The following is a 72089-nucleotide window of genomic DNA, read 5'->3' as shown; positions in this document are numbered from 1 at the left end:
TTAAATAAAATGCCTGTAAAAATACTATTATTACAGGCATTTCATTAAAACAAGAGCCAGGTGGTAATAATTGTTGCCCATTCCCAAAATTCTGGTTGGAATTGCTCTGGGAACAAAAAACATCCCTTGATATAGTTGGAGCCGTATCATAGAGGTTGGACTCCAGCTTCATAAATGGGGAGGGAAAACCTGACTTTTTCTTAGTTAAATTATTTTGTCCTTATTTAGAACTGGATTAAAGATCCTTCCTTTAATCTTGTGTTGTTATCATCACATTTCTTTTAGACAATGACATCTCATCAGTAAAATATACCTATTCTAGTTATTGGTATTTAGAAAACTAGGATAACTCCACCCATCCCCTATAACATTTCCTGTTACAAGAGTCTTAAATGATAACAAGACTTAAGGCAATGCTTGTGCCTAGAAAAGATTTGTTAGGAAAGGATATGTTCAGATTAGTTAAGACAGCGCATTATGATATCACCATGGGGTCAATAATTGGAGTTTAAGGATCCGATTACAACAACAAAATCACATTTTTATAGCACCTATCATGTTGGGAGGACGCCCCAAGTCGCTGGACAGTCAGTGTTTTAGACTCGAGCTGGGGGTCGGGATTGGTGAGGTTAGAGGGCAGGAGGGTGATAGAATCCCTATATTCTGCAACTTGCTAAACACGGTAGAATCATTATGTTTCACTATTTTGCAGCCATTGTAGAACATAGAGCATTGAGTTAACTTAAGAAAACCCACTGCTCTAACTGCTTTTCCAGACATCTTAGAAATTTTGGCAATACAGTATTTATCAAGCTGTTTGTAACTAAGTAAAGCTTGCCATCTAAATGGTGTAATTGTGGGAAAGTACAATATCATTGTCACATGAATTTAACTTTTGGATAAATAGAACGTCATAGGTGGCATAACAAAATATAATTACAGATTTAAGTAAATATTTTGTAATCATGTTGTTAAACAGTGAAATTAAACAATGATTCAAGCAACTTGAATCATTGTTTAAGCTGTTGAGCTGTTCGTAAAATAGTTTTAATATTTGTAGAAGTAATTTCTCAAAGTAAAGGTCAGCTTAAAAATATTGTTTACTATATTTCAGTTTTAAAAAAGGATTGAATGAAGGCTTTCATTCTAACCCTAACCGATACTCAAGATTAAAAAAATGGCCAGTTCAGTTTTCAGAGTTTAAATTATTTATAATACTTGAGAACAGTTAAGGGGTAACTGTAGACTATGGCACTATCTCACTCCTTTACATTATTTTGGCTGTTCCAATGAAGTGGAAAAAGCAAAGCACGTTGGGATACACTGTCATAAATTATTGAAATTAATTTATTTTCTACAACCTTTATTTTGAAACATTGATGTGAGCATTGTTGTTTTTGTTAGAAAAGTGATAGTGGAGAATACGGCTACAATGAATACCTTGTTCAAAGGTGCAGTGTTCTATGGAAAATATATTCTCGGTAAGATGTAGATATTTGATCAACTTTTGAAAATAGTAAAACAAATCCAAATAAAAATGTGCACATTGTCATTGCCCAATATATTGGAAGACAGTGTTTAAGGTGTGCTCATGTAACTGCTGCAATAAGTAAAATTCATGAAACCTCTGACCACAAAAATGTTTTTTTTACTTTCTCTGTGACGTAACCTAACAGAAGAACAATACGAAAAATGACCTAAACTGTTCACACCTACTGCTCTCTCTATGTGCTGCTCTATTTGGTATCTTGCTTGCATGGTAATTCCACTTAAGGATTTAAAAAGTGGAAAGTGGGAATTCGAGCAGGGGTCCAGTTAATTTAAGAACAAAAAAAATAAGAATTAGGAGCAGGAGTAGGCCATTCGGCCCCTCGAGCCTGCCCCACCATTTGATAAGTTCATGGCTGATCTTCAGACCTAACTCTAATTACCTGCTCTATCCCCATATCCTCTAATCCCTCTATTTTTTTAAACAGAAGATGTTCAAGGACTGAGCATCTACAGCCTTCTGGGGTAGTGAATTCCATAAATTCACTACCCTCTGAGTGCAGAAATGTTTCCTCAACTCTGTTCTAAAAGGCTGACCCTTAATTTTAAGACCGTGACCCCGAGTTATAGATTCTCCTACCAGGGGAAACAGACCTTCAGTGTCTACTTTATCCAGCCCTTTAAGAATATTATATGTTTCAATAAGTTCTCCCCTAATTCTTCTGTACTCTAGAGAATACAGCCCTAGTTTATTCAGCCTATCCTCATAGGTCAGTCCCCTCATCCCAGGAACTAACCGAGTGAATCTACGCTGCACCCCCTCTAGGGCAAGTATGTCCTTTTTTAAATAAGGAGACCAAAACTGCACACAATAAACTGGAATTGCAGGTTTTGGGACTGGATAGAACCTGAGATAATCTCATAAATGAAATAATGTTATCATCATGCAATCTACAGTCATCTCAGAAACATGAATGGGTGTGATTGTAGTTGCACTTCACATCCTTTGGTGAATCCATTCAATGCTGAAGGAATGACATAATTCAAAAGAGTGGGCATTCATAGGAAACAGCAGTCAACCTAACTACAAAACAAACTTTCCTGTTGAACCCATTGCAAGAATGGCAGACAGTAATTAGTTTTGTTTTCATGCACTCTACATTTTTCGAATTAATTATGCTTAGCATCTATCCTTGAATATGTTATTGAGTTCTTTTAATTTAGCAACACCAGTCATAGGAAAGCAAATAGCTGTGGAATTCATAGCAGAATGGTGTGAAATGATTAATTAATCAGTTAATTAACCAGGGGTATTTGAAATGACTCGTTTATACCAAATGTTACATTTAATTGTATTTGATACAGCTTGGATTTGCAAAAAAGTAACCAAATACCCAATCCTTTCATCCAATCTATAAAAGGTTATTCAGTTTGTACAAATAAACAAAAAATTCAATCAATAATACATGTCATGAAGCCACACTCTTTGATGGGCCTAGTAACTTCATGCTGCAGACATCAAGCCAAGAAAACGATTAGAAACAACCATTTTTTTTAACCATTTACTTTTTAAGTGTCGTTATGACGGAAAAGATTCCATCTTTAATATAATAATGTGAATGAGAAAGCTCAGCAGAATTCTAAATGTGCGAATGATACACAATTGTAAACGATGAGGAAATTTCATTGCATAAATATCTGAGAAAGTTTGCAATGTTATAATTTTCATATAATTTTGGTAAATGTTGAAATCCTGGAATCTATGCATGTTGCACAATATCCTTTGACACAGAATCATTACAGAAATTTACCACATAAAACATTTGGGCTATCAAGTCTGCAGTGGTGTTTTTTTCTCAAAATTAGCCTATTCAATCCCAGTCACTGGCTCCAAGTGTCGGAAACAAGATTCAAATTCTAAAAAGATATCAGTATAACCCTAATCACCACTTGTTATTGTAATCACTAATCACTCTGGGAATGGAGTTCCACAGAGCAGGGGCGAATCTGACGTGGAATTGTCAGATGATCCACCCATCCATCCAAACAGGCAGATGGAACCTTTGCTTAACGTCTCATCCGAAAGATGTCTCTGACTATTCCATATCAGACTTGCCCCCCATTCTGTGGAATCCTGGAACCTGTTGCATGTTGCACAATATCCTTTGAAACAGAATCATTACAGAAAGTTACCACATAAAACGGTAGACAATAGGTAGGCAATACACACACTGAGCCCATCCCTCATAAAGGGGGGAGGGTGCGGCTATGACAAGGCACCACTGTCGCCCACCTTATTCAATGCATTCAGCAATGACGGCACCGAGGGGACAGACGACGCCCAACACTTCCAACGAATTTCTGGGGCGCAGTTTGGTTTGGACACTCTTCTTAAGCACGGCGATGGGTTTCCGCACGTGCTTCGCTCGCAAAGTACCCCGTCAGACCCCCTTCACGGGATACCCAGCGAAGCTCTTCGAGACGTCGTCACGGCGCGATAAGGCGCTCGTATTATTATTAGTAGTCGTGGTATTATTATTGACGAATGGTTGGCTTGATCATTAGAAATGAGAATAGTGGGGGGGGGGGAAGTTGTGTGGTGATTGGGGTCCTTTCCTAGCGCCCCCTGGCGGTTCCCGGGTGCAGCGGGGGCTCAGTGATTGGCTGTGTGGGGAGCGACCCACACGGGGGCTGGAGTTGGCCGCTGGTATAAGAGGCAGAGAAGCGTCGGGCGCAGCGTTGAGAGACGCGGCTGCAAAGGGAAGCGCTCGGTGGAGGTGCAGCCACAGCCTTCCCTGCATCGCCCAGACCCCGATCTCTTTTAATCACGACCTTCTCCTCATTCAAGCCGATGAACTGCACGAGGTAATTATGCATTTAAGTCATTAGATGTCCCACTCTTTTTCCCCCCCCCCCTTTTTCCTTCTATATAATAAAAAAAAGAACCAGTCGGTGCGTTGCTTGTGTCTTACTTTCTGAGCTGCAAAGCCAGGGGTGGGGGGTTAACATGGCTCAGAGCTGGTTACTCTTTTTGTTTTTTTTTAAAAAAAATGTGGCTGCACTCACTTACCTCGGTCTGTCCGATGACTTGGGTGTTGAAAGCGATCCGAGGAGGTTGTAACGAGCGCAGATTGGAGCTCCAGTGTTTATTACTGGTTTTGCAAAAAAAAAGTCTGCTGAATTGTGCCCCAGTAAACGTGCACTTCCAACCGCTGCACAACCTCAAATGTTGTTCGTCTATCTCGTGTCATTCGCATTGGAACAGTGGATTTATTATTTTGCTGGTCTTGCGCTTCATTAAACGTTTGCAAAAAAAAAACCCTTTTTACGCCTTTTCAATGAGACGTGCGTGGGATTGCAATGGTTAGTGATACTGTTTTAGTTTTACCTTTTTTTGGGGGGGTCTTCAGAGCTGGTAACTGACTCTAAACGTTTCAAATGAAGTCGTTCAATTATGGATATCACCGTGGGTGGTTTACATCTGACTTGCTCCTTGTTTAAAGGCTGGTTTTCAGTGATCTTGTTCCATTTTCAATTAGTTTTAAGGACTTGTATTGAACGAGTGACCAATTTTATATTGGGGATTTGTTTTTTTTTTCAGGGTCTTCCATATATTGACACCAGGCCATTACCAACTGTATGTATTATGCCTATCGACATAGCCATGAGGATCTGTCTGGCTCGTTCTCCACCCTTGAGAAACTTTCTCGGTCCTTATGATCCTTGCCGGGGCCGAAGCTTTGCTAACAGGTTAAAGCCACTCAGGCCCTGTATCAGCTCAAAGAATGAAGCTGGTCCTTGTCATGAAGAGTGGGCTGATTCCAAGGACAAAAGGAAGAAATCGGTTGTGTTTGCAGATGACAAAGGGCTGTCGCTCACACAAGTTAATATTTTCTCAGAATTTGAAGACCCGCTAGCTGACCTACAGTTTGATCTGACTGACCTTGAATACATGACATGCGGATTGAAAATTAATGAAATAAGAAATCTAATCCTGGACTTCACTCTGCCTTCTGCTGATTACTTGACATTCAGAAATCACCTTAAGAAGAACTTTGTCAGTCTTGAAAATTGTGCTCTGCGAGAGAAATCCATTGAAGGTACAGTTAAAGTAAAAAATATAAGTTACCACAAACTCGTCCAGATCCGGATAACTTTTGATTCGTGGAAGACTTTTAAGGATGTGGAGTGCTCTTACCTAAACGATGTGTACGGTTCTGTTGACAATGATACCTTTTCTTTTGTTGTTGATCTGCCATCCTCATCTTTATCTCTTCAGGAGAGAATTGAGTTCTGTGTCTCTTTCAAAAGTGGACATCAAACCTACTGGGACAATAACAATGGTGAGAATTACAGGATCGTTCATGCGGAATGGAAACCTGATGGTATACAGGCTCCAATCACCTTCAAGAGTGAAGTGTCAAAGAATGGTGGGAAGGTAGAGGCAGTTGAATGTGATCAGTACGGTAGTCCAAGAGCATCGAGTTTTCTGTTCCCTGACTGGCAAACCTGGAGTAGGATTGAGAAGTCTCTGCCTTATTGGTGATGTCAATGTTGCAGCAATGGATTGAAGCAAAATAAGATGAGTTGCCTCGATTTCTGCCACAGATTTCAGAAGTCCTACATTTCTAATCTAATTATCTTCAAGTCCCTCTGGAACCACAGGTACATTCATCAATTTAGTCCAAGACTTTTCAAAATGCTATTGTGGTTGTTTGAATCCCAGTAGGATTCTTTGGACTAACCATCTGAAGGCAGATACAGATGAAGGCAGTGGATGTGCAAGTTTGGATTGTGGATGATCTTGAGCAATGTGCCAAGACTGATGGATTAACAAAGTGAATGCGTTTTGGATTTCAGATGTGTGCATGACAGTTGTAATGAGTGAATGATTTGACTGAAGTACAAATAAATTTGCTAAATGAAAATCCTTTAAGAAAAGTTGCACAGAAAAGTACCTGAAGGGGACTGAACACAAGACAACCTGACTTCGGAATGAGCCAACTATGATTGTTGATTGTGTATCCACACCAGGGATTGTGCATGTATATAAAATCCGCGAAGGAAACTAGTATCTGGAAAAATAAAGTGCCTTAGCTTAAAAACTTAGCAAAGTCAAAAGGTAGAATTAAAAAAAATTGAATACAGCGATGATCTGCCAAGTATTTCAGTAGTAATAATTCACCACAAATTTGACGCACCCAGAACTCCATTACCTTGTTTAAGATTATCCAAACCAGACTGAAGTCCACATTTGCACAGGATTTTCATGTCTGGAATGGAAATGACACACTCTCCCAGCTTACCTAATTCTCTGCTTTTACACATTACTGTCCAGCATGATTGTCACTACTGCATTCTCCACTTGACTGGGGCAGTTCTGTGTTTTTTTCTTATGTGCATCAATAAGTACACAATGGTCTTGGAAGATGAGATCCTTCATATTGAAGGTTATATGACTAACCTGAATTGGACATGCAGATGGGTGCATAACTAAAGATTGCTGGAGTCTTTGTTCTATGACCACAAACTGTTAAATTAGATGTTTGCATTTTTCCTGGTCAAATGTTCCAACTCTTAATAACTGTTGCTTGGTATTTGCCAGCTTGGGAGCCATTTTTACAACTGTTAACAAGGCAGCAAAGTTTAAACGTGTTGTAAAGCGTTCACTTGCGTAGCCTTTTGATCAGTAATGCAATTCAATGTGCACATTAACAGTATATGTTTTCCATGTGGCATGGAATATGGGGATAACAATGCATTTTTCAATATAAGTAGAGGAAATTCCAATGTATGTCCATGTGGCAATTAGTGTGCTATTGAAATGTGATCAAGAACTAGTTTCAGTTTGTTGCAGAATTAGACTATTGAGGTGCAATGTGAGGATGAATGTGGTTAACATGGACTCTGCAGCCACTGAAATATTTTTCTATGGGAGATTTGTTCTTGGTAAAGTAGCAATATTCTTTGAAGAAAAAAATAAACAGTTTTATATTTACATCTCTTGTCCTGATGTTTTGTGGGCTAAATTAAAATTGGTTTCCATTTCCTGATAAAAGGTTAAGACACTATGACATTCCCAGTGGATTAAAATGATGGAGATTGGCATTCTCAGCACTATTTTAAAACCATTAGCATTTACCAAAGTGACTTGTATGAAGACAGTTACAATCCTAAAGTAAAATAATTGTTTATCCTGATTATTCTGTACCTTTAATCATAGTCTTATTATTCCTATTTAGCTTTGTTCCCCACTAAATCTAATTTTAAAAGTCTCACATTTTCTTTTGGAAGGTGTTGAAAGTGGCATTGTAGCCTGGAAGAAAGACCTATTGTCAACCTATTGAAAGTTCACCAACCTCCACTCTGCAGGCACTGGTCTGCTCACGTACCCCATCCTGCCTGCTCTACTATCGGCGGTCGGGCTTTCTGCCCCCACCCTCAGGAACTGCATCCTGGAGCCCCGCTGCCTCACCCCCTCCCTTGACTTCTTCAAGGCCCATCTCAAGATCTTCCTTTTTAACCATGCCTTTGGTCATCTTCCCGCCTCCACCCCTTCTGATTCCAACCCACAGCTCAGGTGCAAACTGCACATTGTCCCAACATCTTGGGATGTCCTTCTGACGTGAAAGGCACTATATAAATGCAAAGTTGCTGTTGTGGTTTTTGCATCCAAACCATAATATTTGAATGTACCAGTGCTCCTCCACAAATGGAACTTGGAATTATACATCCACTTTTTAATCTTTTCTGAAAATAAAGTTGACTGTTCCTGTGGATTACCCATTCACTTGCTAGGCAATGACACTACATAGTGTAACATAAACCTCACTGACCAGAAGGTCACAATAATTTCCTCATCCAAATAGAATCAGCCAAATAAAATACTGTGATGAAGAAAGGTCAAATGACACATTTGTTGGGGATTAACAGTAAGACACCAGCTTCAATATCTCTGCAGTAGATTTACTATTTTTATCACATGGTCTGAACTGGATTGTGTGTCCAGGGTAAAAACCTGCAAATAATTGGTTGTCTTATTAATGCACTCAGAATGTATTGAACATTTGCAATAAAAGTTTCAGAATTGATCATTCTCATACGTGCAATAAAATAAATAAGTATCTGCTTGACTTATTAAGTAACTTTGTAGGGGATGGTATTGACTGATATGACTGAAATTCAGCACTGGAAAGAACTGTTTCTATACTACAGGGGAAGGAGATGGGAAAGTCATCTGAAATGGAAATTTGGGGACAGATGAATATTATGATTAATTATCTTTAGAATTGGAATATTTACATTTATATTTAGCATTCCCAGGAAATAATGATAATAATCCTTGCATTTGATATAGCACCTTATGTCTTTGAGATGTCTCAAAGCACTTCAGAATATACTGTAAAGTGAATTGACTGTTTTGAGGGCAAAACGCAGCAGCCAATTGCGCACAGTAGTGTCCCACAAACAGTTGTGGATTAAGTGACCAAATTATTATTTATTTTTTTGAAGGGACTATTACCCCCAGAAAGTTGATCTGCCAATTGACTAACAATCGGGTTCCTACTTACTGCTAGGTAAATAGGGGAGTGTGGAGTAAGGAAACTTGCTCAACGTTTCGATCTGCTGGGAATCGAACGCAGGTCCTCTTGCTTGTGAGGTTGAATGCTCTAACCACTAAACTACATGATAAGTGGATGGGATGGAGTCCATGGTAGGGTTTTCATGGTCTATGAAGTAATGGCATTGGGGCAAATAATCTTTACTCATCCTATAGTAAGTCCAATTATAGTACTCCATAACACAGGGACTTGAGGTTTCAGGTATCCATCAGATAGCTATCATTCACTGACTACTATTCCTGTTTGGACTTGATCCTACTTGTTTATATGATAACCTGTTTATCAGTTTGCTGGAAGCATATTCATGTGTGATGGTTGTTGCAGTTGGGAGCCTCTAAATTTAATATGTAATGCATGCTACTCGAGACTAATTGTGCTTTAATTCATTTCCATTAGTAACCAGATTGGGTTAAAAAGACCAAGACAAACTGTTCCACTTATTCATGTTCCTCTATGTAAAATAGTTGAATGAACTGTTCATTCTCTCTTTTGCTTTTGAGCTTGAAACCATAACCCCTTGTTGTGGGCTTTACTTTATTGAACATTATTGCATTCAAATCCATCTATATTAGGAATTTAATTACTCCAATCTTCTGAAACAAACATTTCTACCTTTCAAAATTTCTAATGCTTCAGGTGGCTAATCCCATTGATTATTTGAGTCGTCAATCGCAAATACCTCACCAATGCCAGATTGTCAGCTGTGGTATGGACAGCAGAACTGTGAATTAAGCATGGTAGGTCCATGCCAATTCTTTGGACAGACCATCCTCCATTCTTTCTGAGATTTGTGATACCCTTCCAGCTGTACATCCTTACCTTTATTTGTCTTCCTTACTACTGCCACACACCATACGGATACATTTCAATAAACTGATGTGCCCCAAATCCTTTCTGTATTGTCTGTAAGCATCCATTGTTTACATTAGATTTGATCACAATACACTTGCATTTATAGTACAATGTGCATTGCTTCCTTGTTGGTCTCCAAGATTTAAAGGCTTCACATTGCTTAATTATAAATCGATCTGCACAAATGTAGCCTAATATAGTACTGGACTTGCATCATATTTCAACTCTTTGGAATTTGTTGCACATGAAACAAGCTACTGCAAATTCAAAACAACTTCAAAAAAATAATAATCCTTGTATTTGATATAGCGCTTTTCACGTCTTCTAGATGTCTCAGACATCTCAAAGTGCAAATATACTGTAATGTGAATTGACTGTACATGTGTGGGTGAGATGCGGCAGCCAATCTCGCACAGCAGTGTCCCACAAACAGTCGTGGATTGAAGTGACCAATTTATTATGGGGGGGGGATTTTCCTTGAGGGATTATTATCAGGAATGTGGAGTAAGGAAACGTGCCCAAGGTTTTGCACTGCCGGGAATTGAACCTAGATCTCTTGCTTGCGAGGCGAGTGCTCTAACCATGGAGCTACAGGACTCCGTATATTTGAATTCAAATCATTCTAGAGATCTTGTGTTAATGTTTATTATTTACTTTGCAGTCAACACAAAATTTGTGTTGCACCTTTCACGTCGGGAGGACATCACAAGGTGCTGTTTCGGTCAGTGTTTCGGATCCGAGGTGGGGGTCAGGATCGGGGAGGGTGATCAAAAGCACGGTCAAAGAAGAGGGTCTTGAAATGGGTCTTGAAGGGAAGGCAGAGGGACTGTGGGATGGAATTCCAGAGGGTGGGGGCAGAGTGGCTGAAGGCTCGCCTACCAATGGAGGGGCAGGCGAGGTGGGTTGCCTGAAGCAGGCCTGAGTCCGCTGAGCGGGCAAGTTGGTAGGGAGTTAGGAGGTCGCAGAGGTAGAGGGCTTTGAAGATGAGGGCCAGGATCTTGAACTGTATGATTGGAAGCCAGTGGAGTCGAGCGAGGATGGATGTGATAGGGTAACGGAGCCTGGTGCGGGAGAGGACATGGGCTGCAGAGTTCTGGATGATTTGTAGCCTGTGGAGGGAGGAGTTGGGGAGGCCAATAAGCAGGGAGTTTGCGTAGTCCCAAGCCTGGATATTATGAATGCATGTATGAGGGTTTCGGCAACCTTCGGTGTGTGAGATAGTGGCGGAGCCGGGTGATGTTGCGGAGGTGGGGGAAGGCAGAGCGGGTCATGGCACAGATGTGGGGTAGAAAGGAGAATTGAGGGTCAAATAAAATGCCAAGGTTCTGGACTGGCTTAGTAAGGTGGAGTGTGCATTGGAATTTGCAGCTCCTGCACCTGCAGATTTGCATTGCTCTCGTGCCTCTGGAGGCATGATCTAAATAGGATACAAAGCCAATTATCTTTGCATAACAGTTCTTTAAGTTGTGAACACCTTTAACAGATGCTATTTTAAAAAAGCCTGGCCTAATAGTATTGAATTGAAAGCGATTTAATATAACACAGTTTCACAACCTCTTTCCCCACTGGGCCAAATAAACTCATCTTCCCAATGCGATTACCAAGGATCAAACAAAAAGGCTAGATTTTGTACATTTTATATTAGTAAACATCAGAATAAAGCAATTTGTAGGTATGCAAATTAATCCACAAATGCATTTGTACCAGTTATCCCCTCAGTGTTACAACAAAACAAAGCGATTTCCTAAATGACTGGATTTGCCTGTTAATTCAGTTCAACAAACTCAATATGCCTCTTTAAATGAGGTACAAATAAAACTTCATTGCCCATTTATTTAGCTCTGCCTCATACCAAATGTCTTAACCAGGTATCACCTAATCACATTAATATTCAGAACCATCAATTGCAGCCTATTGGATTCTATCAGAGACTGCTTTCACTTTGATGAATCATTTCTAACATTCCACTAAATTAGTGCTGAAGAAACTTTGGCCTTTCCCACACTCTGAACTCAATCAAATGGACCAGAATAATGTGATGGTATGTATTATTTGGAGGCTTGCATTGTCTAGGGCTTGTCTTATTTCTATTCCAGTTTGCAATTAAAAAAAGTTGTTAATTTAATCTAGTCAGTACTTCATTGTAACACAATTGTATTCTAAACCAATTATTAAAAAACTTGGCATTTCTATTTCTATATTCTGTTCTCATTATCAAAACTTTGTTCTTTAATAGGTTAATAATTATAGTCCTGATGTGTGTATGTGGGTGTATTTTTGTGTGTGTGTATGTGTGTGTATATATATATATATAATGTAAGCACTTCACATGATTGGCTGTGAAGTGGAGTGACTGTGTATTTGTAGGTGAATGTGGAAGCCGAGTTGTGCACAGCAATGTCCCAAACAACCATGAAATAATTATTTTAAAAAATCAGGAGGAGCAGGAACAACAAGATTCCATTTATAGACTGCCTTTCACGTCGGGAGGACGTCCCAAAGCGCTGGACAGTTGGGTCAGGACCCGAGCAGGGGGGAAATGGTCAAGGGAGGGAGCGAGGAGGGGGGGGAAATGGTCAGGGTGAGGGGAGGGAAGGGAGGGAGCGAGGAGGGGGGAAATGGTCAGGGTGAGGGGAGGGAAGGGAGCGGGCGAGGAGCGGGTAGAGAGTTGAGAGGGGAGCTGAAGGCACGGTCAAAGAGAAAGGTCTTGAGACCGGCCTTGAAAGAGGAAAGGGAGGAAGCAAGGCGAAGGCACTGGGGGATGGAGTTCCAGAGCCAGGCACTGGGGGATGGAGTTCCAGAGCCAACGCTAACATATACCAGTAAATTCCTTAATGCTGGTGTTCCTGCTTCTTAAGGCATGAATTCGGTTATTTTGAAAACTTGATTTGGTCAGAAAATAGATGAATATTCTTATCAAGATTGTAAATGATCCATATCCCACCTCTGGTAGGTTAACACCCAAAAGATTGTTTCAGCTTCTGCTGGCTGGGAAGGAGAGGGCAGAAAGTTGGCATGTAACTAAAGATTTGTTCTAAACACAGAACATCTAACTGTTTTTGATAGGAAAGTGGCTTTATTACAAATTGTGCTATGATACAAGGCTCAACTTTTTGTCATCTTTTAAAAAAAATCTCTTTAATGCCAAAGGTTATATTGTATCTGTAAAAGTAGAGAAAAGTATCCACACTGGGATAAGAAAGAGACACAGATTTTTGGGGCCAATGGGGAATGGACAAGTAAATGAGACTGAAAGGATTGCTCTTTAAAAGTTAGCACAGACCAATGGGCCAAAATACCACCTGTAATCCTATTCTGTAAATTTGCATTGTTCTACATGGACTGTTTATCTGCCATATCTTTCTATGTAAAGCACTTGTGTTTTATAACCTGATCACATTGCAATTCTGGCAAGAATACTGACTATTTTATAGGCGTAAACAGCAGTTATTTGCAACATCAAATGAAAGGCAGTTTATCTGGAGGATTGTTGGCCTAGAAACTCAGTGAAACACCCTTTTCTTTCTGAATAATGTAATGGGATATTTTTAATGTCCATTTGAAGCAGGCAGATGTGGCCAAAATTTAATGCATCACCTGAAGTTAAGCCTAGACTGCAAACTAAAGTCCCAATATGAGATTTCAAGCTACAACCTTCTGACTCAGAGGTGAGAATGCCTTTTAGCCAAGGTCACCCAATTCCTTTGACCCATAGAAACCACTCTCATAAAACAAGTTCTGACGAAGGGTTATGGACCCGAAATGTTGATTCACTTTCCTTTCTCCATAGATGCTGCCTGACCTCCTGAGTTTTCCCAGAAACTTCTGTTTTTGTCTCATAAAACAAGTGCCTGAACCGGAGCCATAATCTACAATGAAGAGGATCTTACAATATTACCATGCAAACCTGCAGACAATCTGTATTACTGCATGAGTGGGTTTTAAGCTATTAACACATCTTCCCAATATAAGATACATAGTACAATATACATACAACACACATCACTACAAACATGACCTCTGCAGCTCACATCAGGAAGAGATAAGTTTGGGATTTAACTGGTGGCTTGATGGGTTGAATGGTGATTAACTGAGTAGTGCTACAAGGGCTCTACTGAAAATAGGGTTCGAAAAACCTTTCTCTAATTGTGTTGCAATTGTATAAAATATGCAATGGGATTCTATTGTTACAAAAATATTCAACTCTTTCAGTTCTACCTCTCTAAAAGATCATTATTTCTCTTTCAAGTCTTCTGACTGCTTGACAGAAAGGTTTGACTGTGACCAAGAAATAGTCAGCTGCAGAGTGGCTGATGCCCCCAACTGCTTACATCTGGGCATTAAAATCTTTGTGGCTCAGTTTAGATTTTAGCTTAGTTAAGACAAGCCAGTCTCCCTGATACCAGATGTGTCAATGTTGGCATAATTTCTTTCCTTTCTCCTCTCCATACCCTAACCCTTCATACACTACTTTCATGGAGAAAAAGACTCCCTCATCTGAAATCAGGATGTGAATTGCTGTGGTTGCAAATTATTTGCACTGGAAGCAGGCACAGACTTTTTTTAACTTTTTTTTTAATCATGTTTTGGGGTTTTGGAGTCCTGTAGCGCATTGGTTAGAGCCTTCGCCTCCCAATTGAGAAGTTCTGGGGTTTGATTCCCGGGCAGGGCGAAACATTAGGCAAGTTTCCTTACTCCACATGCCTGTTCACCTAGCAATGAGTAGGAACCAGGTTGTTAGTCAATTGATGGATTGTTTTTCTGGGCATAATAACTCCTTAAAAATATATTTTTTAAATAATAATAATTTGGTCAATAAATCTCCAAATGTTTGTGGGACACTTGTGTGCAATTGGCTGCCGTGATTCACCCACTAAATATGCAATCAATTCACTTTGCAGTATATTCTGTGAAGCGCTTTGAGACATCTCAAAAACATGATAAGGCGCTATATCAAATGCAAGTATTATTATAACTTATTTAATTGCTCACAGTACTTAAAACTTGCCCAGTCTCCCTTCCCCCTTCTACTATGTTGTTAGCCATACCTCTTTAAACTGTTCAATATAGTTTAGCGCATTAATGAGATGGATTGACCACTTAATAGTTAATACCAAGTAGGTTTTTCTAAATTACAGTTAAAACCTAATTTAATTTTCAAGACAATTGTTAAATCTGTTTTCTCTTAATGCACATGCAGTCTATGGAGATGATGGAAAAATAATATTCAACATACATGTAATAATAAAAACTGAGCTCATGGATTTTACAATGATACATAGCAAAATTAAAAGAGAGAAATTCTGTATTTTGTGTTAAAATGTTTATCTTCAATTCCCAGAATATCTTTCAAAAGGATTGCAAGAACAAGACCATGTGAGTGTTAGCCTAAAAACTGCTGTATTTTTCGAGTAGATTATCATTGCAGTTAGCCCTTGAATAGAAAAGACCAACATTTCTGGAAACAAAGAAGAAATTGTCAGTGATTTGGCTTATTATAAGATAACAATCTAATGGTTTATTACGTTTGGCAACAAGCAAGAATATATATCCTTCCCAATCTGTTTACACAAGTTTTTTAAAGAATATTTTATAATAAAAGCATCCATTTTACTGTGTAGACCTAACATTTGTGCAGTATAATCTGTCACACAGGAATGAAACTATGCTTACATAACTGATAAAAGGCCAACCTAATTAGGAAGTAAAATTCCACCTGGATCTAGATTTTCTCTAACATTTCAGAGCTTGCAGATTCTGAAAAAATATTATAAACAGTTTTCATGTACAATGGCAAACAATAAACAACTCATAGCTACCTAAAATTAAACACTTACGCAAGGTAAATGAATTCAGACTAGAGGAATAAACAAGTTCAAGTCTGCAGATTTGATACATCATTTGTGTCTGTTTTGTATAGCAGGAACCGGGAATTCAATAAAACTAACAGCCTTTAAGCAAAGACTAACTAGATAATGATTAATGTGAAATTCTTTGTCAAATTCAAAGCAAGTTTTACATTATGAGTTTGCACAAGAACTAGGATATGATGCCCTGCAGTTACCAGAACACAAATCTGTAATAATAAAATGACTGTTTGTCTATCTACACTTCAAGAAGGATCTCAATAACTGATTGATGCAGTAACATGAGTTATACCTCATCGGAAAGGTCTTGCATCTGGCAGTGACTTGGATATATTTGTTTTCGGGTATCCTATTGTTCATGAGTCATGACATAAAATGTATTTCAGTTTTGCACTTTTCGTTACAGTCATACCTGATGACTGCCAAGTCAAATAACATTTTTAAAGCACCGTTCATGTCGGGAGAATGTCCCAGTGGTTATAAATTATACATTTATATTGATCATTATAAGGATGCCTAAGCGAAAATCAAACCTTTCAAGGATACGTAAGTGTGTCTGTCTGTATGTCAATCTGCATTCCATATTGGATCCTTTTGTTTGCAAGCATAGCTGCAATGGGTACAGCTAGTCTATTAATAAAAGTAATTAGAATGATTAAAGAATTGAAAACCCTTAACACATATTTCTACCGTCATGAGTTCCGTGCTGCCCAGCAAGTTTCAGTCTTTGAAATCTGAATACGTTTATGGAGAACTAATTTCAATGTGCTGTTCACTTAAACACCATAGAACATTTATTGTCTGAAAAGCAAATAAGTCAATTGCTACATGTTCTATTCATCATGACATGTTGTATAAATTTCTTAAGTAAAATGCAGTAGAATGTAATTATTACAATGGCGTTCCCTGCAAGACAAACATACAACCAGGCAAGCATTGGCTTAATGGTAGACAATTTTTCATGGTTTTCAATCATGTTGACCTATTCTGCCAATAACTAAAGACCAATTGACCTGTGATTGTAGTTGTGGCTCCACCCCATCCCTCCCAATCATAACTCTGTCCGATGGTTGGGCCTGAAGATAGCTCGTATTGAACTTGGTGACTCATGGATTGTGAGACTGGAGTACTGGTTAGAACAATACTGGTTGAACAAAAAACAGCATAAACTTAATGTTGCTATTCTGCCATCTGCAAGACGACAGTCCAAAACTGCAATGGGTAAATTAGGACTGAATTTAAGAATTTTCCGCAATCTTAAATTATAAAACAAAATGTTTTGCAGATAGAATTTGAATCCTCATTAGTCACAATTTCACCCCTTCACTTTAAAGGACTCAATCTCATGTGGATGATTGTGAACGTGGCTTCCAAGTGGCTTTTGCCGGTTAACCAACAACAATAAGATTACATTTGAATAGTGCCCTTCACGTCGATAGAACGTCGCAAGGCGCTGAACTATGAAAGTTGCAACAATTACATTTTGATTTTCAATCTGGTTCGAGGCAATTCTTCAAAAAATCTAAAGAAATAAATAGGCCAATTAACTCGTCTGGCAATGGCTTACAAGAAAAATTTAATAATTTCTTTTGCTTGACATTTTCTGAGGATGATGGAAGTGGCCAGCTGTAAAAAAAGAGAAAACGTTATATGTCAAGTATTGAAAATTGAACTGATGTCAGATCTCACACTTTTGTACCAGGAAAGTGACTACTCTTGTAAAGAACAGGATTGAATACACATGTACAAGATCATACACAAATTTAACTTGAGCCCACACACATGGAAAACGTACAACTCCTAGTGATCTGGAATTTCCATTGAGCAAAGCAGGGGACATTTTAACAAGGATCATCTTGTAGGCATTTTGTGCCTTTTAATACATGCAAAAAATGTAGAAACTGAGTTTTAGTTACAAAAAGACATTTCTCGTAAAAAACAATAATTTTTTTTAACTTCAAGAAAATAAGAACAGGAAATGCTGGACAATTAAGTTTGTTGTTTACGGAATACAGGAAGGGTGTGGATTGCTAATTGAAAACTCTCTGGATTTCTGACAAAAGCCCATTTCAGAAATAGTTTTAATTTTTTTTAAACTAGAGACGAGATTAAACAGAGGCTGTGTGTGATATTTCTTCACTTACTTGCTTCCCTCTACCCCCTCCACCCTTTTTGGTTACTCTAGCTATGCCACATTTATACACGTCTAATAAGGAGGATCTTATTTTTTTACTTTACACGCACATAACATATCTCTTCAATCTTGTAAAAAAACATAAAATCTGGAGCACACAGTGTGGAGCATGAGAACACACAGCACAACTTCTTCACAACACAGTGCCTAGATTCATCATAAAGTTAACTCTTTACACTTGTGAAGTAAAGCTTTGATACTTTTTCTACTGCTCATTGCCAACTCAGAACAGGAAAAAAACACAAGATCACCTTATTCCATCTCTGGAACACTGCCCGCTTACACCCTTATGTTACTTCCACTGCTGCTGAAACCCTTAACCTTGCTTTCAACATCATGATAGATTTTTTTCCAATGCTCTCTTCACTGGCCTTCCTAGATAAAACCTTCTGCCTAAGTTCTCCACTGCACAAAGCTCCACGTAACTAATTATTCCCAACTTCACCAAGCTCCACTTACTCCGATTATCACAGAGGATTAAATTTATGATTTTTCATTGGCATTCAAACCCTTCTGTCATCTGATTATGCAATCCTTGTTCCAGCCCATGCCCTTCATTCTTCAAACTCTGGTTTTAGTACTCACCACCTTTGCTGAGCTTTCAGTAACACCATACCTCCACAACCACCACACTTCTTTCTTCAGAGTTCTCCTCTGAAACTACTTTTTACTGACTCTCCACATGCTTTGAATAGCTTCCTAATATGGTCAATATGTTTAAGTCTCATTTCTCTGCCTGGTCCAGCATTATGTGTCTCAACAACACTACCAAGAAATTGCATTTATATACTGTAGCACCTTTCATGTCACTTAGAGATATTCTTTCTCTTGAAAGTTGTTGTCACGTTCCGACAGTCTTATTCATCAAATTTAGAAACAAATACTTTATGGTTATTCCTCAATTTCTAGAAATCAATACTTAACAAACACAGTAATTATTTACACAGCAATACTTAAAGAAAAACAAAACTCATACCTGAAAATCTGGTAATTCATCACAGGGGAAAAAAACGCTCCAGATATATTTCTGATATAAACACATCACTTCAGCCTAATAATTTAAAATGAAGCTTTTGTTATATGAAGTGCAATGGAGTGAAGTACTACAAATGACTGGGAACTGGACACAGCTGAATAGAATGCTTTTCTAAGTAATGTGATGACAATGGCTGCTGTTGACTGCTTCAAAAGACTTAAAGGGACATTATTCTTTGAGGAAGATTTTCTTGCAGTCCATTGTTTGCTGGGAGCACCTTGCATTCAAGATTTTGTTTCCACAGCTGCAATATTGGCTGCAGAGATGTTTGCACTACAGCAGAAGATGTATTATGTGTTGCTTGGAAATATTTACTGCAGCTTTTACTTGCTGACTCTTAAGAAACTTTACAGCTATACTATATTTGGAAGAGGCATTGTCAATAAGGCAATTTAGTTTTTTCACATTTCTACAAATACTTAGTAAAATAATCTGTTCAATAATAATAATAAAATAATAATCCTTGCATTTGATGCAGCTCCTTGTCACATTGTTGTGACGTCTCAAAGCGCTTCACAGGATATACTGCAAAGTGGATTGACTGTATTTTGCATTACCGTAAAGGGTCAAAACAGCCTGCACTTTAGCTCTCCAAGGACAAAATAAATCCCACGACAAAATAAATTTTGAAACTGGGTATTGTCTATAAAAGACATTAGTGCTTTTGCATAGTTCAATGCAATGAAGGGGACTAACATAAACTTCAGAAGAGAAGGAGACAGAGTTGTGAGGAAAATAAATGACGAGCTGGTTAATGCTATTGGATACAACAAAATGCCTTAAAATCCTTTCAAAACAATCTCATTCCAAACAATAATCATAAATAGGTCCAGCAAAGAATCAAAAACAATGCAGTGTTTTGTTTATAGAGCTGACTTGTAAGCTATTTCCTCAGCAATGCTTGCTCAGCACTGCTGGTTCTTGTCAAGAATATACAGTAAAGTAATTACATCTTAAATTTACTTGAGTTGTTTTTCTTTAACTATCCCTGTTACTATAACAATCATCCATTAAGTGGAGAAAAAAGATAACATTCATTTTACAAGACATGAAGTCCAAACATGTAGCATTTTTCTTTAATTGGAAAGAATATGCAGAGCATACTGATGGTTTATTCAATCAATGCCAACTCTTCACATCTAGCATCAGAGTGACAAAGGAGCAGAGCAGGAAGCATAGTTTATGCTTTTCACTTCAGGGGCTGTAAACTTCATGGTTATTTGTGGGACATTGGGGTGCACAAATTGGCTGCACATTCACCCACAAAAAATGCACAGTCATATCTCTTTACAGTACATCATGTGATGCGCTTTGTGAGGTTCAATGACATGATAAGGTGCTATATCAAATGCAAAGATTATTATTATTAAGGGTTAATAGTCCTCTAGATTCCTCCAAAAATTCTGTAGTATAAGATCCTACACTTTATTTGTATGCCAATAAAGTAGGAATTTTAAACTTGTTTTTGGAATAGTTTGAAAGCTGCATGTCTTAGAACTAATGATTCTCAAATAATCTCACATGGAGTGTGGTCCTCGGCTACAACTATAAATTAACCAGCCAAGGGGGCCTGGAAGAGTGCTCCACATTAAGGAAATATTAGGAGTCGTATTTCCCATCAGTAAAGAGTGACTCAGATTGCAAACTAATCTAAAAATAGCTGCTAAGTAACTGGATGACCCAGTAGATTGTTAAGATTATACTTTCACTGATGGAACTTGAATATAGGCCAAATTAATAGGATGCTGTGAGTATTTCACATTATTGGCATTATTTTGTCCCATCTCAAACCAGTCAGAAGTGATTGTGAGTCCACCCCTCAAAACTGCTCCTCATTTGGTACTAAATTAGCAATCAAGCTCAAGGTAGTCGTGAGGGAACTTGTGAGGAAAATGGAAATGGCACATTAAAAAGGATGAGAATGTTCATAATAAATCAGGACTGTAACTTATTTCAAAGGCAGAGGAGAAAAACAGCTACTCTAATACTAGATCCGGGAGAGGCTTTCTTACTTTCTGAAATAGAAACCTATATTCCCATTCCTTCACTAACCTGCCTCGTCATAATGAGCTCTCATAACACAAATGTATAAATCAATTTCTTGGCAGAAGGGCAGATAAGCTGTTTGAAAACAAAATGTCATGCTGGAAGAGGAAGTTTTGTGGTTGGTCAGTGCAAATAACAAAGTGTTTCTCATCCTGTTTGCTCCTGTGTACATTTAATTGGAAAACTCAAGATCTGAGTTTGCTTAAATATCATATGCATTTGCTTATCAATCTGTGAATGCACAGCTTGATAGCTGTGTGCAGAATGTTTACTCTTGGATTAAAATATAATAACCTCGAAACACCAGAGAACCACAGACAAAGAAATGTAAAATTTTTTCAGTATGTAGCAACTCACATTCTACAGCATGAGTTAGTTATATTTTGTAGATTGCTCATTCCTTACCCGTTTTGTGTTTTGAACAGCACAGTGTGTTCTCCTAGTGCAAAACACATTCTGCCTAACTCTAACAGTGCTGCTTTTTGTTTGGGGGAAACATTCTCCAGAGTGTAAGGCTGCTCTTTGCAGATATTTTTGAACTCATTGAACAAGCTTGTCAGCAGTTATACAACAAATCATCTCTCAGCCAACCATATTTCCAGAGCTAGTTTTTGCAAATTTGTAATAGCATATCTGGTCTAGCCATGGCAAAAATAAACATGTGGGTTAATTACATTTATGTATTTAAGTAATGTAGTGCAATAAACATCTTGTGTTTTGCAACTGGATAAATCAAATTGTTATCGAGACCTTTGGCTGGAATGGAGAGGTCCCTGTTGGGTTTCTTAATTCCTGGGATTCATAAAAAGAATTCAGAAATATGAATTATTGTTAATATAATTAATATTAATATTAGTGAGATGTCTCTCACTGAACCACAGAAACTACACTTGGAAGCCTATCTTCCTCAACATGTGAGAAGCTTCCTTTGGTTGTGATCTAATTTTACAGAAGTCAGACGTGATATTGTTGTATGAGTGGAGTTCAGCAGTAGTATAATATTCAGCAGTAGTATAACTGAGAGCTGAAAACAAATATTTAAATAAGGCAGCACTGTTAGGAATACCATATTAATGGGCAAATCTAAAAAAAATCCAGAATGACCAAATAAATACCTGAAGGTGTTTTTGATCATCTGTCATTTTTATTTTGAAAAACTAACCATCTAAATTTAAAGTGCTCTAAACTGGAATAATCAGAACTTTTCAAATAGTGTACAACTAGAAGGGTATCACATGGGTTTGTAATTTGTAGCTAATGTTTAGAAGCATAGTTAAGAACGTTCTGCTTAAATCAAAATTAATTTTCACTTAACAAAGATTTGTGTGAGTCAGTCTGAACATAACTTTCTGTCCATATCAGCATCATAGAATGTTACAACATAAAGTTTATTTGTAATTAAAATGTAAATTTAGAACAAAATGTCACTGCACCTAAATACTTAAGCATTAGTTGCTATTTGTAGAAAAAACATTTTAAGTTGTTTTCTAATTAAAACTATGATATATTACAATATATATTTTGCAGATTTTATATCATTCTACTGAGCACTACACCATGTGAAGGGCATTATATAAATACAAGTTGTTGTTGATGAAAAACAAAGATTGTTTCTTAATGTCACTTTGCTCATTAGGACATGTTGAGTAGACAGCATATATCACACACACTGCTGCTTGGGTGAGCAATGGAAATGTTTTGAATATGACTGAATTGTTCAGTCAGTTGTTAAGAACAAGAATGATCTTGAACTCACTGATGAATGCAGGATGACAGATATTGCTTGCCAACAGGCAAAGAGTTGTTTGGTTCAAAATGCATGTCACAGATGCACATTCACTCAGCAATTTTTTGTTCTTAACCACTGGTGACTTTTGTCTCCATAATGCATAAGAATACGTGTTTTTATATTCATATTTAAGGCCATATATAGAAATCCAGGGTATTTGATTGACGTGCATAGCAAAATATTGCATTATATGACTTTCTTTAATTTTTTCTTTATACCTCCAGAAAAAAGTCTTGTTTGTATTTACAGTAAGAGGCCTGTCTCCAGATTTGTTTGTGTTCACTGGAGAGTCATTAAAATCCACAATCCTCATCTTGCATGAGAATACACAAGTCACTGCTCTCTCCTTATTGACCTTGTATGTCAGACAGGAAGAGCAAGCTTGACAATGTGAATGTCAGAAACGTTCTTGTCTCTACATGGAAGTCACTAAGCACTTAAAGAAATAATTTCAAACCCTTATGTTCTTTAGATTAAAACTTCCAGTTGTCAACCTTCAGAAGTGACTGATTAGAGTACTAAAATACACAATCCTGTAAATAAAGGGATTGTGATTATACAATTGAGGCAAGTACCTCTCTGTTCTGGCAAGGCAAAACAGCCCTGCTGTTAGAAGTAATAGGAGTATTTGATCTGTTAATTTTTAAACAGTCATGTTCTGAACAGCTCCCTTCCCACCAATGTGAATTTTCCTCCTCCAATTTTGTCCCATTCTTTCCCTTTGTTTGTTGAAACGAGACAGTGATAGCAGATTGGGTACGAGTTCAAGCAAACCTGAAACATTACAAAAGACAATCAGCTGGAAGATTCAGGCATTCCGACCAAAGAGAAACACTTGGATGTGTGAATCCTTTCAGTTCCATTGGTAGATTTTTTTGCATTAGCTCCAGTAGAGTGTTTCTCTATTGCTGCTTCACCTTTCAAAGGGAACGAGGGTTCAGCTTTGCAAAAATTGCTATGCAATGTAAAACCTTCATGGAAAAAGAGTGGGAAACTGAGATTAAAATGTAAAGAAAAGGGACTTAGAAAAACAGGTAGCTGTGATACAGACATAATGGCCCAAATTGCCTCCTTCTGCACTGAAATATTTTAATGTTTCTATGTAAAGAATGAAAAAGGGCTCGATAGACTGAATGGTCTTTACTCCCTTCCAATAACAATACCCTACACAATCCATCTTATTACATACCTATTAAATTGCTAAGGGAAATTATTCCTCCATTTGAGAAGGTAACGCATTCTACATTTAATAGAGTCACTATTGACTCTTCTACCATTTCATGAGCAATGTTTTGCTTTTATGCCCCGCCTTTACAGAGAATATTTCTCATTATTGTGTTATGCTAACCCTGTATCCAGCCACAGCGTGCTTCTCCAAATATGGGCTTTTAATTTGGTTAGGGAGTGTTTATCACTGTATGAGCTAATTTCCCCATTTGCCCCTGTTGTGTTGTGTTTTCTCTGTCAAAATGCTGTTTAAAACTCACCATACGTTTTCATCATAGTGTTTCTCCTTATTTGGCTCTGCTTTTCAGTAGTGGGTTATTGTCCTGTTCACTTGTGTTTTCCATTGTGCCAAGACTCTTTTAAGGATATATGCACTGGAATAACCCTGTGTATAATTCCATCCATTTCCTTAGAGAGAAAGTGTTGGCTTCCGTTCAATGCTTTCCAACGTTAAGATGGTTGAGATCAAGATGTCAGTACATGAAAAATAGAGAAGAAAAGCCTTTGTTTTATTGATGAATAACATACACACTGAGAACTCTTAACATGCTGCATCACCTGCGATGACTTTAGATAGATTTATAGAATGAACTTTCTATTTGCTTATTTATTATGCCCAATGGAAGAGCTCACGTGGCAAAGTTTTTTATACTGTCAAATAGCTGGTCTATAAGTGTACAAAAAACAAGATTGGTGGATTAATAGGCACGCAGAATGAAGACACGTTTTTTCATGATTAATTTGAACATTTACATTGCCTATGAATATAATGATGGCACAGAAAGTAAAGTGCTGACCATGTCTGTATATATGTGCACATAGAAGAGAAGTAAGGGAAACCTGAAAAAAATGCCTTCTTGAAATTAGTAGTCAGTGGTAAATGTTGTCGACATTGCTTTAAGATGGTACACATGTGGATTTTTTACTGCTTAATGAAAGGATATCTGGAGCTGGAGATTCACATCATTATACTGCCAGGTCACAAGCTGACCAGAAGACATTTAAAATGTATTTATAGGGCCCTGCATTCAGGTCAGATCATGATAATGTAAGCAGGCTCTAAATGGTTATCCTGTCCTCTGCCTCAATGCTCCAAGCAATATTAAATTGCCAGTCTAATAGGTCTATCTATTTTTGTGATAGATAATGCCAGGTGTTTCATTTAAGGAATTTATTTATTTATTTTGTACCAAGATCAAAGTAAATAACTGAACAGTCTGCAATGAAAGAATCCTAAAATGAAAGATCAGGAGAGATTGTGTATTTTAGATCTCAACACCCAGATTCAAGGGCTCTAAATACAGTCTACACATACTTCAGTTATGTCACAGTAAATACTTGAATAAAAGGACTATCTTCTCTATCTTTTATCATTTCTGGCAATAATAAATGATAGAGTGATTGACAAATGTTTGGAAAACAGTTTCATCTCTTATGCAGTACTTGGCCCACAAAATACACAGTCACTCTATTTTACAGTGTATCCTGTGAAGCTCTTTGAAATGTCTCTCAATGACGTGATAGGGTGCCTTATCAAATGCAAGGATTATTATCATTATTACTCTTATGCTATGGCAGGATTTCATATTGGTATTCCAAGGAATAATATTCTTCAACATTATTCTGCAGCTGCATCCCATTTTTTGCCAGCATGAAACGATTGCCCATTTATGCCATCTTATTTTACAGTGAAATTGATTCTATGTGAATACCAGAGTGATATAACTTCTCACATGCCGGTGTGGAACACTGGATGATCCGCAAACTACGCCATGAAAAACAATAAATAAAAATTTACCTCCCTATGCAATGAAAGTGTTGACAAATTGGATTCAGATATGGCATCACTGAAATATTGCAGTGCATGATATCCTGCAATAGCATCATAGGTTTTGCACCTTTAGGAATATATATTCAATAGGAAAGAATTAAAATATGCTGTAGTGGAAAACTTGTGTTAAGAAACAGGACAATTTAAACCTGAGTGTTGTAATGATTCAGTAACTGGACTTCAGTCGACAAAGTGAATGAATGATTAACCTTTTAAATAGGAAAAATAGACACGTGGCAGTCTGTCAATAGAAATGCAGAGGCTAAAAGTCCAGCTTAAAAAAACACATCACCTAATATCCACATACTTAATTGAGGTAGAATGCACTACACCCAGTGAATACCAGAGAATATAGCTCAGTTAATAAATCTAGTGCCTCAGGTGAAATAGCAAGATTCCAAGCTTTACACTCTGTCTTTTGAATCAGTTGATCTCAGCCAAGGCAATAGATGAGATAGTATGTTGGGTCCCACTCCCATTGGACTAGTTACAGAAAGTTAGTCAAGAATTCCTGTGCTGCAACCACAACTGGATAAAACACTTAGAATAAAGACAGGATTAAGTCTGACCTTGATATAGCTCATAGCCTGCTGTTATTCATGGAGGTCTAATTTATGATATACAAAAGGGATGGGAAGTATTAATGTGAGCCTTTTCAGTTGGCTTGAAAGGTCGGATTCAGGTTAGCTATTTACAAAAGTCACCGCACAGTTCTTATCATTTTTGAAGATCAAAATTTTCCATTTGTTCTTCAGTTCACTCTGTGCCATGCACCACACCATGGTTGATAAGCACATAGCCTCCACTCAAATATTTCATTGAAACTGGTCATGAGGAGATTTACGCTTGAAGTCCAATTTTACTAAATAGTTTGCATGGAAAATGAAAGAAGGCAATGAATGTTTCAAACAAACAAATGAGCAAAGATGTCGCAATCAAGTCTTTACACTGTTTCATTAAAGCTGCTTTATGCTACATGTTATCATTTATTTATTTTATTAATCAATTATTATTTTATTTTCCCTGAACATCATAGGGTTTTAAAATGGTTGGAATAATTTAAGTCATTTGCAGTTTTTTAAAAATCTGCTGAAGATTTGTTTTGGTGCTTTAGGTTGACAGATATTAATCTACTTTAAAAAAGTAGAACGTTTTGGTTGTGTTATCATTCACTTGATCATGCAAATACAACGACTTTCTGAATATAGTTATGTTGCAACATATTTCAATAGTTGCCTAACATTTGAGTCGATAAACTTTATACAGTTGCGATTGCAATTAGCATTTAACTCATAAGATGTGGCAATACACAGCTGTGTTTTCCAAGTCCTTTTTTTAGAAGCCATGATAATCCTCCCCAGTAATAGGTCTGACAACATGAACATCTAAACTGGAGATATGGAGGATCTGTTTCCAATTACGTGAGTCAGTGAAATAAAAAAAAGCATCAGATTCTGCCTCAGGTCACTGACCCTTGTGAAATTTTGTTTGGAGACCCTTATCAGGCAATTCAGCAATCCTGAGCAAAGTCCAGGGATAGTTTTAATCCTAGAATCATACAGCACAGAAAGAGGCCATTTGGCCCATCGTGCTTCCGCCAGCTCTGAAAAGAGCAATCCAACTCAATCCCACTGCCCTGCTTTCTCTCAATAGCCCTGCGATCTTGTCCTCCCCAAATACCCATCTACTTCTTTCTTAAAAGTTGTTACTGAATCGGCTTCCACTACCCTTTCAGGTAATGCATTCCAGATCCGAATAACTCGCTGGGTGAAATTTTTTTTCCTAACCCCCACCTCTGTTTCTTTTAGCAACTAACTTAAATCAGTGTCCTTGGGTTACTGACCCACATGCCAGTCGACACAGTTTTTCCCGGTTCAACCTATCAAATCCTCTCATAATCTTGAAAACCTCTATTAAATCCCCTCTTAATCTTTGCTCTAGGGAGAATAATCCTAGTTTCGCTAACCTCTCCTCATAACTAAAGTCCTTCATTCCTGGTACCACCCTGGTAAACTTCGTTTGCACCCCCTCCAATGCCCTACCATCTTTTCTAAAGTGCCGTGCCCAGAACTGAACGCAGTACTCCAACTGAGGCCTAACCAGCATTTTATAAATATTCAACATAACCTCCTGACTTTTGAATTCTATGCCCCTATTTATAAAACCTAGTATCCTGTTTGCTTTTTTAACAGCAAAGTGATACATTTTACGCAGGAAAATTGGGCTTCTTTAAACTTTTTTAAAAAACTTTTTTTTAAAAAGAGGCTCATTTTTAAAAATTAACAGAATTTCTTTCAATATACAAGTGACTTTACTAAGAACAAATCAATTTCACGTGTGTGTGTGTGTGGTGGTGGGGTGTGGGCAAATCAATTTCACGTGTGTGTGTGTGTGTGTGTGTGTGTGGTGGGGTGTAGGGGGGCGAGAGCTCGCACAATATTATATACTGTATCCTTTACAATTGTTCATGGAGTTCTATTTAGACTCAAACACATCAATGTTTGATTTGTCAATTAAGATCAATTAAATATGTACCACTAGCCCTATATTTCAGTGATAAAAACGAGCAAATTCAAAAGAGATTTCAAAGTGTCAACTGACTTGATAAAATGTTCAGCATAATCTTTCAGATAACAATTCTTTACTTCACAGCAGAAAACAAAAAGAGCTGCGAAGTATACAAACCAATGAGTAACAGCGATATATCTTGATAGCTCTTCATAGGCTCACATTACATGAGTGAAGTGTTGTCAGTACTGTTTAATATATCACAAAAAACTCTCTTTAGGCTGTCCAAACTGGGAAGAACCGAATAGTTTAACAATAATGCATTGATGTAGATGCACATTTGCCTCTGGTTGTCAGCTGTGACAGGTCAATTTTCAATATATCACAGCAGGTACACTTCATTTGCTTTAGGTTTTATTCCAATGTGAGCAACCCCCAGCTGACAAGTTTGTGTGTTTTTATTTCAATTCCTAATTTAAAATTATATCAGAGAAAAATCTAAAGCAATGGGATTCAGTGCTTCCTTTCAAGTTAGTTGGAACTTGCCAGGTGGTGTTTGTATCCTTTGTAGAGGATCAACTTGTTTGCAATGCAGGATTCACTGCTTTATGAGAAGGCAAGACCAAATGATTCTATATCCAAAGTCAGCATAATGCACATTTACTGCTAGACAAAAAGGCTGAGTTACAGATCATAAATGTACTTAGAATGGCAAATAAGAAGATAGATTTATTTTAGGAAATAATGCCTTGGGATACAATATATAGTTTGGGACATGACAAGGACATGACATGCAAACCCGTTCTGATGAAGGGTCGCCGGCCTGAAATGTTGACTCATTTTCCTTTCTCCATAGATGCTGCCTGACCTGTTGAGTGTTCCTAGTGACTTCTGTTTTTTTGCAGATTTCCAGCATTTGCAGTATTTTGCGTTTAGAACATTGAATTTGGTTCTGTGCAATAGAAAGTATTGTTTAAGAATTTTCCAAATTCTGTATGCTGCATGCAGCATTGTCGGAGGTGTCATCCTTTGGATGAGAGGCTGAAATGAGGTCCCATCTATGTTCTGAGGAAAAATCATGGACCCGAAACGTTGACTCACTTTCCTTTCTTCACAGATGCTGTCTGACCTGCTGAGTTTTCCCAGCTCTCTCTGTTTTTGTTCCCCATCTATCTGTTCATTTGGACATTAAAGATGCATGACACTATTTGAATAGAAAAGGTCTCCCATTATCCTGGCCAACAAGGATGCAATTATTCATTCCTATTGTGCCTGTTTGTGTATCATGTGCAAATTGGCTGTCATGTTTACCTACAAAAACAGGTCACTACATTTAACAGCAATTACCTGTAAAGTGCTTTGAGACATTTCTAAAACTTGGTTCTATAGCACAGGCAAACATTATTATTATTATTTTACTTTGTTCCCTGATAATTTAATTCATAATGTAATGTTAAGCATCTTTAAAACAATCAAATTTAAAGGACCCGGGTTTGATTACCGGGCGGAGCAAAACCTTAGGCAAGTTTCCTTCAGCACCTTGGGACGTCCTCCCAACACGAAAGACGCTGTACAAATGTCATTTTGTTGTTGTTGTTACTCCACACAAGTTACTCCACTTGTTACTGTTTGCCTAGCAATAAAGTAGGAACTGCTTGTTAGTTGATTGGCAGAACATTTTCTGGGAACATTAATTCCTTCAAAAATACTAATAATTTGGTCATGACTGTTTGTGGGACACTGCTGTGTGCAATTGGCTGCCATGTTTCGCCCACAAAATACACAGTCACTACACTTTACAGTGTATTCTATGAAGCGCTTTGAAACGTTTCGACGATGTGATAAGACGCTATATCAAATGTAAAGATTATTATTATTTTATTATAATGCAGCTACGACTTCCAGAAAAAGCACAAAAGATAAACATCTAGTTTACTGTGAATATTATTTGAATGCATTTTAAATCATTAAATCAAATCTGTATCTGTTTCTCAGCATGTTGAAAATTGTCAGTGTCTGTAATCTGTACAGCCAAAGAAAGGATCATGAGAGGCTTAATTGATCAACTGAGAATATTTAACCCATTTACTCATCCAATTGAATTTCAAATATGATTTCTGAGATTTCTGAGTTATGATATCAGAAATGTATTACATTACAACCACAGTTGGGTTGGAGACCATTTATAGAGGCAACCTCTATTAATTATTAACATTTACATTAATTCCCTCAGCACACTTTAGCAGAAGAATAAGAGGACGGAGCCTGAACACTGTCCGCTATGTAATATTACCCAGGGTTTCACACTCAAATAGGAAAGGTATCACTAGAATTTCAGGTTAGTGAAGGAGGAAGAAGACAGATGCTCACTTTTGTTTGGCATGGGCCCATTAACCTTTACCACACAAAGTTATTTTTAAGATAAGTAAATCCTAAGAGTTAATTTTATACCAGCTGAAAACCTGCCAAATTAAATATTGTCTAATCAATCACAGTACATCGGTTGTGGCTGCCTGCAGAGAAACTGTAGAACGTTGGTAATCGTCTGTGCTGTTTCCATTAGGGAAGGTCAGAAAGTCATGGAAAATTGCATGCAGTTTGATTTCCAATTCTGTAGAGGAATACTTTTCGGTTCTAGACAATACTCATTACAATGTATTTTTCACATGTTTGAATTGCTTAGCAAAATAGTTGAAACCAAAGCATTTCAACCCTGAGTACAGTCGAATTGATAAGATAAATAATTCACTGTATGTAGAATATTTAGAAAATGTTATTTGATCACTCAAACTACTATCATAGAATCATAAGATTATACAGCACAGAAGGACACCATTCGGCTCATCGTGTCTCTGCCGGCTGTTTGAAAAGAGCTATCCAATTCAATCCCACTCACCCGCTCTCACCCCATAGACCTGCAAACTTGTTCTCCCCAACCACTAACCACAGATTCACAAATCAATGACACTAACTGAATTATCTCATTCCAGCATTCGTGGAAAAATTGATGAAACTTGCATTTGATTTGTTGCCACATAGACCAGAATAGACTTTCCCGGTCCCTATGTACTCATGTCAAATACATTTAAATTGGTGATTTATCTAAATGAAGAATAGATCGCACCAGGGACCAGAACAATGTCCTTTCACCTGTTAAAAGGAATTAGGACTCTGTAGAGAGGCTGTGAAAGCTGAGCATATTCATACTGGAGTTCTGTAGCTCAGTGGCTTTGGGATGTCCTCCCGACGTGAAAAGCGCTATATCAAATGCAAGGATTATTATTATACTGGAGAAGAGAGGCTCAGGGAAGATCTGATCAACATATTTAAGATCCTACCAGTACATTGAATTCTGATAATATGTTTAACAGTGCCACACATTTCTACAAAGAGGGATGGATGGACCTCAGAAGAAGAGAGATAAACACAATTTAGATTCAAATAGTTTATAGAGAGAGATGGATATATTCAACGCATTACTCAAGAAGGATGTAAAGGCAGACTGGGAACTCGCATTCAATTTAGTTAAGAAATTGATTGAGGTATATGAGAGAGAATAATAAATCATTTTCCTTCACTTTAGGCCTGGCCGGATAGTTTGAAATGATCGTTTCCGGACTTGCATGTTCTTAGGTAAAAGGACTAACTTCAACCTATACCTTGTGACTAGATAAGGACTTATTCGTATGTACAAGTTAACAATTTACATCATAATTCACTATCAACTTTCGTCAGAGATGTTGATCAGAAGAATACAAGATGTCATGTCAATTGTTGGCTGCGCGTCAGTGAGCAGAATGTCTGAAGGCAATATAATGTTTCAGCTCAGGTCAAAGGAAAAATAGTTATTCTGTGTTCTTCTCCGTATCTTACATATGTACTTTCCGTTAGCCACTTGAAGACAAAGTGCCTGAACTAGACCTGAATATGCCTGTCTTTTATTGAAAGTTGTTGGAATATTATGCTTGAAGTGCTCCAGATGTTACTCAATGTGAAGGGCGCTATTTAAATGTAACTTGTTGTTGATTAACCCATATTATTATGTGGCCTTTAGGAGAGAGGAAAAACAGAAAAGGAGCAAGGTCAAGAGAAGGATACAACTAAGGCAAATATGAAACTTTGAAACTTAAAGAGTCAAGCATTCATTGGAACATCAGTGTAACAAACTCTTGACATTGACTTGTGACAAATGTATAATGAGTTTCACCTAAGTATACATCAGAGACAGGTAAACATTTAAATGTAATCCATCTCTATAGAAGTTATGTTACATTACTTTTAAGAATATTATTTCACAATCTACATTCACAAAATGTATACTTACATCAGAAAGCAAAGGTCCTCAATGTATACTCTTGAAAGTGTACTCTATTGTGAACGTATCATAAAAATGATAGTCCTGATCTTTTGATACACATTACAGGTTACATTCGAATCATGCAATCATGAGTAATTGTTGAAAGTAAAACATGGTGATTCCAAACAAAACTATCTGCTGTTTCATGGTAGTTTGTTGCATACACACATTAAAAAAATTCAGCTTCATGTAGGAATTTGCCAGCTTGTATTTTCATGACAGAATAGTGATGAACTTGGAATGTAGTGAGTCTGCTCTCATACCATTTTATTAAGTCCCACCCTTTTATTTTCACACAGGCCTCACTTGACTCCTAGCCTCAGTGCTGGTTATGCACCAATTCATTCCAGCTCTTTGCCTCATTTGACTATGTTGATGACCTGATGAATAATCAGAAGTTTATGTATGTGGTAATGTATGTTTCCTCACAGTATTTCAACACACTGCTGCCAAGTAACATTTTAGTTTGTTTGACGTTGAGATTTGATGGTGATTATTTCAAAATGTGTCGATTGCATACAAGCAGGATTTCGTATGATGAAAGCTGTGCCAAATCAAACTCAATTCCATTTACAGTGCAATAAGTTGAGAGTGTTATTGCTGCCATCTATCAGCTTTGGTTGGAATGTTGGATAAGATGGATAAATATCAAAGTGTTCATGGCATATGATAATTGTCAATCACAGAATATATTATTGCTGATTTGGGTTATAGTAAAAGATAAATTTGCATTTCTCCAGCGTGACTTTTCTTCAGTGTGACGTTGATGCAGAACTGAAACTAGGAGTCAATTGAGACCCGTGTGAAAATAAAAGAATGTGATCTAATGGTACGAAAGCAGACAGTCCATTCCAAGTACCTTCCTATAGCCTCTTCTCATAAGTCAAGAGCTTAATTCCAGCTATTCAATTTAGTTGCCCTTCACTCTGCTCTCCCCAATGTCAGGATGTGCCTTGTATAATACAGCAACCACAGTGATACACAGTATTCTAAGTGGGATTGGACTAATGCTCTGCATGAGTTCAGTATTATTTTTTTAAAGGAATTATTACCCCTGGAAAAGAAAAGGTAAACAGAGGCGTGTGGAGTAAGGAAACTTGCACAACATTTCGCCCTGCAGGGAATCGAACCCAGGTCTCTTGCTTGTGAGGCGAGTGCTCTAACCGCTGAGCTACAGGCCTCCACATGAGTAAAATATAAAATGTTTAGGTGAAAAAGGACCAAACAGGTCCTTTAAACAGGTTTATTAAAATAAATACAAAATCCAGATTTACATATAGAAATAATCACAATTTAATTTCATACACTTAACAGCAATAAATAGAATAATTCATTACAAAATCCTAGGTTGCTATGAAAAAGAATTGTATCGTTATTAAAAACTATGATACTAAACTACTGTTACTTTATAATTTATAAATTCCTATAAACATCACTGAATGTAGAGTTACAAAGCAGCAGTGCTATTTCAAAACAATCAAGAAGCGACAGAAATAAATAATTCACCAATATTAAATATTATAAAAAGACATTTTGTGTTTGACCGTGAGAGGCAAGAGATTAGCGTAGGCCCATATTACCCAGATTTGACACCCTGTTTTTTTTACCAGATGGGGTCATGTTTCAAATTAAATGGGTTAAACATTCTAGCTGAATTTGACAACTGCTCGCCCTGTAATTATATAAATCAAACTATGAATGTAGACTAGCCCATCCTTTTTATAGGAACACACTTCTACCATTTACATTTACACAGTGGTCAACAACAACAAAAAGTGTGTGCAATTATATCACGCCCTTCACATAGTCTCTTATCTCAGACAAACACCATCGAACAAGATATAGTTTCAAATGTGTATTTTGACATTTATTTCCAGATGAGAAAGTTACCTTTAGTAAAGTTATACTGATTTCACCCTTTTATAAATTGACAAGGATACTGGTTAAAAAAACAGGAGCTCAACAGCCTTCAAAAGAGATAAAATGTCATAGAGGCTTTATAGAGGTATAATACATTTTAAACAGGATTGAGAAATAAACCCAGAATAATACTTTCAGAATACACCAAAGCAACACAAGGTTGCAAAGGCAAGTTCAGGACAAAACTAGGAAATAACCAGCAATAATTGGTGCATTTTGTACAAACTGTTATACATTACATTATTAAATAGTTGCTTGGAGTCATCATTTATCAATATCAAATACATAATATACACAGTGAAGTTGGCAAGAATTTATATTAGAAGCTTTCCTTTATCTCATAATATCCTATTTTGGGTCTGAATAAATATTTCAAGGAACTACACTTTATTAAGTGCAATTAATGCAAGTGTTAGGCATTTACCAGACCGTTTCATGTGTAACAGAATTATTGTGTCCATTGAAATACCAATATCAGGAACTGTGAAAAACACTAATATCCTGTAAATTCCAATTCCAGATGTTGTTTCCAAAAATCTACTTACATTCTTTCTGTGACCAAACTATGCTTCTAGATTTCAAAATCCAGAAACCTCATTACTGTTCCGTACTTGCTCACTATAAGGCAACGAATGCAGCCTAGTCCTGGACACTAAGATTTAAAATTGATTTACTGTTCTATTTTTAAACATGGTATCCACTAACTAGTTTCAAATCAATACGATACACATTCAGGTCATTATATTTCATTAAAACAGCCTTGTAGCTCAAATGCAAACATTATTTTCTTCCAACCTGAAACAAATAAGCTAAAATAAGCTACATTTGATAGTAAACATTTGTCGTATATACTTATAAATGTAGCAGCAATTATTGAAAGTTACAAAACATTACACTGTGTCACATTGGGTAAAATTCTATTTGTCTGGTTCTCAAATCTACCTTTATAGCTAGACTTTAAAATACGCGACTAAATGGAACAAAACATGAATAAATGGGTCGGCAAAAAAAGCCCATGAAATAACACACCCATTTGGATACATTCGACAATTCTACCCTTTTAAAATGGTTTCCTTATTATTCTAGACCAAATCCCTCGGCGTTGGAGATGGCAACAGTTAGCTTTTGTTTGAGTTTTTTTTTGCTTTGATAGGGAGGTAAACAAAGCTGATTGAAACAGGTATGTGCTACTGGTAGCCTGCAAAGACAAGAAAGAACAGTTACAAAACTCATACACTACAAACAAAACATTATGAAATCTTTGCTTTCTTTTTTACTAACTAATTAAGAATCTGATTAGGTTTATATCTGTTTAGTATGTGCTACAAAAGCAGTAGAGGTTCACCTCCTGCCTTGCAGAGTCACCTGAATAGTGCTTCCTCTGTCCCCTCCTTTTCTTCATTTACATTCTCCCTCTTACCAATACCATTCGCAGACACAGAGTTAATTTCTACATTGACGCTCAAAGTAAATGACGCTCAAATTTACTTCTCCACCTCTGCTCTTGATTCCGGGTCCACTGATATTCTGACTGCCTGCCTTACATCAGGCTCGGATGAGCTTCAATTTCATACAGTTTAACCAGAACAAGATGAATGCCATCTTTCTTGGCTCCCACCTTTGGCACCTCACTTCTAGCTCTGACCTCCTCAATCTCTCTGACCTTACCCTCAAACTCACTGAACGAGTGAGGAACGTTGGCATTTGGTTCAATCCTCAGCTCTCCTTCCTTCTTCACATACATTCCCTGACCTGCTTTTTTCCACCTTCACCACATTGCCCACCTCTAGCCCCATACACCAGCAAAACTCACATCTTTGTTACTTCTCGGCTAGACTATTTACAACGCACTCTTCACTGACTTCTAAGCAGCCAAACCTTATGCAGCATGGATTATTATACCAGTTACTGTATTTCCTCATCATAAGTGCAATACAAACTACAGCTGAGACTGGATCCTGAGCAGTTAGCTGGTTCAAGTGATGTGAAAGTTAAGTAATCAAATGTCATATATGATAAAAGCAGTGAAGCTAAAATGATATCTAACCACAGTTACATATCACTTAAGGGAAAGAAGAGTCTAGGGGGAATACTTTAGTACTTCTAGATGTTACTTGCACTTTAATAACCTATGTTGTTTGGCAGCAAAGAATCCTTTTCAGAAGTAGAATAGTTCATCACCAATGAAGTTTTATGGGGATAGGGGATCGTGTGATTTCACTCAACAGAACAAAACAATCACAAATGTTATGAGTGTTTCACTCCATGCAAGTAAAACAGGTTACATCCCTTAAAGGCATCTTACCAATCAATGGACACATCAATCTTAGAGATTTTGAAACTAAGGTCAGCCAGTCCTCCGACAGGAACTCGATCACTTCCTGTGGCAAAGTGCAAAAGCTGCTTCTGGAGCTCGAGACTGAATCCTAAAACTATATCCCAGAAATACCTATCGAAGAAAGATGGGAACATTAACTGCAGTATACATTACACTGATCATTATTTAGACAAACAACGAAGCATTATAATTACCCACAATAATTGGTGTCTTGTAAGCTGTGATAGAACATTTGTTTACAGATCCTGCATTAATGAAGAAACACAATAAAACCTCTACTGCACTTCCTTTACTATTATCAGTTATTTAATACAGTAGCATCTTTTAAAGCTACATGAAGAGCATGTTCTGTATTACCAAGTGCATAATCGTAACTTGCAGTAGCTACCTTATCCAAACTACATATACAGTATACATATATTATACACACATTTGTATTCATACAAGCATGCACATATATATATATACATACACATAAAAATGCCCTTGGGTTGAATATTCTTTTAGGTTACATCAACAAGTATGCGGGCTATCCACATGTGTTGCGTTTACACAAACATTTAGTCACTTGTCTGATAAATCTGAGATTTATATTCCCTCATTTGTCTGGGGATTCTTATACAATTTCAAATTCAAGACTTTTAACAGTTTAGTGATTGTGACATTACTCAGTTATGGACATGGAGACCCACAGTACCTTTGCAGATACTTCTTTCAGTTACACTTCCACCGACTTTCTTGATAGTCTGGTTTTTACTTAGTGATAAAACAGGGAGGGACAGGAATGATTGGAATGCCAACAAAGAAAGACTGTACCAAAAAAGTTAGAGGAAACGTTTAATATTTTTGAAAATAGTCCAGCTTCAAAACACAAACTATAAAACTGCTCTGGACGACAACAGCTGATAAACTGGAAGCTGCAAAGATCATCCTGCTTATGTTACCTGTGGCACTACTTCATATTTGAACTGAAGTTCTGGCAGCTGAACAATGGCATTGAAGAGTAAAGGCCACATTTTTAAATAGTGATTACTGCAATGACCTTGCCTTCATTTAACCTTTGAGATAAGACAACTGAACAGCTGAAAGCAATAGGTTGCAAAGCTCCAAGTTGTTTTTCAACACCTAAAGTAACCTGTGTCTCGACCCTGTTATATATATCCTGTGAGATATATCAGTAACACTTTATCTATAAAGTACACACTTAAAATTAAATAATAACCTTTAGATAAATTTCAATCATACGTCTATGTAAGATATAATGTGTGGGGATCATATAACGATCTTTGTATATTATTGCATACTAAAATCATATTTCTTAGCCAATTTGTTGTAAAAAAAACAACTTCAATATTTTACTGATTTCACTTCGCTTTATACACGTTAAAAAATAAATGAATTGTCAATTAACCTAGACGTGTAGTATTATACATCAAAGATGAGTTGATGCGTGATTAGATTCAGAACAAGGTCCCTCGTCCCAACAAAACTGCTTCACTTTCCCCTTCTCCCTGCCTCTTTCATCTGTGAATTGTCAAGATAATGATAGTTCTGTACTGTAGGACCTGTACCAACAAGAAACCAGTTTGAGCCTAGCATACCAAGCGAGGGAACCCAGTGATTCACATCTGCCATGATTAGACTGTAACATGTAGTAATTGCAATGCTCCTGAACAAGCCTCCTCTAGGTTTGGTTAAAAGTGTAGCTCCAACTCGATTTGTGCTGACTGAGATACCATCAAGATCACTGCCAACATGTTCTGATTGACCACCAAGCTTGAGCTTTTCTATCGTGCTACGGTTACGGTTACCCACACTCCTCAGTAGAAGTGAAATGACTATAATTTTGTTCTTTTAAGTATGGTGCATGACTACTTACATCATTTTGACAAGTGCTCTGCAGGACTTAAGCTGAAAGTCAGAGATAAACTAGGAGAGGACTTTACAAATAAGTTTGATTGACTATTCTGATTCTTACAATATCAATTCTATGGTACTTGCTAAATATTTTAACACATTTTCTAAACACATACTTTTATATCACATTCTAGTGGTTCGTATTTACAATCTAATTTACAATACTTATGATTCAATACAAATTTGTTTACCTGATTGTAGGGTCCACCTTAGAGTAACCCTCATACTGTGTAACCTTCTGCAGAGCGTACATATCTAGCTCAGGGCTTCCACATACAAGGATTTCCACTTCCTCTGGGCGAAGCAACTGCAGAGAAATCAATTCCTTATTTGCTTTGTGTGTGTTTCAATGCAAATTAAAACATTTTTTCCTGAAGTTCCAATTAAAACATCAACCAAGCTTAAACATTAGGAACAGTGAAGTATGATAGAATCCTATGGCTCATTCGGACTGGAGTCTTGAAGAAAGTTTATGCAATTTTCTTATTTGTATAATTGATGAATATATTCTCATACTGCACTTCAAATATATACAAGACACTGTCCATCCTTAAAATCAGGATTCTTCCATTTCATAGTACAGATACTTTAGCAACTTCTTAATTTACACATCGTGACTTTCACAATGTTTTTTTTACAAGCAGTGCTTTTCACAATTATTGATACAGAAAATGCAGCGTTTGAAAGAAAATAATTCAACAATCCTATTTAGGATCCAATATATTTTTGAGCAGTGCAATCCCAAACTGAACCGTTCAACTACAAGAATTTGTATTCAGCGACCCAGGGACATTAAATATCCTTCAGATTTAAAAGTGGAAAGTCCAAATGTACAATAATTTATGGTGGCAAATCTACAATTTTCACAGCTTGATCATCCAGGATTACTTCTTATGCTATTTTTAAAAACTGAAACATTGCTTGTACAAAACATGTTTAAATTGAATCAAGAAAAATAAAACAAGAACAAGTTTGAATGTTTCCATTAAAAAAAAGTAAATAACTGAAAGCAAATAACTTTGCGAAAACTCTCATGTAAAATAACAGTTGACTGCTAGTTTGGAATAAAATTTCAAAATACTCATAAAATTAAAAGTTTCTTGTAAAAAACAATGTCCCATTAAGACATTACAATAATTACACTGCAGATATGTGAACCTTTGAATGTGAATCGAGAGGACAGATGAATGAAGAAAGCAAACAAGAGCATTAAAAAAAAAACTCAGCTCAAATCACTTTGAAAAATCAAAAAATTGTCCCTTCAAAAAAAATAATAATTTGGTCAGTCAATCCACAACTGGTTGTAGGACACTGCTGTGTGCAATTGGCTGCTTTGTTTCGCCCACAAAATATACAGTCAATTCACTTTACAGTATATTCTGTGAAGCGCTTTGAGATGTCTCAAAGACATGATAAGGCATTATATTAAATACAAGTTTTTTTTAATATTACAGAACATGCTCTTAATTTTGTGGCATCTGTATGTGCAGTAATCTAAATGTCCTAGGACCAGTCGCTAAGACACACTGTACTACACTATTTGGTATAGGAACAATATAATATTTAAACATAAATATTATTGTGCTGAATAAAATATAACATTTTCAAAATATGCCCCAATAAGACTGATTTATACTTGAGACTAATGCTTTATTTTCCAAAAAATTGAGTCAATTAAAATAGATCATGACAGCAGAATACAGAAGTGATGACAAGTGATAGTATTGTTAGAAAGGACCTTACCATTAAAGCATTGGAGGCGCATACGCTATGAAACCCAAAATAGAAGGATGCAAATTGCTTGTAAACAGACTTGTTGAGAAGAAAGTCCACATAAAGATGTACATATTCTAAAAAAAAGAAGCATTCTGTATTTCTGGAAACACATTTCTTCATAATATGATTATATATAAAAGATTCTAGTTTTATTTAACTGGGATTATAGCTATGTTGACTCTTACCACATATTTAGCAAGTGTATGGAATTAGTTTTACTTATAACCCCACTTTAGTAGAATTTTAACTGAACAGATAATTATCAAAAAAACATATTTAGTTATTTAGTGAACAAATGAAATAATTCAAAGACTACATTAACTAAACAATGCAAAAACATTGAAAACTATTACAACCCTTTGTGAAAAATACCCTGAAACTTTGAAAATGTTACGTACAGGTTTCAGTATCTGAATGAATAAACAAAACCTTTATTCAGTTAGCAATATAATGTGCTATTGTCCAGAAGAGAAGTATCTGCTTGCCTTTTCTGTTCTGGTTAGTCACAGGGATTCTGTCGCCTCCAGGTTTGAGGATATATGATTTAATAGTTCCAAACTCTTCTTGAAGTACCTGAAATAAAAATAGGATAAAAGCATTTTTTTCTCTTCACTGAAACATTGTAGAATACACCAGGATCTATAAGTACAGCTAACAACAAAGTCATTCACAGTGATTTAAAAGAAGAGGAAATGCCTGATTAAAAGGTTTTGTTTTTAACAAAACTATTCATCAAAGTCAGAAAATCATATATTTTATTTACCACGGTTTGTCTGCAAATGTCCCAGCATTTAAACAAAAATACTTATTGCTCCTTCATTTGACCAGATGGGATACAGTGTATATAAATAAATACATAAATAAATAAACAGCTTTACTGTAAGGACACAAAAACAATTCAAAATAAAATGTACCTGAAATGTGGAACAAAAGTCTTCCTCAACGTTTCCTTCATAAGTCATAAGTTCCATCAGCCCATGAGCTAAATCCTTCAAATTAGAAATAACCTGATTAGTTTACAAAGTATACTTTCTTTATGCTTCAAGATATCCATCATTATATATATTATATATATCAGAGTCACTATCAAAATAATAATCCTTGCCTTTGATATAGCGCTTTTCACGTCTTCCAGAATTCTCAAGTGCTTCACAGAATATACTGTGAAGTGAATTGACTGTATATCTGTGGGTGAAATGCAGCAGCCAATTGCGCACAGCAGTGTCCCACAAACAGTCGTGGACTGAAGTGACCAATTTTATAATTGTTTTTTTTTCTTGAGGGATTATTATTAGGAGTGTGGAATGAGGAAATTTGCCCAAGGTTTCATAGCAACCAATAACACGATAATATAAAGAACCACAGATGTATAAAAATTTATTTTAAAAAAACTTAGCTTCAGACGTCACAAAAATATACAATTTATAAGAAGGGAGAGGTAATCTTAAGGAGGACATTTTCTTCACATTGGAAGTTACAGTAGGTTTAGAAAGAGGCCATGTCTGTTTGAATTTTTAAGGCACAATTGTGACATTACTTTGGGAGTCCTGTAGCTCAGTGGTTAGAGCACTCGCTTTGCAAGCGAGAGATCTGAGTTCAATTCCAGGCAGGTCAGGGCAAAACCTTGGGCAAGTTTCCTTACTCCACACGCCTAATAATAATCCCTCCAAAAACCAAAAACAATAATAAAAATTGGTCATTTTCAATCTACGATTTATTTGTGGGACATTGCTGTGCGCAATTGGCTGCCGTGTTCGCCCACAAATATACAGTCAATTCACTTTACAGTGTGTTCTGTGAAGCGCTTTGGGACGTGAAAAGCGCTATATCAAATGCAAGGAGTATTATTATTATTATTATTACAGAAAAGCTGGCCACAATTCAACATGATGCTTGTGTTAAGAAATGCATATCCTGCTCCTCTTGGCTCAGCACAAGTGAAGCTGAGCTCTGTGATAACATTAAATACGCTGCCCATGCTAATGTTAAATACACTGCTCTTGCTGCTCAGATTTTTGTGCACTTGCTGCAGTTAAAGACTGCAATTATACAATAATGTGAAGGAATCTATAATGGCCTCCCCGGATGATCTTGTGTCGGGGAAACTGGAAGAGACCCAGGGATATTGGTTGATTCTTTGCTCACTATGTCAAAACAGTGCAAGACAGAACAAATAAGACAGACAGGATGTTGAGATTTAATCAGTTGAGGTGAGATCTCCAGGGGGCATGCACAAGCTATTCAGTCTTGCTGCACCTTGACTACTGTGTATAGTTTTGGTCTCCATGATGTAAGTAACTAGGATTCCAGGAAAGGTGGTCAAGGCCAGAACACTGGACTCATTTAAGAAACAGCTTAATGCCATTATGGGAGGATGGTAGGGTGGATATTCTAGGAAAATGAGATCAAATGGGCCGTAGGACCTTCTTCATCTGAACCTTTTGATCAACTTCCTGTGCAGCAGGTGATACCAGGGATCCCTATTGTGCATAGGGCACAGGAAATGACATCAATGGCAATTTGATGACTCAGAAGCCTTGTCCAGAGCCATCATTTGGCATGTTCCACTATAATGTGGTATCTCAGTTTATGGACCGAAACCACAATGTTATAATAGGATTGACCTGTGCTCTGGTCAATAAGGTACAGATCTGCATCCTAATATCCCATTTGTCCTTTTTCTAAAATGCAAAACTTTACAATTACCAATGTTGCATTTTATTTACCTTCTACAGTAAGTATAAATGGACAATGGAATAATTTCAAACATCTGTGTAAGAAATATGTTGCATCACGGATCCTCTTTTGAAAAAATAAACTTACTGGCATGACCTGGTGCAGGTCATCAAGTGTAAGCAATGCAACTCCAACAGGAGTGTTCTGATCACATGGAACTACAGGAGGGCTCAACAGTTTTTTGTAGCAACATGGTGGAAACCGAATATCCAATGTGATGCTATTGTACACAGCCAGACCCATCAGCTCAGAGACTAAAAGTTAAGATAAACAAAAAGACATGACAAAGGCAAGTGTAACCCTTAAAACAAATTTGAAGGTCTCCAATATTATATTTTGAGAATCATAATTTCACAGGAACCAAAATATTACTAAACATATTGGATTTCCAAATATCAAAGCTACAAACTCGATTGCTCCCCAATTGTTTCTGTGCTTGGAACTGGCAGTAACAAAAAAAGCATTAAAAAATTTTAAAAAATTAATGAAAGCATTAGCTAAAAAAGCAAAACATCGGTTCAAAAAGAATTGTTGAAAAATCACAACTGAAAGACTCGGATATAAACGCAGTAGGGCACCTTTGCACAGTATAAGTAGAACATTTCGTGAACAGAGACGATGCAGATTGTAATTCCAGTTAAATGTAGAGACTGAAACGTCTACAATTAGACATTTTTCAATAACAAAAATAGTGTAGAAACAGTAGAATGTGAAGCAACTTCATAAAAATAGTGATTCTATTTACTTTCTTTGAGCTCCTACAAGTGGTCATATGGTGCATTGGCATATAAAGTGCAAAGGATACAGCTCCAACCAACCGAAATTCAGAGTAGTTTTCACACTTAAAGCTGCTGAACCAGTAACATCGGGAATCCCATTGATATGCAAACATACCTGTTCAATAAGGAAATGTAGGGAAATATGTACAAGGTACTTTACAATTTTATAAATATGGAGTACAAAAACTGCTGTATAATTCTGGGGCAGAGGGATCTCCTACAATTCTGTAATTTATCTCCCAGTTTTGATCAAATGTAAGGATTATGAATTTTATTGTGTATTTAGTCAGTAAGGATTCTCCCTCCACCACTACCACTTCTTGTTTTGAAAGAAAATGGTTTATACTGCACCAGATTATGGTTTTGTTTATTGATAAATACAAATACATTGTTTATCTGTTCAGCAGATAAACAAGTTCCTGCTCCATATCTCCTGCCCAACCCACCCTACCATCAGTGGCCGGGCTTTCAGCCTCTCTGCCCCCACCCTTTGGAGCTCCATCCCACAATCCCTTCACGTTGCTCCCTCCCTTGCCTCCTTCAAAGGCAAGACTCAAAACCCTCCTGTTTGAACCTGCCTTCAGCTGCCCTCCTAACTCTTTGTCCTCGTACCTCCTACCCTTCAACCCAACCCCTGCCCCCCCACACTCGGGTCCTGATCCCTGACTGTAGGCACCTTGGAACGTACTACCGACATGAAAGGCGCTTTCCGAATGTAATTTTGTTGTTGCTTTTGTCATATTCATAGTACAGACCACTTAATAAAAAAATCCATTCAACATTTCCTTAAAAGTTATATGACAACACAGTTATTTCTCCCTTTCCCAGCCAGGTTAGAGATTTTTTTTATTTAGGTACCACATGAACACTCCTTTCCCCCCACTGGCCATCTGAAGTTCTTACGTTGCAGAACCTTACCATAGTCAGCCTGGAAAATCTGTCGAATAAGCAGAAGAAACCACTCTTTTGTGAGACCACCCATGTCTAATCCAGCTTCGCCAACAAAGGTGACTTTTAACTTTTTTTTCAAATCTGCCCTCTTTCTGGTTAACTGCAATTATATAAGATTATATCCCGACTGAAAACAGTCCACATAATGTTAAAATAATCTGAAAAAAATACACGTAGATTTTAGAATAGAAATATAATCAGTAAAGCACATCCAGGTTTGCAACATTTAGCTCTTAATAGTGAGTTTATTACAAGTCTTGATAACAAGAATCATCATTCATCAGGTATTCATTGTCATGTCAAGGTTTCAAGGAGAAAAGGTTTAAGATTCCATATTACCTCGTCCAGCGAGTCGCTAACCATATGCATTCGCCTCACTTCAATGTTGAGGAAAAGCATATTCATGTCTGGTCTCTGTCTGCGAGAGACTTTATCAACCAAGCTTTGCTGCGCAGAAAGGAAAAACAGAATTCCAATTGCACATTACTCAATTTTAAATAATATTTCCAGATCTATGACATAATAATAACTATAAAGTAAATTGTCTAACTTTTATTACAATGAAGATGAGGAGCAGTTATGGGAAAATGACCTTTTCCAATTAATGACCGTTCCCAGTGATCCAGTGCCTGGCAGAATAAACAACAGAAAAAAATTAACAAAATGCAAAGCACTATAGATGCTGGAAATCTGACACAAAAACAGAAGTCGCTGGGAAAACTCAGCAGGTCAGGCAGCATCTATGGAGAAAGTAAAGTGAGTCAACGTTTCAGGTCCACAACCCTTTATCAGATAACAATTAGGGTGCCTTCTATTTTATTTCAGCTCTCCACTGCATGTTTGGTGGTTGATTACCTTTTAATAATATTTTGTCCTTTGAGACTAGCAATTCAGTTTATTATAGTAGAACACAGTTAATCCAATTAACCACTTGCCCATTTATCCTTATCTTTCAATGCACAGGGCAAAAAGAATTGTTGTGAACATGTGGGAAGCTGCATGTGAGTTCCTAGAGATTCTATGCCCTGCTACATCTGTATTTCATGTGATGTCCAATTAGGATGTTCCCAATTAGTGCAGCTAATCATCTCTCTACTATATCACAGCAATTATTGTTCCACTGAGAATTCGTGCCTTCTGGAAGGTGGATCCAGACTGCCCAATCCAAAATTCATTGCACTGACAGTTCAGAAATCAAATGATTATGGATCTATGGAACAATGATGCCACATAACAGCCCAACAATTGGCTAACTCTCCCTTCCCTCCCCTCACACTGACCATTTCCCCCCTGATCGGGTCCTGAACCAACTGTCCAGCACCTTGGGACGTCCTCCCGACATGAAAGGCGCTCTATAAATGGAATCTTGTTGTTGTTTTTGTAAAGCATGAGCAACCATTTAAAGTTCTAATGTCTGCTGAATTCACAACAAATCCACAGCACAACAGTTCGAGAAAATCAACATTCACTGGGACAGAACAAGGTGAAGAAAAATCTAATAACCTAAATATAATACTGAAAAAGATTTATTTATGCTCTTTTGTGATCTAATTGTTGCACTCATTTACCCCACCTACACTGATACTGCTTCACTTCCAGCAAAAGAAAACAATTAGGAAAAATAATTTGTACTCCAAATTACAGTTGTTAGGGGTTGAAGGTCCTCTGCTAAGGGATTGCCCCAAAACATTAAAGGATCACAGATATGTTTGGATGAAGATAGCCCTTTGTTGAATCCAATCGCATCAATTCACATGACCCTGAATTTATGTTACATCAATGCAAAACGATGAGGGACTGCATGAGGAAGCTCTAATGTGATTAACTTTCGAATGGCGTTGCTTTATCCTGTGTTGCAGTGCATGGTTAAAACAAATTGATTCAAAAGCACACAATAATTGCGTCATTAGCTTGATGCTAATCTCTCAATTATTTCCATAAAATTCACTTACCCTTGCTTTCGTGATCATCTGCTGTTCAGAATCTCGCCGAATAATAACTTTCTTAGCTGGTATGGAGAGAATGAATGGGAACTGGCAGAAGGAAAACCTAATTTAACATAACAAAAGTCACAAGTAGAGATTTGTATGTAGACATGTAAAAACCAACAGAAATACTTTGGGCAACCTATTAAAAATACACCATCTTCGTCTATGGTTCTTTGCAAGCTTCCATGTGGAGTAAAATATTCAAACTCCTCGATATAAAGCGAAGTTTGGGTATCATTTTTCACAAAGGAATAGTCAATGTAGAGAGCAGTAATAAACACTGCAAGCTTACCATGATGTACCAACAGAAGTGTTAATCAAAATTCTAATACATAGGAGCCTTTAACAAGTGTAGATATACTGTTGATATAAGTCCAGTTGATAGAAGTCCAAGCTGGTAGCACAGGATTATACTGCAGAACTCACACTTAAACCATGAGAAAGCAAGTCTATGCAGCTGTATTCTTAAACTCATCAGTAAATTTCTGGTTACCATTGTCTGAAACTCTGGTGATATTTTTTTAGTTCTCTAGCCTGGCATTTCCTAAATCATAAAAGCAGAGTGATGTAAATTTGCCTTCTGTTATGACATTCGCTGTCACTTATTTGCAATATTTGTCACTTCTGAAATACATTCAGTTTCACTTTGGAAACACAAATCTAAGCACACAGACATTCAGAAATTAATGAACTGTTATGCTTCTAATGTGCTGAAGGAGGAGCTGTTGAGCCATTTTATTTTAAAAAAAAGGAATGATCAGTACCAACAAAACACACAAAATAATGCAACTCTTGTTTTCAAGCAGTAACAATTGAGCAAATAATGTCTTGTTTATGCTGAACATTTTACACTGTAAATTGGGATGACGAGTTCAATCACAAAGCAAATTGCACTGGATCTCTGCTGCCAAGAGGACAATGAAGAGGTGGCATTCACAGTAAAATCCTGTGAAGCACTTTGAGACGTCCTCCCAAACATGAAAGGCAATGAACCGAATGCAAGGATTATTAATATTATTATTTTGGAGCAGAGATTCATATTATGAAGGGCATCAATAGATTCAATAGTTTTAAGTTCTTCTCTGCAATGGACCATCAGAAGTCTTTGAGCCTTGTAATAATAGCACTGAACAGCAATAAAAATCTAGCTCAATGATGAATTCTGTGCATATGTTAAATTGTGCATTTCAGTCCCCAAACAATATGATTAAGAGCTTGCAATATTAATCAGGTTTCCTCATTCTAATTACTTTACTACTGCAAACAATATCACTTTGATATTCATCTCATTTTAAAAAAAACATTCTCTGCCTTTAATTATTCCAGAAGAAATAAAGATAATGCAACAGGACTCACGTCTACTTGGTTTATGAGCCTTAATAATGTAGGAGAAATATTTCCCACTGAATAAGCATTTAATTAGATCTGCAACTCATGTTCCAATGGTCTTAAAATTTTATTTTATTTCTATGCTGTCAAATCATTCATATCCAATAAAACTAAGACTGCTTACTGGATAAACATGTTTTATTTATTTAACTGTGCCTTGGGATAAATACATGAATACAAAAAGCCTCGACCACAGTTTCATGTAAAGTATACTGCAGGATTGTTGTTTAGGAAAAAGTTTTGAACCAGTTTAAACTATGCATCTTCCTTCATTTCCTACCTGTGGGAATTTCCATAACATTGCCAGGTATGGTATTCCTCCATGAGGTCAATATGGTCCAGGGTTGAATTGTACAATTCCACAAATGGAATGATTGGAGGATTCGCCAAACTGTTAGCAGCATCTGGAGCAATGGGGGCCATTAAAATAATAAGGTCATTAACTCATCAATAAATGTACGAGAAAAATGTGAATATACTAAGAGAACTCAGCTCTGCGCGAACAGAATTAAGGTGTAAATCACAAGAATCATCCTTCCCAAATTATCCCAAGAAATTGATCAGTAATCCAGAAAATGTTTTGAATTTGGAACATGTGTTTAGCACTTGAAATGGAGTTGCTGTGGCTATTTTGGTAAAACTGCTGATACTACACACTAAAATACATACTTAAGGTTTTCATCACTCTTGATTTGTGGGATACATGCCCTCAGTTATCCAGTATGTAAAGCCACGACACTAAAGTAATCTACCAAGTACACTTTGCACAGCTTTGCAATTCATCTAGCTTTTCAGGAAATAGCATGTAGTACTAAACACTCACTGAGTAAAGCCAAGACTCTGGTTGCTGAAGGGATCCACCACGTGCACTTTGCCATGGGCGGCAGCTCATCTGGTTTTGGAGGAAACAGCCGTAGAGATACAAACTCCTGCAATCTGTCTACCAACTGCTTAAATCGCCTTGGAGATAATCTGATGAAACAGAAGTCAATCATGCTAGTTGTTAATGTCTTGGGAAATTTTTATGTTTTGAAAATCAGAGTTTGTCAGCTGATGATGTTTAAGAAAAAGAAAACGTATCCGCAAGGGTTTATTTTTAGAATGGCAGGAGCAGTCGCTATTCACAGGTAAAGTAGTCATTTCACAAAATTATTTTTGAGTTGGGGAGCAAGGAACCTTAACTCATATAGTACTGTATTTATTTCTGAAAGGAATATTTTTTTATTAGCAAGTGTGGTTATTTACCACAGTTAAGTAGGAATTTGTCAGTTCTTGACTCAACTATTAATATTAACAGTAATTGATCATAAAGGGATAGTCTCCCTCTGAGAAGGATATTCACCATCAGGCCTTTTGAAAGAGTAATTACAGTCAGTTGTCAATGGAGAAAAATCAATATCAATGAGGAAGAAATTAGTCTACCCCTGCCACAGCCCTAGAGAATCCAAACGAGAGTGCTTGTGAAACAACTTATTACAATCAGAATAAATACTTTCTGCTAATTAAGGAGTACAATAGTCATAAAGCTGAATAGTGCAATTAATACATTAATACACAAACACTAATTCTTTATACGACACATCTTAGTACACACAGTACTGTATTAACAAATTAGGAAGATATTTTACATCCTGCTTAATTGAACAGACAAATTCTTGGAATTCAGAGAGCCAATTAATGACAGGTGAAGCTTCATATGAGTCACTACGTATGATATTATTCAAAGGACGGTAGCAATGGCTTATGAACAGAAAGCAGTGCAGAACCATTTTTTTCTTTGATGAACTCAATAATCCAATAGCAGAACCATGGATGGAGTTTGACTTTTTCATTCGGAAGGTCAGTGGGGGTGGGGGGGAGGGTGGAGAGGGCTGAAATGAGAGATTTCTTATTTATTTTTCTGAAATTAAGTGCCGAAATCTAGTGAAGAGAAATATGGTCTTTAACTTGCCCCTTTGACTGTCTTGTAATTTAAAATTCCCACACAAATAACCAAGTGACCAATGGCAAGGGATCAGCTGGAAAATAAGCACAGAAATGGGTTTCCATATGCACTATAAGTCTGCCGATAGAATAACCTTCATTAGCACCCTTGTTATTGATGCATCCCTCTGAAATTTAGGAACAAATCATTGATGCTCATTAAGTACGTTATAATTTAGGTCCCTGTTAATATTTACTCTTTATAACCTCTTATCTGTGTAATAACAAACTCTTTCTTCAATCAAGTACTTCAGGGAAACTAGCCAAAAAAAAACATTTTACTTTTTAAACCAGTGGCCCAGGAAATGTTGATCCGTTTCAGACAAAGTGGCGATCTGCCGTAATAAATGGGCATAGATGACATACGTTGATGTGCTTCCAAACTGAGGATTCTGAAAAAAAAAGATACTTTAGCAGGGAAAACTACTTTCAGTTACCTCACAAGAAACACAATAATAATAATAATCCTTACATTTGATATAGCGCCTTATCATGTCTTCTGGACGCCTCAAAGTGTTTCACAGAATACACTGTAAAATGAAATGACTGTGTGTTTTGTCGGCGAAACCCGGCAGCCAATTGCACACAGCAGTGTCCCACAAACAGTCGTGGATTGAATATCCAAATAATTTTTTTTCAAGGGCTTATTACCCCCGGAAGGTGATCCGCCAATCAACTAACCATCGTAACAAATCTAACAAATCCTGTGATTAAGACAAACAGATTTAACATCTTTTGTATGGAAAATATTAAGAGCAGACTATTGTACAGCATGTTGCAATGGTAAATTGTTGCCAACTAGATAATACATTCAATAGCTTTATAATGGTAACAGCAGTTGATTGAAAGTGGTATATAGTTTTATTTCATGTGTACACTTAAGAAAACTGTATATTATCATATAAAACAGTTTTATACCTGCACAAGTATAAAATAAGCTCGAAGGTCATCTTTTGTTCGTGGCCTAGAAAAACAATAGCAACAGTATTTCAGTATAGATTTGAATGAAGAGAAAACACAAGACTTCAACTGATGGATTTTCCCTATAAGATCACCTGCAGATTCTACCCTGGAAAAGTATATTCCATTAAATATTCCATTATATTCCAGTTAGACAATTATCATCATAAGCTGTTTTCTATTGTAAATACACATTTTGTTAACTGCCAAATGTTAAAAGGGATTGGTTGACAAATGATTTGGAGATTGGCACAAGGTCAGATGTGTTCAACTAGCAGATGATATCAACATAGACGCAGTGTCCCAATGATGGCCATGTACAAATTCAGAAAGATCTGGAAAAGCTGGTTAAAGGGGAAGCAAGATTGTATCTTAATACGGAAAAATGCAAAATTCTGAGGTTCATCAGAAGAAAGTGATGCAAAAATAAGTACTGTATGGAAATGTTCTAAAAGTATCAGAAAAGATTGAGCACAAACATGTGTCTCGAACGTGGAAGCAATGCTAATGTGCGCATTGGTCAGTCTGGCTTTTAGTCCAAGTCTCAAATAAAATTGCTGTGCGCAAATTGGCTGCCAGACTCACCTACAAATACACAGTCACTCCACTTCACAGTAAATCCTGTGAAGCGCTCTGGAATGTCCTCCTATCATGAAGGCACTAAATTAAGTGCAAGGATAATTGTTGTTATTGTTATATTAGGGTAAGGTTGTTATTATATAAAAATAAACTATATTTTGAATTTAAGCATTGAGCTGATATTACAGGGCAATCCTATATTATAGAAAGACGACTCTGACTTCCATTTATTTAAGAACAATGAGAAATAATAAATTTATATAGATCTGATTTGCCACTGACCTTGAGGATTTGTAAGAAAGTACTTAGCAGAGCATTGTCAAGCACTGCAAACCTACAAAGTCTCATACTCTCAAGTATAATCCAAAACATTCCAATCCCAAAACTGATAAATTAAATGCTTTATCTGTAGAGAATCTGATAAAATATTGTATTAATAAAATGTAAAAAATTAATGTTACAATAATTTCCCATGATAAACATATTTTTATCTAAAAACTGAAAGCATTGTTTCATTAACATTCCTTACAAAATAACAGGTTGACTGTGGTTTACTTTGGGGACTGAGGGTAAGGCATAGACACAAGAATCTTACTTTTCTCAGGCCTTCTACGTTGTGCCCAAAGTGACAAAACAATTGATAATGTTTTTACAACAAATGATGTTTGTAAAGAAGCAAAGTCTGTAAAATGTGTACAATTTGAAGTTGATTTCCAAGGGGAGTTACATTTGTTTTAATTGACAATTCCTGTTCTTTTGGACTAGATTGTGGAGCTGGTTTGTGCTGGTGCTTTCTCGTCTTATTTAAAACATTGCTAATATCACAAGGTTGTGAGATTTATGCCTATTTTGTTATAATTTAATTTAAAAAATTAAACTAACCAGACAGCCAGAAGTGAAAACCTTGGCCATTTAGAAACATTAACCGGCTTTGTCCCAAAGTGTTTACAAAATGTAATTGGATATAAATGAAAGTACAGTTAATTGTGTAGTACAGTTAAATAGAAACACCAAAATCTTACCCTTTCCATTCCTTCAGCAGACTACTAATAATCCCTTTTAAGACAGTTTTCTGGATATCTTGAGGCTACAAACAATAAGATTCTGAGATTATATTTGTATATATGTATATGTACACATTTGGTTTTGAAAGATTAGCAACGATAAGATCCTCTGTGTGTTAGCTGATGGAATGGGTTAATTTTTATTCACAACCAATGGTCCTGGAAGAAAGATGCTCTTGCTCACCTTTTTGAACTTTTGGTTGCATTAAGGAAGTCTAAAATATTCACTTATAAGTATTGGAGTAATATATTACGCTGAAACGCCAATGTACAGATCGTGTAGTAGTGTGATATGTGTTATACCCATAGCCCTCACACTGCTGAGCTATTGCTGCTGTGAATAGAAAGGGAGAGGACAGACAGAGAGAGGGAGAATGCTGAGTGAGGGAGAGGGGAGTAATACTACAAACTGATTGAATACCTAGGAGAGACAAGGTTTTGTTTAAAAATAACAGTAGGATTTTCTTGTACTCCCAATGTTTGCTTAATGTTATACAGTGGCTTTCTGTACAATATCCTCAAGAATTTATTACTCTTCTGTTCCAAAAACTCATTCCAGTATTCACCTGACTATATCTGGTTAATATTATTTAAAAGATACTCACTGTGCTCAGCACTGTGTCGTACACACTGTTTGTATATTTTACATTAATTCCCGAATCTTCTATTGTGTTAAATGGTGTATTGACATCACGCTGTGAATATATGCAAGATGAAATAAAATATAAAGTTAGGGTTTAAACAAAAAGAATAATGACATATATTTACATATAGTATCAATACTGACATTGTAGTGCACATTAATTTTTTGACTTAAACTGAATAAAAATCAAACTCATTTATTTCCATAGAAATCAAAATAAAACCCACAAAACCCACCTTAGATTGTGTAGATCTAGCTATGAGTATCAAATTATCATATATTTTACGTTAAAATAGCGCATATCAATCAATTATTTTGCTTATATTATAAGTTTGGTATAAACTAAAATACTTCATTATACTGTTACTAATTCCCTCTTAAAAGCTAGTCTTGAGACTAAGTAGGTTATCCTATTCTTAACCCGACTGTGTATTCAACTATTTTTTCAGATGAACGAGCTAAACAGTTAGTACAATAAACGCCAGTAGGTTTTTATAATACTTCCTATGGGAGCCATAAATGAATCATGTTTCAGAAAGAAGCCATAAACTGCTTCATATGGTTTTCTTAGTCGACAGAAAGTCATATCAGAACTGGTTTAATAATTAGAGGCTACTTGAATACAAGCAAAAGAAAACTTTTAGAAGACAATTTGTAAATAAAAAATGCCCCTTCACTGTTTGCCTCAATAGAGCCAGAAAATATTACAAAAGGTTTGTTAAAAAAATCTAAAAAATTGTTTGCTTTATACCTTAAACACCACATTAACCTCCAAAAAGGAATCAAATGTTGTTGCATAAAAATCATGTACAATTTTCCAGTCTCCTGAAGTCTTGGCCTTTTCTACATCTTCTCTGCAATTCAAAAAAATTATGTTCAACAACAATAATAACAGCTTGCATCTACATAGCGCCCATGTGTCTATGTGTAGTAACAACTACACTGGTCATTAATTAACAACAACAAAATTACAATTGTATAGCGCCTTTCACATCAGGCGGGCATCCCAAAACATTTATATTGAAAACAAATTGTGCTTTATTTCTTGATTTGAAACATAGGATCTGGTTTGGCTTAGAGAGAGAGTAATAATCATGGAAAAAGAAATAGATAGTTGTCTAATAGGTCTGGAGATTTGAACTTTAATGCAATGCCAACTCAACTACAAATACACAATTAAAACACTACAGTAAATCCTTCAAAGTGTTTTAAGGTGTCCTCCCAATATGAAAGGTGTTATATGAAATACAATTATTATTATTATATTCAAAGATATGTTTTTACATCTTTTTTTAAATAAAAGAATATATTTTTATATACTAGAATTCCATCAGTGCTTTTGTCACCAAAATTTAGAAGAAATCCAGCATGTCCGAAGTATGAAATCATTTTATATTAAGAGAAAATATTTGCAGAGAGATATTGCTATTAGACTACCCTTGTCTTTTAAAATTAACAACATTATAAGTTGAAACCATAAACAGAATATAAGTTAATAAGCTCTTGATACTTACTGAAATTCCCTCAGAGTTTTGCTACGAATAGGAACTACAGGTTCAGGAGGAAGAGGGGCTTTCATTTCAGGGATCAAAGTCTCTATAGAGATGTGCTGCTTTTGACGTACATCTGGTTTAATAGGTGGTAGTTCGCGCACTGTAAGAATACAAAGAGCCAAATGTCACAACTGACTATCACTATGTCCTCAACAATGTAAAAAAGAAATGCCCCCTTTTCCCTGCACAGTATTCTTTGCTCATATTAAAAGGAATTGTGCATTGGACTTTGAATAACTATCTCCCACATTTCAGTATCATCCATAATCATAGAAACATAGAAATTGCTAGACGAAAAGATCCATCTAGTCTGCTTTCTACCGTCCTGGTCATTGCTTGCTCCAAGAATCAGCCACAATAATCTTTAACTGGGGTTAGACATCCTTATGTAAGTTATTTTCTATTTTCTCTTCCAATTTCCAAGTCTGGAAGTCAAATAGGAACAGGCCTATTAGACAGCAATTCCTAAATTAACACTGAAATACAATAAAACTGTTTGAACAGCCCTTTACTGTATTTTGAGTTAAATTTGCTTTGGCACTCAGCCCTCTCCCCATGTTTAAACATCTAAATTTGTATTTTTAAGTTGAACATTTATCAAAGTAGAAAATTATGATGTTTGTCAATGTATTCTCCCGCTGCTTTTCCAGTTAAGTTTCCCTTACAGCTGAAATATATCCCCAAGGATCTATCCATCGCTTTAGGCCAAGAGAGTTAAGTAGTCGGAACCACTGAGTTGTGGCTGACACAATATTGTCCCATTAACCCATATCTAACATAAGTGCTTCTGTTCACTTCAGCATAATCTGAAATACATGCGCTGCTACTTTAACAAAAATTAATTAACATTAAAAATGTAATAGCCATCCTATGTTAATGAGACAACAGGAAAAGGTTGACAAAAGTTACAGTGACTTTAGTGGAAAAGCTTGAATTTGTTAAAAAAAAATCATAATAATACGTACACTGTACGCTGCCATTTGCAGCACCGTCTTGGAATATTATAATGTCACGTCATTATGTGTTGCTAGGCAAAGGTAAACAAAACAACGATAAATGTGTTTCTTCGCTGTGGCTGGGTTTAATTTGTTCTGAAAACCCTGTTGCTGTGGTAACAAGGGGCACGGATTCACAGTAGTTGCTATGGATAGCTTCAGTAAGTGCAATCTTTTGTAAATGCAATGGGGATGAGACAAACACAGCACATTTGCATCTGAGAGAAAAGAGAATATGCACCCAATGTAATAATCATCGACATGATGAAGACTACATTGGGTATCACTAGGGAAATAGCAATCACATCAAAATCAGGGAAACCATAACATTTTATAATACTCTGCACGCTCAAATGCTCTGTTTAAAATAAATATTTTGGTAGAAAATATCGTGCAGAAAGTAGGTCAAATTCACGAATGGCAAAAAAGCACCGATTCCATTTAAGCTGCAATTTTATGCAATTTGGTAAAAAGACCTTAGAAAACAGTGAACTTAAATTAAACAGTAAAAAGAACCAAAAATATGTTTGACATTATTCATGAAGTATTATCTCTTCAATTACTGAAGAATTAATTTGTGCATTGTACTGATACTGTATGTGGGAAGAAACTACTTCTTTAACAAATATATTTTCAGAAAGACTTGTTAAGATGTGAGTTCAGATAGGATTTAAGCAGCATCTTATATAATGAAGCTTTTGAAATCTGTAGAGCTCAGCAATACTGAAGCCAGTTGAGAAAAGATCCTACTCAGGTGGAATGTTTGCACAATGAACAACAGTATCGTGTGCACAGCTGTATGCAATAGACATTTCACTCAGAGAAAATGATAGAAAATCATTTAACACATAAAGCAGTACAACCCTCTAACTGACAATGAAGTAGTTTTGTTGAAAAATGCACAAACATTTGCATGTAAAACAGCTACTGTTTTAATTTATCCTATGAAATAGCAAATAGATAATCGATATTATCAGTCCTCCCTAATATTTGTGAAGTGCTTTGAGACATCCTCCTGACCCGAAAAGCACTATATAAATATAAATTGTACTATGTATTGGTTCAAACAGTAGAATGATTTGAAGTAGGATACTTGATTTTATGACTTTTAATAGAGGGGCAAAAGAGAATTCTAACCACGTGCCTAGTTATGCATGTGCATAGCTCTCCCAACCAGCCATAATAACTACTGTATAATAATAACTTGGTGACAATTAAAACACAATTTTCGAATGGAGTAACAGCCTATTTAAATTATTTTCCAATCAAATGTCAGTCAATTAACACCAAGGGTCTTCGTAGCGATCGGGTGCTATTTGACCTGGAAATCAGATCCAAGGTCAAAAAGCTCAGTATAAACCAGACATAAAACATATTTAACAAGCATACATTTCAGATATTCTTTCTATATATTTACGAATTCTCTTCTCAACTAAAACTGATGCAACACAATAGATCCAAATAAAATCTATGGTGAATATATTCTGATCACTCAGATTACTACTGAAGATCTCAGCATACCACTGTGCCAATAATATGGTCTTCACCTTAAACATTTTTTACATCCCAACAATTAAGTCAGAAGCAGAGAAGGCATCATACGCATTCAAGTATTTGCGTGATATGAATGAACATTAGCTCTCTATGTTGCTGTGGCAACTGCAATGCACAGGACGTACTTACTAACAGTTGAATAAAATACCTACCTCAGCATCGAAACTGACCTCTTAAATGGAGCATAAAATAGCTTCAGTTATGAGCAGATTTCATAAGTGGCAGTCAGGAGGAAAACCAATCTTTGAAACAGCCTAATTCAGTTTGTTATCCCAATTTTAGTGCAATTCTCAAGTATAGAAGTGCTACAGATCATTATTCACTTGAATATATATAAAATATGAGCACTCTTGTCATTCAGAGAAAATTAGACAATGATATTGAAAGCAAAACTCCAGGTATAGAATCCTTGCTCACAGGTAATCCTTTTGAAAGCAATTTTTTTAGATGCTATAACTATATAATTAAACTGCTTCAAATGTGTTCAAATTACATGTAACTTCTCAGTTCTCCTTCATTTGCAAATAGCTGTTTCTTTAATTAAGCAGGTTAACCTCAACACTCCAGTGCAATTCTGGTAGGTGACATCTTGTCGCCCGTGTCCTACTTTGAATGACATGTTAAACAGAGGACTTGTCAAACAAATCAAACTAAGGCAAATTTTGTAATGTACGAAAATAAAATAATAATCCTTACATTTCACGTCAGAAGGCATGTCTCAAAATGCTTCACAGGATTTACTGTAATGTGTACTGACTGTATTTGTAGGCAAAACTGGAGTATGAACGATACCTGTGAACGCTATCTAGAGATCCAGTTTACAGTGTCGTCATAACCCCAGTTTTTCTTTGTATGAAGAAAAAAGGGCTAAACACCTTCAGGAGACAGGGGAGTAAAACTTTTAATGGAAAATGTGCTCCTTAACACCAAAAAAAATAAAACTAAGGGCAGGATATCTTCTAAACCTCTAAGACAACAATATTCAGATGGAAAGATGAAATGGAGAAAGTAATTGGGGGGGTTTTAAGGAAAGTGGTCAAATACAACAACAACAACTTGGATTTATATAGTGCCCTCCATGCCGGACGGCGTCCCAGAGTGCCCCACAGGAACGGATCCCGGGGCCGAGCCAGGGGAAGGGGTAGGAAGGTGACCAAAGGCGCGGTCGAAAAGAAAGGTCTTCAGCAGAGACCTGAAAATGGGAAGGGAGGGAGTGAGACGAAGGGAGTGAAGAAGGCAGTTCCAGAACCTTGGGGCATAGTGGCTGAAGGCACGGCCGCCGAGGGTGGAGCGGAGGACTCGGGGGACGAGGAGGAGGCCAGACCCGGAGGAATGAAGGCAACGGGTACTGTTTTGAGGAGTGAGGAGGTCAGAGAGGTTGGGGGATGCAGAGGAGTGTAGGGACTTGAATACAAAGGTGAGGATCTTGAAATCGATCTTCTCTGGGATAGGCAGCCAATGCAGTCTGGCAAGGACTGGGGCGATCGGGGAGCGGACTTTCGTGCGGGTGAGAATGCGGGCGGCAGAGTTTTGAATGGTTTGGATTTTATGGAAAGTAGTGGATGGGAGACCGGCGAGGAGGGCGTTGGAGTAGTCCAGCCGGGAGGTGATAAAGGCAAATAAAGTCTAAAATTGAATAGTTTTAAATTCTGTTAAACAAGAGGCAAAAGTAAGGTATGAACGCTGAATTGCTGTGCTGTGCTGTGCGAGATGCTGATATACAATTACCAACAACAACAACTTGCAGTTATAAAGCACACTACACGATATAAATGAAATTATATAGAAATTAAAAGGGCTTACCATGCTTGGCATCAGGTAATACAAGCTGTGTGGTGGAGCTGTGGTGGCCCAAACCATCCCGCTTCTGGTGTATTGTGGCGATAAAACTGTTGATGCTGAGAATTGGAAACTGAACCTTGGGCCCTCTTTCACTTCCCTGCAACAAGACAAGCAAAAACAGGCTGGTTTAAAAGCATTCAATCATATTGTGACAATTGTTATTTTGTTGTGTTAGTAACTTTGATAACATAGAGAGCTGGTTACATTTCAAATTCAGTAAGCAGCTCCTACTTCATGTATAAAGGTCTTCTATTTCACATCAGAGTGCACCAAGTGCTTTTTTTTCCATCAAAGTGCATTATTACATGTAATGTGATTTTATAGCATTCAGTGTTATCATATGTTAGCAGATTACAGCCTTCTAAGAATATTAATCAGCATTACCTTTAACTGTGGTTAAATCAAACAGCTGCATGGGTAAAATCCTGATTTATTTTCTATTTTTAACACTTATTATTTTGTTCCCACCTGCATGTCATGCACCATTACCTGCTGTGAAACTTGTTTTACAGAAGATTTTTAGCACACTAGATGAATAAGCAATGGTAACTTTAAACTGTGTACATTATAAAAACAGTAGATGACAAGGGTAAGAGTAAACCTAGTATGATTTCAGAATTCACTGGTATATACTGTGAAGCACTGTGAGATATCTTGAAGACATGATAAGGTGCTATATCAAATGCAAGGATTATTATTATTTTCCTGAACCATCAGAGCTTTACCGTTATGGTTTCTGATAGATAAACATTGAAACAATTAGAAACTAGAACTGAAACACACTGGAAATCATCACACTGAGAGAATAACTTCTCTAAAGCTATTCATTTTATATTTTCATTATCTTCCAATTATAATTAACTATAATACAATCTAAAACCTTTTAATCCTTAACTGCCCATTCACACAAAGTAAAACTAACACCGGAACTGAACCTTAGTTTTAAAATATGTCATCAAAATTGGCAGACATAGTGTTGGGAATTTTGCTTAAATTTAGTTAAAAACACGACAAGGAGGGTGGCTTGGGGGTGGGAGAGAAGAGAAACCAAGGGTTTAAAGTCCACAAAATATACAACTAGCAAAACTCTCATAATTGTTAATTGTAAGTGGGAAAAAAAGCAGAGCAAAGGAAAAAGAATAATTTTAAAATATGAACAATAAATAAATACCCGATAATTGCTCATTGAGTTTAAGATGAAAATATTAACAATGTTTTACTTTGGTTTACAAGCACATGAAATACACACTCAATTGTAATTTCTTCCTTGAGAAATGTGCTACAATGTCCTGAGATACATTGTAATATTCTTGTTCCACCATTTGTTTTTGAAAAATTTCAGGGTTGAGAAAATATGAAAGCGGCTGTAAGAGATCAGTATTGAGGTTAAAGGGTAGTCCTTCTACACTACTGATAACTTTCTCAAGTTAAAAAAGGTAGAGAACAGTAGACAAGAGAAAACAGCCACAAGAAAGGCTGTTTTAAATAGGATTCAGGAAAATACTAAATCAACAGATTATGTCAGCGAAATAAGGGATACTTATCAGAACCAACACAAAAGAGAAACCAGCTATGACGCATGTAAAAGTACTCATTGTTGCCAGTTTCTAATCCCTAAGGCAACAGTAAATGAAGTGTTTTATTAATAAAGCCATACCTCACTCTGAATGTCTGAAACTAGAATCTAAATAAAATTCCACATTTCGCTCGGCATATTTCATGTGAGCAACATTTCTCTTTCAAACGTTTTTAAACAAAAAAAAGTTTTACCCCTGACAACCAACAAGTTTTCATGAGTCTTTCATTTTAAAAGTGGCAAAAGTGGTAATAGTTGATATATCTGCCCACCAGATAGTGCTGATTAAATTTGATAAATATTGTTCCAAATGAACACCACTGAAAGCAAGTAAAAGATTGTCAGAACCATGAAATACCATGATTTCAATCATCCAATTCTTCAGCAAAAATACTTCCACACACAGGAGCAGTATCTGACTTGAGATTTAAACGCAACTTAAAACAAAAATATGACCAACTAATGACTATCCTAGGGGTGGGGGGCGGGAGGAGTGGGCGGAGGGTGGTAATATAAGTGGGATTTCTGAGTGGAACTGGCTCCCAGATGACATGTTTGACAAAAGAATGTCAGAATCGAACCAACCCTCTGTGGTGGTCTCACGAGTCCAGTTCCTGAGCCAGGTGGGTCTGCTGCACTCCAGGGCACAGCACAGCCAGCCTGGCTCATTGGCAGGACCATTCACTGGGGACAGGAAATCTTCCCACCCAGCGTCTGTTAACCATGCAAGCCAACATCCTAATGGATAGGGTAGTCCTAGCTGAACAAGCAGTGTGAAAGCTTGCCAGACAGCATGTTTTTGTATGTGTCAGACCCAGCTGACCCAATAAATTAAAAAGACTCCAAATGTCATATTTTTTACCTTGGAAACTGATGGACAAGAAGATAAAAAATAGTCAACTTTTCATTGATCAAACACTTGGCTTATAATAAACGTTAGAGTGGCTATTTGGCTATTTGTTGAAATACAGGGTTCACTGTAGCCAAGTGTGCTGTTAATTTGGTTTGCTACAATGCCTTGGGACGTGATTTAAAGTTCAATGTACAATTACAAAGATGAAACAAGAATATATTTAGAAAATAAAGGGAGTTATTTTCATATAATACTTATAATATGGGACGTCCTCCTGACGTGAAAGGCGCTTTATAAATGGAATCTTGTTGTTGTTGTTGTTGTAATACTTTTCCATCTATCTTGGCAAGTAAAATGATTTTAAAATGGCCTATGTTATAGGAATAATAGCATAATTTCTCCTCCAGCGTAAGTTTTTCAGACTTCTAACATTCAGTGGGCAGTTGCTGAGTCAACATCAGCTGCAAAACCCATCTGTGAACTACCTCATTGGAAATAACATGGATCAGGATCCTTTCTGATTCCTCATGCTTGAGATTCAGAGCATAAACAGGGCTCGGTGCTGCTGAAGTTTTTGGCTTGAATGCTTTCACCATTTTGTCATCTAAAAATCTGAGCTAAGAATCTAACTAAGGTATAATCATCCGGCTGTGTGTTTTTCCATAATATTGGAAACCAGGGGCAATGGCATTCATACGAGTAATAATAGAAAAATAATCATTTTGTATTTCTTGTGTTTGGAAAATATGCTTTACCATCACCACTATTATGAAGCAGATTTGTTCCCTTGGCTGATATAATTGTAAGTCTACTCCAATGTTTGCAGGAATTTCCAGAGCGAAGGCAATATAGGGCTTCATGTTGGAATTAAGTAAATACAAATATTTTGAAAACTAATGCTTTTTATAAAAAAAAGCCAACAAGCATAAATTATGGCTAGGTACTCCATATATGGAACAAAGTGTTTATACTTTGTTTTGGTGATAAATTACAATGTAAGTTGGTAATTTTTGTAAACATAGAAAATGACTAGTCAACATTTGGACCTGGGTGTAAACAATACTTCTAATTAGCCTCGATCCAAAGAACATCAGTGCTATAAATGAAGCCGCAGTAAATCCGAGAGGGAGAGTTAACAGGGTTGACCTGCATATTTCACATACAATTAAGTCCCATCTCATACTAGCTTTCATTTGTGGTTTGACACAAATAGTCTTCATTAGGCTTGAAAAATGTGCTTCTAGGGTAATTTGTTTTTAAATAAGCAGAAGAAAATATGAGCAGTATATGGAGTACACCAACAGGACTGCAAAAAAGATTTTTTTTAAAAAAATTAAAAAATCAAAACTAATGGGGATAAAACAGATTAAGCCTTATGGTAATAGTGCAAGCAAAAGCAAACAAAATAATAATTGCATGGATCGCTGAAGCTTTTTTTAAAAATATAAAAAAATGCAAAGCTGCATATTGTCACTGTGACAAAAGTTATAATAATAATCCTTGCATTTGATTATGAGTCAAGGAGAGATGGATATATGGCATTAATACAAAGCTTTCAGCACATTGATGATAAACCGATAATTAAATTAAGATCAGACAGAATAATTAGATTTGATGTTAATAGGCTCTATGTTACACCTATTATTTGTTACCCGCTTGTATACAATTTTGTCATTCATTTTATAAGCTACTATTTTATCAGTACGTTGCAAAAAGGTGTCTGTCACCCAATTGGACACCTAATTGCATTGTACATGGAATATTTTCCCTCCGTTTGTTGAAGGCTCATTTCCTGCTTCCAAAAATACCTACCTGAATTGCTGTCGCTGACAAGTGTGGATTTGGCGAGGCATTCACTATTGGTGGAAGCTTTTGTTTCACTTTATTACCCTCTTGAGCCGGATGTGGAGATTTTGAAGGCTCTTCATTCATTTTAGCAACTGGACGTGCATAGATGAGCAGTCAACAAAGAACAAGACCACAAGCTCCAGCTGCTGACGTATCTAGAGGTGAAAGACCAAGTTCGAAGAAGTCATTCTCAAAAGATGACCCATTATGTGCTCTTACTGTAGAGCCAGCAGCACTGTTATATAATAATAATAATAATAATAATAAAGGAGTCCTGTAGCATATTGGTTAGCGCACTCTCCATGCAAGTGAGAGGACCTGGGTTTAATTCCCGGGTGGGGCAAAACCTTAGGCAAGATTTCACATGCTTTTGTTTACCTACCAGTAAGTAGGAATCTGGTTGTTAGTCGATTGGGGATCACTTTTCCGGGAATAATATGCACTTACATTTTTAAAAAAACTATATAATTTGATCACTCAATCCACGGCAGTTTGTGGGACACTGATGTGCGCAATTGGCTGCCGCATTTCACCCACAAAATATACAGTCAACTCACTTGACAGTGTACTCTGTGGAGCGCTTTGAGACGTCTCGAAGACGGTTGTCTTCACACTGTTCACATCCTGAAGTCTTTCGCCCATTAAGAAATGGCAATATCTCTGGGTGAGCCGCTCACTTCGGGAGTGACCATCGCATCAGTGTCAATCCGGCAAAAAGGCATCACTCTGCCCTTTGCCACCTTCTAAGCAACGGAAGCAACAACAACAACAACAACAGCTTCTATTCGCCTGTAAGCAGAAGAAAGCGAGCAGCTTGTCTTAGAGTCAGTCACTCGAGTGAAGACGCGCACACACAGACGTTCCCCAACCAAACCCAAGTAACGCGTCCGCTCCCCTTAGAAAACGACGCAGGTGTTCACACACACACACACACACACACACCTGGCAGGGACTGCGGGGTCCGCAGTCAGAGAGAGAGATGCAGCGCAGGAGCTTTGCGCCTTGTTGCTGACCGCCTCTGGGACGCACGCAATTTCCTGGTGTGTATTTGCTGCTCTGCGCTGCGCTGCGCTGGGACTCGGGGCCACAGCCACAGCGCCGCAGCGCCGCCTCTCTCACTGTGAGCTGCTGCTGCCCCCACTCAGGTGCGAGTGTGCAAAGAGGATTGCAACACACACCGCGTCGGGGAGGAGTGTGTGTGTGTGGGTGTGGGGGGGGGCGGGGGGGGGCAGTCAATGATGCCGTGACCACAAGAGGATTTAACATAGACGCGCAGTAAAAACAACAGAGGAACTCCCGATAACTGGGGGTCGCAGGAATGCAAAGCGCAGAATGTCAGCAGTAAAATTGTTGAGCAATTGACTGACATTGTCTGCAACTCCATTTACTCAGACTCTGGATCCAGAGTCGGCTTCAGTGACAGAGGGTCCAGTCTGGGATTTGGAGAGAAAAAAAACACTCTAATTCCACTGGGAATGTCTCTCACAGAGAAGAATTCTGAGCAAAATCTTACTTTTTAATTTGAAGATGTACATTGGCTTGAATTTAAATTTCTCAGTGGGATTTTTGACTTAATTAAACGATGAAGATATCACATGATTTTTACAGGAATTATCAGAGGTCCTCTGATGGCAGATGTTCAGCTGATGGGGGCTCTCTGGTCTGGGGGTGGCAGAGATGGTAGGAAGGCAGGAATTGAATCATAGAAGTGATGTATAAGGCAGAAGCGAGGAAAACGATTCAAAAATGTTTTAGATTTATTTGAACATCATTTTGTTATTTTTCAATGCAATGCGCAATGCCACAGTGCAAATTCCTGATGTCGCAAAAAATTATAATCCTGTCAACTGGATTTATTTCAGGGTCACCGTCATGTGGCGGCTTGTAAATGTGCAGAAAATGGTTAATATAACCAAAACAATAATATGATCGGCTTGCTTTCAGCGCCTTGGGATGTCCTCCCGACGTGAAAGGCGCTCTATAAATGGAATCTTGTTGTTGTTGTTTACAGACCTCTCTGTGTCTCTCGTTGCTAAATTATTTCCGAGTTCCTCCAGACTTTAAGCTTCCAGCTTTTAGTAACCATTGGTACTCAGAAGCTCACGAATACCAATATTTTATACGTGCCCCCGAATGACCCTCTGCACTTATCTCCCTAACATTGCCTGTTAATTTCCTGCAACAAAATTCCTTCAAGACCACCAGTATGTTTGAAAACTCTGCAGCCTTCAAATCCTGGTCTATGATTCACCCTCACCTGCACATGCTGCCGAATCCATCCATTGGAATATTTTTTTGGTCACTTACCTGCTTTCAGATTTTGTCTTTTTACTTTCACACAGTTTTCAAATAATGTAGTATAATAATAATAATAATCACATTTGATATTGATCCATTCACGTCGGGAGGATGTCTCAATGCACTTCATACAGTATACTTCAAAGTGTAGTGACTGTGTACTATATAGGAGACACGACAGCATGTTGGGTGGGGCGAGTGAAATGTAAGGATGGTTGTTGGACAGGTCTACCCGATCAGCCGTGTCCTAGAGATTATTGTATGTTAATCTTTCATTGATGTTCAATTTTCATTGATGCCACTGTCAAAACAATGGTAAGGACAAACCAACGAATTGAATGAATGGAGCTTAGGCTACAGCAAAACTTAGGGTTTACTTTTTAAAAACTAGATTGTCACCTCTCTAACTCAGTGAGACTGTACACAATCACTCAAATAACATTCATGAAAGTTGACTAAAGATGGTATAAGGGGGTAGAACACAATGAACACATTCCCCCCCCCATTTCTGACATTGACACCCAGAGAATAGAAAGCGATCAATAATTTCACTGCTAATTCCATCCCCAATTACTCAACTCCGTGTTTCGGTAGTAAAATTTTGCCAGTAGCAAAATTATTTTACTTGATTAACTTGCCCTTTGCTGGAATTACCACAAGATTAAAAGGAGTCAGTCAAAAAAATGTAGCAGCACATTTACCACCTGCAGGAATTTGTGAGTCAGAACAATTCACATGGAGGAGCTGTGTGTATGAGAAGGCAGGAATCAAATGATAGGTTCAGATCACATCATAAATCATAAGAGTGCAGCTTGAGCTGCTTATATTTATGAACAGAATCCTAGATGGGGTTGGATAACAGTCTCTAACTCAGAGACTGGCAGTTATCCAATATTTTTGATAATATTGAAAGGCCGGTGACTTTTATTTTATATTTTTGACAAATAGTAATGATGAGTAGCTAGTTCAGTATCACATGTCTTCAGTTAAGTAGTGCCAATGGACTACGGGTGCAAAGCTATTTTTGATTATGCTTTTATATGTAATCATTATCTTGTATGTCATTTACGTGAAACCCAGGTCTCTCGCTTGCGAAGCGAGTTCTCTAACCACTGAGCTACATCACTCTACTGTAGGTTTAAACTTATAATTTAAAACAAACCAAAATGAGATTAAAATCCCCCCCCACACACACACACACAAACTCCACAATATGTATGACACATAGTGAGTTGAATCTGCATATTCAAGTGAGAGTTTTAAAAAAACTCACAAGGATTCCCAATTATTTTGTTAGTTTAGTATAGAATGATGTAGGATTATTTATGCCGGTGGTGGAGGGGATCTTTGTGACTATCCTGATGGATCACAATGGTCTTTTCCTGTCCTGTTAATTCCTACATTCCTATGTGTGGATATTGAATGAGGACAGCATCAGGCTCAGCTATGATGCTCCCTTCATGGATGAGTAGCTGTGACATGGCTATGAACATTCACACATGAAAAATGGTAATTTGGCAAGGAACCAGATGGACACTATTGCCTGTGAAACCATACAATAGCATAAGTCAGCATCTTCAGCAAAAGAGGGAAAACTGAATTAAGGAAAAAAATACTTCCGTTTTTAATGATGTTATCTGAAGCTCCTTGATAAATTTGTTACTTTTAACCATTCTACATGTAAAAACTCCGTTATTTATTGTTTCCCGTATTCTGTGTTACTGATTTCATAATCATAGTTGCTAATCTCACAAATTATATCATATAATTATATAATATACACAAAATATACAGTCAATTTACTTTGCAGTACATTCTGTGAAGTGCTTTGAGATGTCTCAATGACATGAAATATGCGCTATATCAAATGCAAGGATTATTTATTATTTATAATTTTTAAAAAATCTCTGATATAAACAGTTTGCCAATTATTCCAAAATAAACAAAATATTAGAAAAGAATTGTAATAGGTATATTGAATATTTATTTAGCTGGTTTAGAAAGGAATAAAGCATTTTTGCGAAAAGATAAAAGGAAGATTATTTGGGGAGGACCAGTAGACTGTGAAATGCTTTGTTTGAACTCAATATAGTGCTCACTCACATCCACAAAGCAGGAACAGCTTTAAAGAGATCATGCTTTCAATTAATTTGATCTGAAGAGGAATGTATCATGTTCTCCCGATGTGAAAGGTGCTTTATAAATGTAATTTGTTGTTGTTGTTAATCCAAACAGTTAATCTTCAGAATCCTAAATGTAGTCTGAAAAGGAATAAGTTATCCAAACTGTTTTGTTTTAATTCAAGGCACCAATGCAAGAAGTAAGAGATTTGTAAGAATTCAGATTAATTACAGTTATTGCCTCTACTCTATGGTCAGATTGTAGATTGCAACAACCCATGTTGTCATGGTTGCGTATCTTCATTGATTGGAATTTATGTGTACCCATTAATTCTCCACTACAGCTCTCTCGTTCAAAGACACAAAGGTTCATTTTTGGTTTTACGAAGCATTTAAATCCATCAACATTTGGAAAAGAGTATTTTACCTGGAGGTTTGTGGTTCTGCCTCCATATTTCTGCCGTCTTTTCCTGTCTTTTCCTATGTGTGGAAAGAACATAGTTGTTGGTTGGATGTTCTGGTTTGTGCTTAAACTCAGCGTCTTCTGAATCTGTGGATGATTTCTTTTTCAGAAAACTAAACTCCACTTTCCATACTATGGTATTTTGTTATTCATAACATTGTGCGAGACACTTGTACATGAACATGATAATGTCAGAAGAGGAGTGGGAGAAAACATATGCTTTGTTGGATAAGGTCAACAGGCAGGGCGAAACCTTGGGCAAGTTTCCTTACTCCACACGCCTAATAATAATCCCTCCAAAAAAAACAAAAAACAATAATAAATTGGTCATTTTCAATCTACGACTGTTTGTGGGACATTGCTGTGCGCAATTGGCTGCCGCGTTCGCCCACAAATATACAGTCAATTCACTTTACAGTGTGTTCTGTGAAGCACTTTGGGATGTCCTCCTGACGTGAAAAGCGCTATATCAAATGCAAGGATTATTATTATTATTATATTATAACGTGTGTCGTTGTTTGTACAAATTTCAATAAAAACCTTTAATTCTTTCTGAGACTCTGAGCAATTCTAACATGATACTTTTGTTGTTTTGTTCTGTTTTGTCTGAGCCGGCCATAACCCTGAAAATAAATATACCCTGAAAAAATGAATTATTTCAATATTTTATATCTTTAATCATATGCTTAGCTGTTATTTCCTTTTCTGATGTATGCCTTTTTATTTCTCGATTTCATATCTTCTTCCTTTGGTTTATTCCTCTCCTTGGCACACTGTAAGGTGGTGGGGGAGGTAAAGAAGTGGGTTGATCTTATGGAGGCTGTATGGTAAATACTCAGTGGCTTACTGAGGTTACACTAAGGATACAAATATAATAATAATAATTATAATCCTTGCATTTGATATAGCACTTCATCACGTTTTCATGACGTCTCAAAACGCTCACAGAATATACTATATATTGAATTGACTGCATATTTTGTGGGCACATTTGTAACCAATTGCGCAGAGCAGTATCCCACAAACAGCCGTTGATTCAGTGCCCAAATTATTGTTTTTAATTTTTGGGGGGGATTATTACCCCTGGAAAAGCAATTTGACAATCAACTAACAGCCGGGTTCCTACTTACCGCTAGGTGAACAGAGAGGTGTGGAGTAAGGAAACTTGCCTAAGATTTCACCCTATCTGGGAATCAAGCCCAGGTCCTCTCACATGTGAGGTGAGTGCTCTAACCAATATGCTACAGGAATCCTTAACTATTATATAACAGTACTGTTAACTGTACAAGACTAAAGGATATCCCTTTATACATGGAGATTTTTCCCCAATGAACTGGATATCTTTGCATTGCTGATAACTCTAGAACAAGCCTATATTCTATTATACAAGTCGACATTTTATAAACACAAGTATCGATGGCTGTTAGCACTGATTATTCTGCTTGTAATTTCTAACCAAGTAAGAATAAATGCATTTCTAAGTTAAGCTTGATTCTGATCAAATCACATTTCAATGTAACCATTTATATACTGAACATAAAGATTTGAACAAAGCAGAAGCCTTTATTAAAGTGTATTCTGTAGTTAACATGTAGTATTAATATATTTAATAGAATAACTAAATAACAGTGAAAAAAGATTCAAGCTTGTACAATTAAAAAAATCATCCAATAGAGGGAGCAAAACTGCCACAATTACTCATAGGTACTGCACAGTTACTGAAAATAATAAACTAGATGCAAAATGTCATGGATTTACACATACAATTCTGTCAACACATGAACCACTACATTAGTCTCATGTCATCTGTGCAAATGTTAGCAGCGGTGAAGTATGAATCATAATATTATTTTTGTTTTTGATGTCATACAGGATGGTGACAGCAGATTTATTGCACATAGACCTGATTTGGCAGCTTTCAGTGTCTCTAATGACATTTGTTTTACCATAACAGGGCTCTCGCTTGCACCGAGTCACGTGTTGAAACATCTCGTGCTTTAGACTAGAATGGTAAAAATGCTCACCCTTTCAATAGAGGACACCGGCCTTCAGTCATGCTCTAGACTACTTATGTAAGATCTGTTACTGTACGATTCATTCTGTAACACTGTAATAAAAGCATACTGCACAGTAAAACAACATTTTCATTTGGTTTGTGTGTTTAACTGGATTAAGATGTTGTATTATATCCATGGTACTTCATCCCCTGTAAATTCTGAAAATAATATGGCTATGAAGCATGCGTTCACTCATCAGAATGTACAGATTATTTTTCAGTAATTCTGCACCCTCAATGCCTGACGAGTTCTCTGACACCTGCTATGTCACGCATCAATTATTCTGCACTACTGGTGACTTCCTCACCTGTGCAGTTCACTCTGATCTGCCACCAGTTCATTTCTATGAAGAAACCAAGTAATTTGTATGTACCTTGTATGTATTAACAAAATAAAAGGTGGTATTTGATTTGAGGGACGCATTACAAACATCTACCAAATGTTCTTTCTGTCACAGGAAGTGAATGGTTCTCACAAGAAAAATTAACTCACAGAAAAATAAACTCAAAACCTCAGAATGGGTAAGAAAACATTCAGGTTCCCTCTCTTCATAGGCTCTAGTCTAACATGTACCAGCTTTGTTGGATATACTGGCACTGCCATTTGTGCCTAACATTTCACAAGAATTCATATTAGTTTTGCTTTAATTCATAGTGTTCCAGTGTTAGCAACCTTTATCTTCCTGTGAACGTATTTGAACATGTCGATAGCAACAGTCCTGATTGTACCTGTCAAATTGTCTGACAGTAATTTGAGAAGCAGAAGCAGTTTGAGATGTTTTGATGTTATTGGTGCTACAAAAGTGGAAGTTCTTCTTGCAAATCCAGTAAAACTTGAATATAGAATGAACTGTTGAAGTCTACATAGTATAAAGTAGCAACTGCCCACAACAAAATATGGGAATGACTGTAGACAAGCTCAAATAGAGACGTATATTTTTAGGCAGCTTTTGAAGGCAGATAGAAAGGGGGCATGACTGAGAGAGGGAGTTCCAGATGGTTGGGATATAAAATGTAATATAGTGCCTTTCATATCAGAAGGAAGTCACAAAGCACATTCACAGAGTTAGTTGGTCAACTAAACTGGGGAA

The 72089-nt window shown here is 36.9% G+C and overlaps 2 protein-coding genes across 2 annotated transcripts; one reads left to right on the top strand and one right to left on the bottom strand.

The window, feature by feature from the left end:
- Positions 1–4263: 4263 nt before the first annotated feature.
- Positions 4264–7486, top strand: ppp1r3cb (protein phosphatase 1, regulatory subunit 3Cb). The gene is made up of 2 exons (XM_007896728.2): positions 4264–4353; positions 5090–7486. The coding sequence occupies exon 2, from the start codon at positions 5135–5137 to the stop codon at positions 6032–6034; it is 900 nt and encodes a 299-aa protein (XP_007894919.2). The 5' UTR covers positions 4264–4353; positions 5090–5134; the 3' UTR covers positions 6035–7486.
- Positions 7487–34121: 26635 nt separating this feature from the next.
- Positions 34122–64637, bottom strand: hectd2 (HECT domain containing 2). Its single transcript, XM_007896740.2, has 22 exons — positions 64619–64637; positions 64026–64216; positions 59746–59881; positions 55355–55493; positions 54592–54694; positions 53803–53892; positions 53156–53220; positions 51513–51558; positions 50877–50986; positions 49435–49583; positions 48892–49015; positions 47187–47283; positions 45574–45681; positions 45202–45334; positions 44310–44398; positions 43592–43750; positions 41683–41757; positions 41254–41341; positions 40736–40842; positions 39184–39299; positions 37043–37186; positions 34122–35935 (listed from the first exon to the last, which is right to left on the bottom strand). Exons 2-22 carry the CDS (start codon positions 64143–64145, stop codon positions 35815–35817), a joined length of 2319 nt encoding a protein of 772 aa, XP_007894931.2. The 5' UTR covers positions 64146–64216; positions 64619–64637; the 3' UTR covers positions 34122–35814.
- Between the last annotated feature and the right edge of the window lie 7452 nt (positions 64638–72089).

The sequence above is a fragment of the Callorhinchus milii genome, unplaced genomic scaffold, assembly GCF_018977255.1.
Source record: "Callorhinchus milii isolate IMCB2004 unplaced genomic scaffold, IMCB_Cmil_1.0 Scaffold7, whole genome shotgun sequence".
NCBI lineage: Eukaryota > Metazoa > Chordata > Chondrichthyes > Chimaeriformes > Callorhinchidae > Callorhinchus > Callorhinchus milii.
Note: the sequence above shows the minus strand (reverse complement) of the source record. Positions and strands in the feature narration are given on the sequence as shown.

Excerpts from the sequence above, each read along its gene's own strand:
- ppp1r3cb (XM_007896728.2), top strand. The coding sequence starts at position 5,135 with ATGCCTATCGACATAGCCATGAGGATCTGTCTGGCTCGTTCTCCACCC.
- hectd2 (XM_007896740.2), bottom strand. The coding sequence starts at position 64,145 with ATGAATGAAGAGCCTTCAAAATCTCCACATCCGGCTCAAGAGGGTAAT. Across the intron at positions 53,893-54,591 it reads AGGTTAATGTGGTGTTTAAG|CGTGATGTCAATACACCATT; the intron begins GTATAAAGCAAA and ends ATATATTCACAG. Across the intron at positions 35,936-37,042 it reads ATTGATGTGTCCATTGATTG|GCTACCAGTAGCACATACCT; the intron begins GTAAGATGCCTT and ends TTGTCTTTGCAG.